Source organism: Mauremys mutica, chromosome 12, assembly GCF_020497125.1.
Source record: "Mauremys mutica isolate MM-2020 ecotype Southern chromosome 12, ASM2049712v1, whole genome shotgun sequence".
In the NCBI taxonomy this organism is placed as follows: Eukaryota; Metazoa; Chordata; order Testudines; family Geoemydidae; genus Mauremys; species Mauremys mutica.
Window position 1 is genome coordinate 14,744,173 of NC_059083.1, and position 69,452 is coordinate 14,813,624.

Below are 69,452 nucleotides of genomic sequence, written 5' to 3' on the forward strand. Positions count from 1 at the left end.
TGGCAGGGGAGGGATGCAGGCCCACCCACTCCACTGCGTCCCAGCCCGGGGCCCTAGCAGCGGCTATCACCGCTGACAGTCAGTGGGGATCCTGACCACAACACACTGACATAGGTACCGGTAGATCTGCAGCCTGACTGGGGTCGTCTGCCCCCGGCCCACTTCCAATTTCCCCCTCTGGGCCTACCTAGTCTGTGGCGTCAGCTCCCAGGAAGTCCCATAGCATGGGTTTTTCGCAGCCGGGGCTGGAGGGTACATCCGGCAGTTCCTCCGGAAAGTCCAGCCAGGCTTGCTCTGGGGGTTCCTCGGGGTAACAGCAAGGGAGAGGGGGAGTCTCCGGCAGCTTCTCCTCGTAGCTGGCGCGGGGAAGCTCCGGCAGCTTCTCCTCGTAGCTGGCGCGGGGAAGCTCCGGCGGCTCCTCCCAATAGCGGGTATGGGGAAGCTCCAGCCAGTCAGGACAACTGCCCTGGGCTCCAGTGGCTTCCCAGACCCGAGCCCTCTCTGCAGGTCTGCTCCCGACAGTGGCTGGGCTCCCACTGAACTCTGATGGCCGGCTTTTATGCTTCTGGGTCGCCGCCTGACCCTCTGAGGGGTCACAGGATTTCCCCTTCCCAAAGAGGGATCCCAAGAGGCACCCACACAGGTGAGGACTGACACACAAACCTTCTGGGGAATGAAGGAAAAAGTTGAGAATCCCAAAAATGAGGTATCAGTAAATGCCCTCTGTTCTTCCTCATCTCACCCAGGGCAGGGCTGCAGGCAGCAGATACCACTGACATTGCTTCTCACATGTCCTGTTACCTGCAGGAGTTTCCTTCCCAACTTTCCTTCTCTGTGAAAGTTTGGGTGAGAAGTGGAGGCAGAATCCAATTGCTCAGTCTGTGCAGCTTTAGTATGTTGAGTTTTCCCTCGGTGCTATTCCTCTGAATTTCTCCCCAGCACAATGACTCCTCTCTGGATTGTTTCTCTGTCCCAGGAGGTGACGAGAGAGTGAGTGAGACCAAGGAGGGGAATCAACAGAAGGAAGTTCCTGGGCACGGAGAATCACAGGGGACCTCTGTGGGAAGACTCCATACGTGCTTAGACTGTGGAAAGAGTTTCATGTGGTGGTCACACCTTATTTTACATCAGCGAATCCACACTGGAGAGAGAGACCCCATCAGTGCTTAACCTGTGGGAAAAATTTCATACGGAGGTCAATCCTATCTAATCAGGCAGTCCATACTGGAGAGACACCCCATAAGGGCTTAGACTGTGGGAAAAAGTTTCATACGGAGGTCCGGCCTTGTTAAACATCAAGCAGTCCACACTGGAGAGAGAAATCCCATAAATGTTTGGATTGTGGGAAAAGTTTCACACAAAGATCAAGTCTTATGGCACATCAGGCAATCCACAGTGGAGAGAGACCCCATAAGTTCTTAATCTGTGGGAAAAGTTTCACACGGAGGTCCGGCCTTGTTAAACATCAAGCAATCCATACAAGAGGGAAATAACACTTAGATTAAACTTGGGTGTAATAATGTCATTGTATATCTGTCTCTCTTTAAAGTTTGTGGTAAACTGTCTATGAACGGCTTTATGGATAATTACCTTATGTTAATCCATATAGTTTTAGTACCTGTGGTGTTTGCGAAATAGAAGGTTACTTCCAAAACCTATTGTTCACCCAAGGGCTGCCTGCTGTCGAGAGGCTGCAAAAATGTCTGTATAAACTCTTGAGACCTGATCCTTTTATCTCCGATCTTCTTAAGCTTTATTCAAGGGGCATTTGAGTCGTAAGACTGAGATCTCCAGTCTCCTCTGCACTGTCCTGATATTGAACATTTGGACATTGGACTAGAACGTGATGAAATGATTCTGAAAAGGACTCTTTTCAATTCTAACGCACCATCAGTGGTTTGAGCACTGGCCTGCTAAACCCAGGGTTGTGAGTTCAGTCCTTGAGGGGGCCTGTAAAGTTGTGTGGCCGGGGCTCAACCCTCCCTGGGGAGGAGGGGAGCCACACCGGCCTGTTGTTCGCACTCAGGTCCTGCCCTGTCTCCACAAGGCTGAGCAACAAAGCACAAAGTCAGTTAGGGGCTCAGGCCCTCTGGTGCAGAGACTGGGCAACAAACAGTTCAGGGCTCAGGCCCCTAGGCCTGAGTGCTGGGGTGAGGGGGAAGACTGCCTGCCCGTGGGGTGGCAGGGGGGGGATGCAGGCCCACCCACTCCACTGCGTCCCAGCCTGGGGCCCTAGCAGCGGCTATCACTGCTGACGGTCAGTGGGGATCCTGACCGCAACACACTGACATAGGTACCGGTAGATCTGCAGTGTGACTGGGGTCGGCTGCCCCCGGGCCACTTCCAATTTCCCCCTCTGGGCCTACCTGGTCTGTGGCATCAGCTCCCGGGAAGTCCCATAGCATGGGCTCCTCGCAGCCTGGGCTGGAGGGTAGATCCGGCAGTTCTTCGGGGAAGTCCGGCCAGGCTTGCTCCGGGGGCTCCTCGGGGTAACAGCAAGGGAGAGGAGGAGTCTCCAGCAGCTCTTCCTCGTAGCTGGTGTGGGGAAGCTCCGGCAGCTCCTCCTCGTAGGTGGCCTGGGGAAGCTCCGGCGGCTCCACACAGTAGCCGGCGAGAGGAAGCTCCGGCCAGTCAGGGCAACTGCCCTGGGCTCCAATGGCTTCCCAGACCCGAGCCCTCCCTGGCAGGTCTGCTCCCCACAGTGGCTGGGCTCCCACTGAGCTCTGATGGCGGCTTTTATGCTTCCGGGTCGCCGCCTGACCCTCTGAGGGGCGGGCTCATTGCTCTGTAGCCCCGCCCCTTCCAGAATCCGGCGGGGCTCAACCCACCCTGGGGAGGAGGGGAGCCACACTGGCCTGTTACAGGGCCATTTGGGGATTGGTCCTGCTTTGAGCAGGGGGCTGGACTAGATGACCTCCTGTGGTCCCTTCCAACCCTAATAATCTATGATTCTATGATCTCTGTGGTGAAACTGACCTAAGGACTCTATTCGTGTTTGTATATCTAATGACCTTCTTTTCTTCTTTTAATAAATTGTAGTTTCGTTAAAAAGAATTGGCTGTAAGCAGGTATTTTAACACATTTTAATGTTTTTAGAAGGTCTCTCTCTATAAGTCTATAAACTATTGTTGTATGTAAAGTAAACAAGTTTTTTAAAATGTTTAAGAGGCTTAAATTAAAATTAAATTAAAATGCAGATCTTGTCAGTTTAGTGCAGTGGTTCTTAACCTGGGGTGCATACACTCCCAGGGACAGGGCCGGTGCAAGGATATTTTGCACCCTGGGCGAAACATCCATCTTGCACGCCCCTCCGCCCCCTTGCACATCGGTTCATTAAGAGGCAAATCCCAACAAGCCTTTATAGACCCCAGGGGCCAGCCGTGCCCAGGGGCTGCTCCCCAGACCAGGTTACCCCCTCCCCACCCCTTGAACTCCCCTAGAGGGTGCACAGCCCGCCCCCCGCGAGCACTCCCCACCCCACCCCGGTGGCTCCCACCTCAAGTCCACTCACTGGCTTTGCCGGGCTTGGGCCGCTGAAGCAGCTCAGCAGGGAGGAGCTACCTTCCAGAGGCAGCGGAGAGACAGAACGTCGGCTTGCGGCAGCAGCGAGCCCCAGCCATGGAGGAGCCAGCGTGGTGCAGGGGGGCAGCAGCCCTGCAAAGGCGGCAGCGCCACTAGTGGGGAGCAGATGCACCCCCCGCCCCTCCTGCCCAGGCTGCGGCCCAGCGCCCCCCCCGGGGGCTTCTGCAGGCTGCAGTGGATGTATGCAAGTGCCAGCCCCCATGCGCCCCTGGCTCCCCCTCACCTAGCGTTACCATATTTCAACAATCAAAAAAGAGGGGAAAGCCCTGCCCTAGCCCCCACCCCCATCCACTCCCCCCCATTTCCCACCCCAACTGCCCCCGTCAGAACCCCCAAGCCTCCTTGGTCCTTGTCTCCTGACTGCCCCCTCCTGGGACCCCTGCCCCTAACTGCCCCCCAGAACTCCTCCCCCTACCTAAGCCTCCCTGTTCCTTGTCCCCTGACTGCCCCCTCCTGAGACCCCCCCACCCTAACGACCCCCCCTAGAACTCTACCCCCTACCTGTCCCCGGACTGCCTCAACCCTTTTCCACACCCCTGCCCCCAGACAGACCACCGGGACTCTCATGCCCCATCCAACCACTCCCCACTCTCTGACAGGACCCCCCGAACTCCCGACCCATCCAACCCTCCCTCTGCTGACTGCCCCCCCCCCGGGACTCCCCTGACCCTGCCCATGCCGGTCAGACACTGGGCTGCCGCACGGACAGCCCCTCCCCTGCAGAGTGCTGAGGCTGCGGGGGGTGGGGGGAGCTGCGGGAGGGGGTGCGGCTCACAGTTTCAGGAGCCGCAGAACTCGAGCGTGGTGAGGGGGGGAGTCGGGGGATGCACATGCCTGGGCTGTGGCACGGTGCCCCCCCCCGGGGGCTCCTGCAGCAGATGCATGTGGGCAGCGGTCCCTGTGCACCCCCTGGCTCTCCCCTCAGTCCTCCCAGGAGTGTGAGCCGCCACCACCACCCCTCCCGCAGCAGGCTCAGGGCCCCGCGCCCCAGCGGATCTCAGTCCCGGGAGCCGCAGAACCCGAGCGCGGCGAGGGGGGAACCAGGGGGCACACGGGGACCGCTGGCTGCATGCATCCGCTCAGCCTCCTGGCGGCCTGGGGTTCCGTTCACTCAGCCAGCAGCGGGCTGAGCAGTGCCAGCGGCTGGGACCCCGGCTGGCAGCCACGTGCCAGGCAAAATCAGCTCACATGCCACCCTTGCATGCCGTAGCTTGCTGACCCCTGGACAAACTGCTCTCTGTAGTCATTTGCTACATCAGGGAGCAGGTTTTTCCAATAGCAGTTTCTTAGAAACCAGTTACAGATCAGCAACAGGTACAGGTAGCACATTCCTACAGGGAACAATTTCCTATACAACACCCGCCAGCTCCCACTGGGTGCAGAACAGGAGAAAGACAATCCAGGCTGAGCTGAGGGCTGGGACAGCCACACCTGGGGGAGGGGGAAGAGAGAGGAAGCTGAAAGCGGGCTGAAGAGGGTGTCGATAAGGTGGGATTGAGGGGGGATGAGGAATGGGTCAGGGACAGTTGGTAGCTGAAGGGGGGATGGGGCGATGCAGGGGAATCAGGGAAGACTTAGGGCCTAGATGGGAACAGGGCTGCAATAGAGGGAAACTGTGTGTGTGTGTGTGAGGGGTCACTGCGAAGGAAAGAGGGGATGTGGGGAGGGGAGGCTGTGAGAGCAAGAGCAGACTGGCTGGGGGAGGGAGGAAAAGAGGGTGGGGATTGGGAAGGAGGAGAGGGAGAGATACAAGGGCAGCTCCCCACCCCATGGGGCAAGAGAAGGGGAGGGGTTGCCCCATGCAGCAGCCAGAGGGGAATTCTTTTATGGCAAATAGGAAGCTTTGGGGGTTTGTGGAGGTTTCTGCCTAAGGGCTCAGAAGCTCAAGGCAGGTGTCCAGACTAGGGATGAAAATAGCATGTGAAAAGTAACCGTTTCAACTATTAAAACTGTCCTGGTAACATGTTAAGGAATTCACAACATGGGCATCTGCCCAGCATCCCGGCTGCCGCCATGACTGGTTTAGCCCAGCAAAGCAGTGTGGGGGAGGCTGGGATTGCTCTGGGCCAAGTGGAACACTTTTAGGGGAGGGGTGCAGTGCCCTGCCTTATCCCCATCTATGCCCCCCACCCCGCTGAGGCCGGGAGCAGAACCATGGCTCTGGGAGGGGAGGAGTCGGGACCAGTGGCATAGCCAGGTTCTAACATCAGGGGGAGCGAACACATAAAAAAAGGCACCACCCGACATATCAAGTTACTAATTACATACTTTAAAATTTGTTATACATATTTCTTTTGTACTTAACATCAAAACACAAGAATCATATTGTTTTCCAAGTACGTGTGTTATTTTGCATTTAAATTATAAAAAGTTTTACAGTATGACATCTATTTATATTGTATATCAAAACATCATAAAAACACGTGTTATTTCCTTATTTTCTATTTCAAAGATAAGATCAAAACAATATGACAATCTATGAAGCAACTACAACAGCCTCTTTTGTCTAAGCTTCATTATAGCAAAGTTATCTATTACTTTATTATAATCTACTTCAGTAGCTAATTGTCTTTCAATGGAGAGCAAAGCTAACCCAGACAATCTATCTTCACCCATTGTAGAGCGCAGGTAGGACTTTATAAGTTTGAGTCGGCTGAAGGGTCGTTCCGCAACTGCGCTACTTATTGGCAACGTCAGAAAAATGTGGTACAATCTCGAAAGGTTAGGATAAATGGAACACATATCATTGGCGATCATGAATTTCAGGACACTGTTGATGGTGAGTTTCTCGTCGACACTTGACTTTACCCTACCGCTAGTGCTCATTATCTCTTTGTACATGTCTTTAAAGGAAAGAAACTCTTCCACAATTGCAGTTTGACTTTCGATCACAACTGAGTACATGTCTGCCAAAAATTCTAATTTGTTCACATTATCTGCGTTGTCAAAATGCTTTGGATCTAAACCACTAAATTTGGCAGCCACATTTTTAAAATGCTCGAATCTTTTACTCGTGCTATTTATAACAGAATCTAAGGACACCAAGTAGGCTTCAACTATGAATTTCGCCCGGGCATCAAATATTCCTTCTTCACCCTCTGCAATTTCCTCATGGAATCTTTTTCTCTTACCTATTCTGTGCTGCTTATAGTCCGTAGTAATATCACATTTTCGAGCCAACTCGGTTGCTTCATTCTCAATTTGTTTGAATTCAGATTCAAATTCACTTCGAATGTTTTTCATATTATTTTCAAAAATCTGAATCAAATGAGAAGCTGTTACCAGATCTAGACTATTTTTCTGTAAATAGATGGATAAACGAAAAGCCTTCTCTAGCACTTTACTCCAGAATATAAGAAGAACTAAGAATTCGTAAGTATCGAGTGTTGCCAGAATACCCTTTGCCTCACTGAGCTGTTTAGGAGTACAGGTTTTTATCTCACCATCCACAATTGTTTGCAGGGCAATTACTAGTGCTGGTAAATTTTTCAAGACTGCCTCTACTGCTGACTTTCTAGACGCCCATCTGGTATCACAAAGTTTCTTTAGAGTTAATGCGAAAGATTCAATAAGATTGCGTTGTTCTTCCTTTAGTATTGAAAGATGAGGTAAACTGCCAGAAAAAAAAGTAAACAGACGTTCTAGAGTGCCAAAAAACAACCGAGTTTGAATACTGGAGCTTAATGCATCAATCAGAATTAAATTAAAATCATGTGCACAGCAGTGCATAAAGAGTGCATTTGGAGCAATTTCCCGTATCCTAGTTTGGAGACTTGATATTTCACCCGACATGGTGCTTGCTCCATCGTAAGACTGACCGTAACACATACTTATTGACAGCCCCAAGTTTTTGATTGCTGAAAGAAGAACGTTGAAAAAATCTTCAGCACTTGCTCCAGGTAATTCGCTGAACTGTATAAATCGTTCCACTGCATCACCATTTACTGTTACATATCGTAAGGATAAAGAAAATTGATCAGTTCTGCTGATATCAATAGTAGAGTCAACAATTATGGCAAAGTACTTAGCAACTTTGATTTCAGCTACTATCTTTGAGAGAAGCTCGGCTGATAAGGACTGTATCAGATCATTTTGTATGTCAGGACTGAGATATGTTGCATTTCGATCACTCCGTAATAAATGTTGTTCCAGTAATGTATCACTTTTAGCCAACAGCTTAATAAGTGCCAAAAAATTGCCTTCATTTGTACTTGGGGAACCTAAACCTCGATACTTGCCATGACCACAGAATGCCAATCCCTGAATTCCCAAAAAGAGAACTGCATCTATAATACGTCGTAAAATCATCCTATTGTTTTCTATCTCTTTCCTTTCTGCCGTTAGACCAGCCGAGATTGTTCTATCATTGAACAAACGGAATTTGGTAAGGAAAAGTTCTTTCTCTGCTTTTTTGTGACTTTCACTTCTTTCATGTTTTTCAATTTTGTGTGTACCTGTAGCAAAATTCTTGCAACCAGTTTTTGGATCACTCCAAGTATTTGACCGATTTGCAAAAAGCCAACAAGCAAAACAAATCATAATGTTTGCTCTTGGTGAGTAAACGAGCCAGTGCCGGTCAATTGTACAAGCACTTTTTAGTTGTTTTTGTTTGTACCAAGTTGCACTGAAATGACGTCCAGCTTCATCTTTTGGAAAATTGTCAAAATTATCTTTAAGTCCTGGCTGACAAGGGCCTAACTCAAGCAGAGCACGTACTAGATCAGGTGTTACAGATGTGTCACAAAACAAGTGTGGATCTGTTGGGTATTCCCTGTGTGTGTCAACGATAGCATGGAGTCTTACTGTGTCATTCTTGTCCTCTGCATAATAGCCTGCTGAAGTAATCAGGTCTTCTGAGGACTCCACTTCCACTACCTGTTCAGCCGCAGCAGCCTGGATGCTGTAATCAGCTCCTAGGTTGAAGGTAGGTACTAGCAGGTCTTCAGAGGGTTTTATCTCTGGTGAAGCCGCAACGGCCACGGCACCATCTCCAGCTCCTTGGCTGAAGGTAGGTAGCAAGTCTTCAAAATGTTCCACCTCTGGTGCAAAAGACGTCGTGGGCCTGTCGAATGAAAAGTAGGTCTCCAACCTCACATATTTTGACGATTCTTTTACTCGATTTGCATCTTCCTTCATCTTCTTTCTGTCCCACCCAGACAGTTGCTTCTTCTTAGTGCGCTTCTCCATCCCTTATCAGAAACAAATAAAATAAATATGAACAATATACGATTCATAAATAAATCACATTTTAAAAACAAACTCTCCATACGGCAGCCAGGTCAATTACACAGCTCTATGAATTTGATGCCCGTCGAATTTGGTCAGCAAAGTGTTAAATGATTTGTTGAAAAGGCGCCACTTTATTCAAAACTAAAGGAGAAGCGAAAACAATCCGCACACTAAGAAGTAATCAAACAGATTGAACTATTTGAAATAATGCAAAGAGTTCAGCATTTGTTTACATCACAGGGAACAATTCTTATGAGTACGCACGCTTGTGCGGGTGCCTGGGTGAGTGAGTGCACACGTCAACCGATGAAAAAAGCGCTGACAAAAGGGCGAAGACAAAAAGTAAAAAAAAAAATGTGGGCCTCTTGGTTCTCGCAAGGGATTCACGTGTTACAAGACTGACTAATGCTGCAGTGGTAAGTGTCACAAGTGTACAGACGACGTTTCTACCGCATTTGATTATGTGATGGACGCTTGTCCAGAAGACAATGACACCGTTCAAAAATTATTTGGAGGTACCTGTATCGGAATGCGCTCTTCCGTCAGCGTTCTTTTGTTGGTGCTTTTTCCCCCCTCTGTTATTTTGTTGCTCAGCCACAGGCACCAACTTTCCTTGGTGCCAGTGGGAGCTTGCGCCCTCCATCCAGCCCGGCTCTGCCCTGACTCCGCCCCTCCCTGCCCCTATTGGATCCCTTCCCAAATACCCGCCCTGGCCCCGCCTCTTCCCCAGCACGTGGCATTTCCCCTCCTCCCTCCCTCCCCAGCTTGCCGCACAAATCAGCTGTTTTGCAGCGCAAGCGCTGGGGAGCCAGGGGGAAAAGCAGAACACGGCAGCGTGCTCAGAGGGGAGGCAGAGGTGAGCTGGCCCGGGGGGCGGGGTGAGGACCAGGGAGCTGCCGGTGGGTGCTCAGCACCCACCAATTTTTCCCTGTGGGTGCTCCAGACTCGGAGCACCCACGGAGTCGGCGCGTAAGGCGCCACTTTTGGAGAATGTGCTCAGTGGGAGCAGCCGCTCCCCCTGCTCCCTCCCGGCTATGCTACTGGGCCAGCCTCCTCCTCCCCCATTAGCACTAACCCCACCAAGTCCCTTCTAAACTTCCCCAGAACAGCGTCTCTGAGCCAAACGCTGGAAAAAGAGCAGAATCAAAGGAGTCACTTTAGGGCACTGCCCCACGGTGTATTGTAACCCCTCTAGCTCTGCCCCGGCTCCCTCAGTCCTGTGGTGCTCAGCAGAGTCAGCAACTGGCTTTTCCTCCCTCAGCTCCTCCCCTTGTTCCCAGGAGAGCTGAGTGCCCCGGGGGTGCAGGGAATGGAGCCGGGCAGGGCTGGGAGCTGGGAACCTCCCTCCCCACTCCCTGCTCCTGCTGCCCTTCCAGTCTCTCCGCTCCCCTTTTTATCTTCTTCCCTCGCCCTGGAAGAACGGGCGACTACCCCATTGCCATGGGCCTGGGCTCTCATCAGGCAGCTCAGCCACTGACACTGCAGGCAGCAGCTCTGGGACTCACCGACACAGGGAGCCCCGCCCCTTGTAGGCCAAACTCCCCAGCTGGTCCCTGAAAGGGGCCCTTTGTGCAGAGTCATTTCCCTGCCCGGCTCCAGCCCTTTCCCCAGGCTCAGGAGCTGGTCTGGTTAGAGTGGTTCCAGCCACTGGAGAATGTGCCCCTGGGCTGGTCTCAGGGGGGTGGGATGAAGCGGGAATGTTCTTAATGTTTTCTCTGAATACTGTGTGTGCCTCAGTTTCCTCATGTGTTACTCAAGTATTGAACTGGTGGGATACGGGTGTGTGATCATTGCAGAGACCTCTAGAGGGCAGGTGTGACTGCAGAGTGGCTGCCTGGGTATAGAGGAGGGGTGGGAAAACTGCAGCCCCTGCTTGCCCTCCGCAGCCACGCTGCCAGACGGGCAGCGCTCTGGGGGGCAGGGCTGCACGGCAGCGAGTCTGGCTCCAGTCACTGCTCTGAGCGGCGTAATAAGGGGGCTGGGGCCAGAGCCAGGCAGTTGGGTAAGGGGCAGGGAGTCCCAGGGGGCAGTCAGGGGACAGGAGCCAGGCGGTTGGATGGGGCGGAGGTTCTGGGGTGGTGATCAGAGGATGGGGAACAGGGAATCCCGAGGCTCTCTCAGGGAGCGGGGGTGTGGATGGGGTTAGGGGCAGTCAGGGGACAGGGAGCGGGGGGGTGGATAGTAGGTGGGGTCTGGGAGGTGGAGGTTAGGGGCAGGGGGGTCTGTGGAGAGGTCGGTCAGGGGACAAGGAGCAGGTGGGGTTGGATGGGTCAGGGATCCTGAGAGGGGCAGTCAGGGGGCGGGAAGTGGGAAGGGGTCGGATGGCGTCAGGGCCAGGCTGTTTGGGGAAGCACAACTTTCCCTACCCGGCCCTCCATACAATTTTGAACCCCGATGTGGCCCTCAGGCCAAAAACTTTGCCCACCCCTGGCATAGAGAATGGTCAAAATTCTGTATCCTGACAAGCAGTGGCAGGAGCAGGTCCTCTGCAAGGTGATGCAGAACAAAGAGTGGGGGAGGCCAGGTGACCTGTTATCCTGGGAAAGACAGAAAGCAGGGAGGCGGGACAGCTGGGCATCACTGAGGAAGGGGGTTGGAAGCGGGTCAGTCTCCTGGTTTGGGACTCAGCGGGGAGAGTCCAGGGCTCAGGACTCTGGATTCCCCCCCAGATGGACTTTGCTGGGAGCTCCTGATTTCTGTGCTAACAAGCTCTGATCTACGCTGTGTTCCCAGCGACCAATAAACCTTCTGTTTTCCAGGCCGGCTGAGAGTCACAGCTGAGTGCGGAGGTGGGTGCAGGGCCCATGTGGGGAGCGTGTCAGGCTTCTCCTTAGACTTCCCCGGGGCTCAGGCTGGAGCCATGTGCTCTCCCTGGGCTCTGGGGCCAGGGAGGCTGGGGCCACGAGCACAACAGATGGGGGGATAGTGGGGGTGCTCAGGGGCTGGAGTCCTGCCCCTACACTGGGGGGCCTGCCTCAGCCAGCGCTAGATTCACACCCCAATGGCTGTACCCCTTTCTTATCCCCGGCTCCTAGGCCAGGCAGGGGGGCTGAAACAATCTGTACAGTGGGGGGCGCTGAAAGCCATTGAACCAAATTGTAAACCCTGGATAGGTTGAAAACCCCTTCAAGCGGGGGGGGGGGAGGGGGGGGCAGGGCCCCACCAGCCTAGAGCCAGCGCCTGTGCTGCACCCCCAGCCCGATTGTGCCCCTGGGCCCCGCTCCTTCCCCGCCCACAGCTTGCCCCCCCCACCCTGCGTTCAGTTTGGCCCTTGACCACCTTCCGCCCCCCACCCCCCAAATCTGCCCCGCTCAGATCTCTGTGAGCTGCAGCCTCCGACTGCACCAGCGCGGCCAGGGGCGGAGAAACAAAGCAGCGGATGGCGAGGGGAGACAGCGGCAGCTTTCCCGGGCCCCGGGCGGGAATCGCAGCCAGCTCCGCTGGGAGCAGCCTGGGGCCAAACCTCCCCCTGCAGCCCGGGGGTGCCGGGGGGGGGCGGGTCTCTCTCACCTTCCCTCCGAGCGGGGCCCCCCGGGGCAGGGGCCGGGCCGGGCCGGGGGCTCTGCCCTGGGAGAGGCTCCTGGGGGGGGAGCAGCGGGAAGGGCCCTGCTGGAGATTCCCCTCTCCCGGCTGCAGCCAGGGCTCCGGGCTCCCAGCACCAGCCGCCCCCCGGGGCTCGGGGATCTCGCCAGGAGCCTGGGAGCCAGAGTCACCGCAGCGGCTGCGAGTCGCTTCCTGCTGCCGGGCCTGAGCCCAGCGCCGCCTCCCGGCTGCTCCTGGGTCCTAGCGATCAACCCATCGATCTGCGCTTCTCCCTTTGTCCGGCTCCTGTTCCGCTCCCAGGCTCTCAGGACAGGAGGGAGGGACCCTCTTCCATCCAGCGGGGGGAATGGGTGACACATTTTTCTAAAATACTTAATGAACTTTAGGAGAAACCAGTAAAGATGCGCAGAGGTAAGCGGGGAAATGGCCCCGCTATTGGGGGGAACTTAACACCCCCCGGGAGGAATCGAATAGCAGAAGGATCTGAGTCCTCGCTCCCTTCACCCAGAGCCTGCCTGACCCCGAGGGCTCCCCTTCCACTCTGCTGTGTGGCAAAGTCCTTTTATCCCCGACAAGGCTGGGCCCAGGCTTCCTCTGGGGCTCGTCCCCCTCCCTGGTTGTGACCACTCAGGACACGGGCTAGAGCGTCCCCACTCCGGGTACTTCCTCCGCTCTGGGCGCTTCCCTGACCATTGTCTATACCCCAGAACAAATGCAATTTACTAAACAGCAGCTAATAAAAGAAATCAGGAAACAATGGGGAAGGCGAAAGGAAAACACTTCGCCCCACTCTGCAGGCCTGGGGGAAGCACAAACAGCATCTGTGGGATGCCCGGGCAGGTCACAGTCTGTCCCTCCCCCGTCCCAGGCCTCCTGCCCAGGCCCTGGCTGTGCTGCAGGGATGCTGCGGGTCAGACACATGCTCTGGCGGTGGCCACACGCCCTCAGGCTCTAGGTGACAGGACCCTTCTTCCCAGTGTCCCTGGGATGGTGCAAATCCAGAGGTCAAATAAAAAGCCCCCGAAATTGGTAATCTCTGTAACTGATTGGGGGGGGGGGGAGGGCAGACTCGTGATCTTTGAGCACTTCTGGCTGCTGACCTAGTTCTGTCCCTGCCCTCTCCCAGGGTTCCACGGGGTGCAGGCCATGGACTGGGGCACCCCTGGGTGGTGGTAGGGGGGAATTCCAGTACGACAGGGATGACTTCATCAGCTTCCATGTCCAGCTCTGGGCCCCTTACCCCGTCTGTGTCCCGACTGCCCCCCTCCCAGAGCACAAGTGGCCCCTTGTCAATTTCTTGGCGCCTTTGTACTCCCCCGGGGGAGTGGAGGAAAAAAAGGACCCGTCCGCCACGGCACTTTTATCTTACTCACCCGGCGGGGCTCCGGGTGTTCGGTGGCACTTCGGCGGCGGGACCTTCAGTGCCACTGAAGACACCCACAGTGAGTGAAGTGCCTGCCGCCGAAGACCCGCAGCGCCGCCGGGTGAGTAAAAGCGCCGCAGTGGATGGCACCTTTTTTTTTATTGCTCCCCCTGTTCCCTCCACCTGGCTATGCCACTGCCTGAAGTGTCACGGGTGCAGTTCTTGTCCCCCAGTTATAGTCCAGAAAACCGCTGAAGTTCCCCCCTGATTGTCTGTTCTCCAGTGGGCTCCCTCTACTGGTCCTATATGCCAGTGGCTCTCAGCCTTTCCCCACCCCTGCACCCCTCTCAGGAGTCTGATCTGTCTTGCCTCCTTGGCTCACTTAAAAATGACTCGCTTCCAAAATCCGACAGAAAAATAGAAAAGTGTCACAGCCACTAGTCCTGAAAAATTGCTGCCTTTCTCTTTCTTACCATATAATTGTATCAAAGAAATCAATTGGAATTAGGGATTTCAAGTGATGAAAAAAAATTAATCCTGATTAATCACATGATTATTTGCACTGTTAAACAATGATAGACTGGCATTTCTCTACATAGTTTTGGATGTTGTCACATTTTCAAATATATTGATTTCAGTTACAACACAGAATACAAAGTGTATAATGCTCACTTTATTTTTTATTACAAGTATTTGCATGGTAACACCCCCTCTCCCCCCAAAAAAGCAGTATTTTTCAGTTCACCTCATACAAGTATTGTAGTACAATCTCTTTATCAGGAAAGCATAACTTACAAATGTAGAATTATGAAAAAAATAGCTGCATTCAAAATAAAACAATGTACAGTTTTAGAGCCTAGAAGTCCACTCAGTGCTACTTCTTGTTCAGCCAATTTCTTAGACCAGAGGTGGGCAAACTATGGCCACATCTGGCTTGTGGAACAGTCCTGCCCAGCCCCTGAGCTCCGGGCTGTGGAGACTAGCCCCTGGCCCCCCCTCTGCTGTTCTCCCTCCCCTGCAGCCTCAGCACATCACTCCGCCAGTGCGCTGGACCTCCGCTCCTGCCGGGCAGCGTTGAGCGACGTAGCTGCCTCCGGTGGAGCTATGAGCTCCTGCCGCTCTGAGCGCCATGGTAAGGGGGTGGGGAGCCAGGGAGGAGTTGGGTAAGGGGCAGGAGGTCCCGGGGGCAGTCAGGGAGCAGGAGGCAGTTGGATGGCGCAGTCAGGGGAGGTGGAGCAGGGCGGGTGGATAGGGGGTGGGGTCTGGGGGGCCATTAGGAGCGGGGGGGGCAGTGGATACGGGTGAGGGCAGTCAGGGGACAGGGAGCAGGAGGCAGTTGGATGGCGCAGTCAGGGGAGGTGGAGCAGGGCGGGTGGATAGGGGGTGGGGTCTGGGGGGCCATTAGGAGCGGGGGGGCGGTGGATACGGGTGAGGGCAGTCAGGGGACAGGGAGCAGCTGGATAGGTGTGGGAGTCCCGGGGGGCCTGTCAGGGGGCAGGGGTGTGGATAGGGGTAAGGGCAGTCAGGGGACAAGGAGCAGGGGGGGTTGGATGGGTCGGATGTTCTGAAGGGGGCAGTCAGGGGTCGGGAAGTGAGGGGGTGGGGGCCAGGCTGTTTGGGGAGGCACAGCCTTCCCTGTCTGGACCTCCATACAGTTTCTCAACCCCCATGTGGCCCTCGGGCCAAAAAGTTTGCCCACCCCTGGCTTAGACAAACAAACAAGTTAGTTTCCATTTGCAGGAGGTAATGCTGCAAGTGAGAAGAGGCAATCTTATGACACTGGTGCAGCCGGAGTCGCAAGATATTTACATGCCAGATGCGTTAAAGATTCCTATGTCCCTTCATGCTTCAACCACCATTGCTTAACCTCCCTTCTGTTACCAGATTTGCCCATTACTTTGGGGTGCGCTCATGTATTCGGGTTACTTTTCTGGGGAAGGGGATTCTGTAATTCTATCAATGTGCTGCTTGTGTCACGTGTGTTTTCATATGGAGCCTTACTTCTCCCTTCTGCAAGTCCCCTCCCAATGGAGCTCCCCTGCAGGACCTCGGCTCCCTAGGGCTGGGTTTCTCCAGCCCCCGAACCGGATGAACACCTCCACCCCCACACATACATTAACAGGAAGTCTGAGCGGACCGGGTCAATCAGCACTGTCAAGCTGACCCCTTATATGTCCCTGGACTCACCGGGCTGGAGGAAGCAGCACTTCCAAGCTGACTCTCCTTATCTGCCCCTGGGCTCCATGGACTGGGTCAAGCAGCACTTTCAAGCTGTTACCCTTATGGGTCCCAGATTCAGCACGTCCCTATCCCCACTCTCACATCACAATTGTACGGGCAGTAACGTGCTTGATAAGCAAACCCCACAGTATTCTGGGTGCTGCAGGGAGCTTTAGCTTAGGTAAGAGAAGTGTTGCTGCAGAGTGAATGGGGGAAGCTAAAAACAACAAGAGAGAGAGAAGCAACCAGCCTAACCATAAAAGTTATTTATTGAATAATAGTGATAACTACACAAGGAGAGTTAAACCGACATAACCTACATTATTAAAGGTTAATACCTAAGGTAGAAAAGAAAACAGAGAGAGAGAAGGGGGAGGGAATATCACCCACTCCATGAGGCTTGAACTGGTCGGGGTTCCCAGGTGATGGTGGTAGCTGAGAGTCCTGTGGGCAGGAGACAGGCAGAGTCCCCAGCACGATCAGCCAGGAGAAGATGGAGTCCCAGTAGAACTGATGCAGAGTTTGGATCTAAGCATCAGAACTCTGACTAGAGGGTGAGTAGGAATTTTTGTAGAGAAAATACAATGGTTGAAGGGAGAAGAGGAGATTTGTTCATAGGTAAGCTGATGACTCAAGGGTTTTCTTTAGGCTAGACAATAGGAGCTGATCACTCTTGGCTATGGGTGGTGTTTTCTTCCAGGGAGCTCACAATGCAACTAGGCGGCTTCACTATTTGGATATCAGTTAAGGATTCATTGCTAGAATTGGTCTGATAACTGCTGAGCTGGGTGTGTGCAGACATAGGTTCATTAGCATCTGGAGCAGAGATTCCCATGATGCAGTGCTTCCCTGCTTTTTCTGGTCCCAGAGTTCAGTGTGGTTCTCTGTTCTCCATTCTGTATGTAAATTGAGATGTCTTCCTGTCCCATCTTTCATGCAGATGAGGCTAGGGGAGTTGTCTCTGCTCTCCATTCTGTATGCTGATGGAGATGTCTTAATCTTGTCACCCTTGTCAGGAGGGGTCTAGGTGTGTTTCCCAACACCCGTCACTGCTCTCTGCAAGTTTTTTTCCCCTCTAATGGGTTTTTGGTTTAAGCAGAGGCTGGCGGGGGGGGGGGGGGTGTCTCTTTCATGAGTCAGGCTGGATACTGCAGCTTGGTTCCCCAAGAACACAGAGGTGTCTGGTATCACTTCCTCTGGCCTGTTTTACCTGCTGCCCATGCTCAGACCAGAGCTGATCATTCTTCAGCTTTTCAGACTCTTCTAGGGTCTCTGGGGAAAATTTTTCATCTGCCAGTAGGGTTCCCAACTCTCCTGGACCGGACACCATTTGTGGCAATGGCATCTGGGCCCGGAGAGTTGGAATCATTATCTGCCAGGCAAATCCCCTCTGGCTGGCATTTGCCTGCCTCCTGCCGAAGGAGAGTCAATTGGCATTTATTTATTTTTTGAGCTTCTCCCACAGACGTGGCTGCCATTGGGGTGGATTAATCAACTCTCTGGCAGGTGCAGTACAGAAAACTGCTCCCCGTAGGAATGTGCTACTATGGTTAACTGAGCATGCTCAGTAACATCTGCTGAAGCCACTGCCCTTCACCCTGCCCTTACTAAGCATAGGATTGTCCGGAGTGCTTTTTACATGGGTTAAAAAGGGGCAAAGGGGGCAAATCGGAGGAGGGGGCAGCCAAGGTCTGAGCAGGGGGCAAAAAATGACTGGTTGGGGGCTCATGTAGCTGACAAACACCTGCCAGGAATGGTCAAGATAATACTTAGTCCTGCCACGAGTGAAAGGGACAAGAAAAGAGTGCAGGGGACAAACTGCTCTCTGTGGTCATTTGCTACATCAGTAGGGTGACCAGATGTCCTGATTTTATAGGGACAGTCCTGATTTTTGGATCTTTTTCTTATATAGGCTCCTATTACCCCCCACCCTCTGTCCCGATTTTTCACATTTGCTGTCTGGTCGCCCTATACATCAGGGAGCAGGTTTTTAGAATAGCAGTTTCTTCCAAATCCGTTACAGATCAGTAACTGGTATAGGCAGCACATTCCTACAGGGAAGTGTCCTGTATGACACCTGCCTGCTCCCACTGGGTGCAGAGCAGGGGGAAGCCAACCCGCGCTGCGCTGGGGGCTGGGACAGCCACACCTGGGGAGTGGTGGGGGACGGAGGAAGAGGAGGGGAGCTGAGAGAGGGCTGAAGAGGGGAAGGGGGTGTAGATAAGGTGGGATTGAGGAGGATGAGGGGTGGGTCTGGGGCAGATGCAGGAGGCAGGGAATGGCTAAAGGGGGGATGCGGCGATGCAGGGGAATCAGGGAAGACTTAGGGGCCTGATGGGAACAGGGCTGCAATAGAGGGAAATTCTGAGTGTGGGGGGGTCACTGCGGAGGAAAGGGGGTCATGGAGAGGGGAGGCTGTGAGAGCAAGAGCAGACTGGTAGGGGGAGGGAGGGAGAGTGGGGGTCAGGGAGAAGGAGAAGGAGAGATACAATGGCAGCTCCCCACCCATGGGGCAGGAGAGGGTGAGGGGCTGCCTCACGCAGCAGCCAGAGTGGAATTTTTTACGGCAAATAGTCAGGGAAGCTTTGGAGGTCGGTGGAGGTTTCCGCCTAAGGGCTCAGAAGCTACAAGGCAGGTGTCCAGACAGGGGCGGCTCTAGGAATTGTGCCGCCCCAGGCACGGCGGCACGCCACGGGGGGCGCTCTGTCGGTCGCCGGTCCCGCGGCTCCGGTGGACCTCCTGCAGACGTGCCTGCGGATGCTCCACCGAAGCCGCGGGACCAGCGGACCCTCCGCAGGCACGTCTGTGGGAGGGCCGCCGGAACCACCTGCCGCCCTCCCATGGGACGCCGCCCCAAGCGTGCGCTTGGCGCGCTGGGGTCTGGAGCCGGCCCTGTGTCCAGACTAGGGATGTAAATAGGATGTAAAAAGTAACTGTTTCAACTATTAAAATTTTCCTGGTTAGACATTAAGGGGTTCACAACATGGGCATCTGCCCAGCATCCTGGCTGCCACCATGACTGGTTTAGCCCAGCAAAGCACACGGGGAGAGGCTGGAATTGCTCTGGGCCCAGTGGAATGATTTTTAGAGTAGGGGCGCAGTGCTCCCCCATCCCTCTCTGTGCCTCCCCATCCTGCAGGGATGCAGCCAGGGGTAAGGGGGCGGAGGCTGGAGATGGAACCTTATGAAGTCATCCACATCCTACTGGCATTCGCCCCCCGCCCGGGGGTGCCCCAGTCCATGGCCTGCACCCCGTGGAACCCTCGGGGGGGCAGGGACAGAACTAGGTCAGCAGCCAGAAGCGCTCAAAGATCACGAGTCTGCCCCCCACCCCCCCAATCAGTTACAGAGATTACCAAGTATGGGGGCTTTTTATCTGCCCTCTGGATTTGCACCTTTCCAGGGACACTGGGAAGAAGGGTCCTGTCACCTAGAGCCTGAGGGCGTGTGGCCACCGCCAGAGCATGTGTCTGACCCGCAGCATCCCTGCAGCAGAGCCAGGGCCTGGGCAGGAGGCCTGGGATGGGGGAGGGACAGACTGTGAACTGCCCGGGCATCCCACAGACGCTGTTTGTGCTTCCCCCAGGCCCGCAGAGTGGGGTGAAGTGTTTTCCTTTCGCCTTCCCCATTGTTTCCTGATTTCTTTTATTAGCTGCTGTTTAGTAAATTGCATTTGTTCTGGGGTATAGACAATGGTCAGGGAAGCGCCGAGAGCGGAGGAAGTGCCCGGAGTGGGGACGCTCTAGCCCGTGTCCTGAGTGGACAGGGAGATGGAAGAGGGTCCCTCCCTTCTGTCCTGAGAGCCTGGGAGCGGAACAGGAGCCGGACCCAAGGGAGAAGCGCAATCGGTGGGTTTCCCGCTAGGACCCAGGAGCGGCCGGGAGGCGGCTCTGGCGGGAGCGATCGCTGGGGTCAGTCCCGGCAGCAGGAAGTGACTCGCAGCCGCTTGGAGGAAGGTAGGAGAGACCCCCCCCGCCCCCCATTCGCTGCCCTGGGCCCGGGAAAGCTGCCGCCAGACCCGGTGGGTGCAGAGCGGGGGCGGGATCACGTTACCCTCCATCCCCCACCCCCCCCATCCGCTGTTTTGTTTCCCTGCCCCTGGCCGCGCTGGTGCGGACGGAGGCTGCAGGGAGATCTGGAGCGGCGGGGGGGGCGAAGGTGGGCAGCCAAACTGAATGCAGGGTGGGGGGGCCCAGCTGGGGGCCGGGGAAGGAGCGGGGCCCAGGGGCACAATCAGGGCGGGGGGCGGGCAGCACAGGCGCTGGCTCTGGGCTGGTGGGGCCGTGCCACCGCCCCCGCCCCGGCTTGAAGGGGTTTCCAGCCTATCCAGGTTTACAGTCTGGTTCAGTGGCTCTCAGCGCCCCGCACTGTACAGATTGTTTCACCCCCCTGCCTGGGACTAGGAGCCGGGGATAAGAACGGGGAACAGCTGGTGGGGGGTGAACCTAGGGCTGGGGGAGGCAAGCCCCTCCCCCCCACTGTAGGGGCAGGACCCAGGCCCCTGAGTACCCCCAATATCCCCTCCCCCACCTGCTCAGCATGTAGCCCCAGCCTGCCCGGCTCCGGAGCCCAGGAGAGGCACACGGCCCCAGGCAGAACCTCGGGGGGCAGCCTAAGGAGAAGCCTGACCCGCTCCCCACAGGGGCCCTGCACCCCACCTCCGCACTCAGCTGTGACTCTCAGCCAGCCTGGAAAACAGAAGGTTTATTGGTCGCTGGGAACACAGCGTAGAACAGAGCTTGTTAGCACAGAAATCAGGAGCTCTCAGCAAAGTCCGTCTGGGGAAAATCCCCTCTAACCACACCTGCCCCTGAGCCTGCAGGTGATGGAGAGACCTGGGGAAAGGGCTGGAGCCGGGCAGGGAAATGACTCTGCACAAAGGGCCCCTTGGAGGGACCTATTGGTGTCGCAGGGGGTTCACTGCTGGCAGGAGCGGCACTAGAAATTTCGCCGCCCCAAGCACGGCGGCACTCCACGGGGGGCGCTCTGGCGGTCGCTGGTCCTGCAGCTCCGGTGGACCTCCTGCAGACGTGCCTGCAGAGGGTCCGCTGGTCCCGCGGCTCCATTGGAGCATCAGCAGGCATGCCTGCGGGAGGTCCACCGGAGCAGCCTGCCGCCCTCCCGGCGACAGGCAGAGCGCCCCCCGCAGCATGCCACTCCAAGCACGTGCTTGGCACGCTGGGGTCTGGAGCCAGCCCTGAGTGCTGGGGGGAGGGGCCGGGTCTGTGTTGTAATAAACTGACTGAGGGTTTTCCCAGCGTGGCAGATCCCAGAGCGTCTGTCTGTAGGAAGAGGGGCTGTGACATGGACTGAAACCCCTTCTGTAACCTCCCCCATCACCCCTCTCAACCCGACAGGCTGAGGAATCGCGTCCACGTTTCGCTCCAGATCGTCCCGTCTTCCAGGGGACAGAGAAGGGAAATGGCTGTGATGGAGACAACTCAGGTAGGGGATTTGCAGGGAGCTGTAGGGGGATGGGGAGGATTTGTTGTAGAGGGGGAGGGGCGAGAAACACACAAGGTGAGGAAAGGAGGGGACGGGGTCTGATAAACCTGCTGGAACATGATCAAACTGGGCCTGGTTTTATGAACAGGCTCACTGAAGGTGGGGGGGGGCACTTTCTGACGCAGGAAACACCCCCACTGGCCAGAGGCTTCTGTGAAATACGATGGGGGGGGGGGGAGTTGTCGGGATTCCTGTCCCCGGCTCAGAGCTCTGCTTCCCGTATCAGCCTGTGGCTGGCAGGCGTGTGGGAAATGAGAAGACCCTGCCCTGCTCCGTGTGCTGGGGGGACAGGGAGCTCTCACCTTCTCCCACCCCCTGAAGCCTCCCGGCTGCTCTGAGCAGGGTGGGGGTGGGATTCTGCTTTTCTGGCCCTCCTCCCCCATGACTAGTGGGATTGCGGCTGGGGCAGCAGGTGCTGAGCTGGGGACTCTTGTTGTTTCAGATGCCGGTGACCTTCGAGGAGGTGGCTGTGTATTTCACCCAGGGGCAGGGAGCTCTGCTGGACCCCGCTCAGAGAGCCCTCTACAGGGACGTCATGCAGGAGAACTACGAGACGGTGACCTCGCTGGGTAAGGGATTCCCGGCCCCTTGGTTATTAGAAACCGTGGGGTCTGCGTGTCTGACACTGGTCAGGTTCTTCCCTGCTCAGTTAGATTGGAGGGGAGTGGGCTCTGTAATGCACAGCTGCCGTGTGAGAGAGACTTGCATCTCCGTACACTCTCGAAATGAGACCAGGGTGTCAAAACCAAAGGGATATACAAAACCATCCCCACCTCACCCCCCTAGCTTTCCAATCAGGGAAGTGGTGTATTCTCCTGTCTGTGTTGGTTCTCATTCACACACAGAATCCCTGTTCACCTCCCTCCTTGGGAACAGCTCCAGCCATGCGGTGGGCTCTGGGCTCCGCTGGTTTAGAAATAGGCAGGAGTTTAACTCCAGAGTTAGGGTGTCACAATTCCCCTCACCTCCCCCAGACATCTGCCTCCCCCAAAGGGGCTCAGTGACCATATTCCCGTCCTCTTGGATTCCATGTTCCCCCAGCACAGCACAGGGACAGGTTCCACCCACGGAATGTCCTTTGTGACAGACGCTCTCTCAATCCTCCACACACCCTGATCTGCTCTGATTTCACCATCTCCACAGGATTCCCCTTTCCCAAACCTGACCTAATCACCCAGCTGGAACGAGGGGAAGAGCCGTGGGTGCCCGATCTCCAGGCCTGCGAGGAAAGAGAGATCTCAAGAGGTGCCCACACAGGTGAGGACTGAACTCAAACCATCTGGGGAATGGAGGAAAAAGTTGAGAATCCCAAAAATATGGTATCAGTAAGTGCCCTCCGTTCTTCCTCATCTCACCCAGGGCAGGGTTGCAGTCAGCAGATATTACTGACGTCGTTTACCACGTGTCCTGTTACCTGCTGCTGTTTCCTTCCCAACGTTCCTTCTCTGTGAATTTTTGGGTGGGATGTGGAGGTAGAATCCAGTTGCTCCATCTGTGCAGCTTTAGAATGTTGGGTTTTCCCTCGGTGCTATTCCTCTTCCTTTCTCCTGGGCACAATGACTCCTGTCGGGATTGTCTCTCTCCCAGCAGGTAACGAGCCAGTGAGTGAGAAAAAGGAGGGGAATCAACAACAGAAAGTTCCTGGGCACGGAGAACCACAGGACACCTTTGTGGGAAGCGCTGCAGGGAATTTTTCCCAGTGGTTGGAACAGGGAGAAGCCTGGGGAAATTGGCAGAGGTCAGAGAGGCTGCTGAGAAACTACTCAAGGGAGCAAATGGATGAATTTATTATCTGTGGGGAAGGATACAGGGATCCCACAGCCCAGCAGACAACCCCTAGGGAAGACAAACACCATGAATGCCTTGGTTATGGAAAAGGATTCGTTCTGGGACCACAGTTTGTTTCACCTCAGACAATTCATACTGGAGAGAAATCATTTCAATGCTTGGACCATGAAAGAAGCCACACGGGACAGAAACCTTATCAATGCCTTAAGGGCAGGAACTCTTTGAATTGGAAGTCAGCACTGACTACACATCAGAAGATCCACACAGGTGAGAGATCCCATAAGTGCTTAGACTGTGGGAAAAGTTTCATACAGAGGTCAAATCTTATAACACATCAGAAGATCCACACAGGAGAGAGATCCCATAAGTGCTTAGACTGTGGGAAAAGTTTCATACAGAGGATAGACTTTGTAAGACATCAGGCAATCCACACAGGAGAGAGATCCCATAAGTGCTTAGACTGTGGAAAAAGTTTCATACAGAGGTCAAACCTTTTAAAACATCAGGCAATCCACACAGGAGAGAGACCCCATAAGTGCTTAGACTGTGGGAAAAGTTTCATAAGGCGGTCAGACCTTGTAAGACATCAGGCAATCCACACAGGAGAGAGATCCCATAAGTGCTTAGACTGCGGAAAAAGTTTCATACACAGGTCAAATCTTTTAACACATCAGAAGATCCACACAGGAGAGAGATCCCATAAGTGCTTAGACTGTGGGAAAAGTTTCATACAGAGGATAGACTTTGTAAGACATCAGGCAATCCACACAGGAGAGAGATCCCATAAGTGCTTAGACTGTGGAAAAAGTTTCATACAGAGGTCAAACCTTTTAAAACATCAGGCAAACCACACAGGAGAGAGACCCCATAAGTGCCTAGACTGTGGGAAAAGTTTCATAAGGTGGTCAGACCTTGTAAGACATCAGGCAATCCACACAGGAGAGAGATCCCATAAGTGCTTAGACTGCGGAAAAAGTTTCATACACAGGTCAAATCTTTTAACACATCAGAAGATCCACACAGGAGAGAGATCCCATAAGTGCTTAGACTGTGGAAAAAAATTTATATGGAAGTCAGCCCTTGTTAAACATCAAGAAGTTCACACAGGAGAGAGATCCCAAAAGTACTTAGACTGTGGGAAAAGTTTCATACACAGGTCAAATCTTATAACACATCAGAAGATCCACACAGGAGAGAGATCCCATAAGTGCTTAGACTGTGGAAAATTTTTTATATGGAAGTCAGCCCTTGTTAAACATCAAGAAGTCCACAAAGGAGAGAGATTCCATAAGTGCTTAGACTGTGGGAAAAGTTTCATACAGAGGTCAAACCTTTTAAAACATCAGGCAATCCACACAGGAGAGAGACCCCATAAGTGCTTAGACTGTGGAAAAAAATTTGGATGGAACTCAGCGCTTGTTAAACACCAAGCAGTCCACACAGGAGAGAGATCCCATAAGTGCTTAGACTGTGGGAAAAGTTTTATACACAGGTCAGACCTTGTAAGACATCAGGCAATCCACACAGGAGAGAGATCCCATAAGTGCTTAGACTGTGGGAAAAGTTTCAAACACAGGTCAAATCTTATAACACATCAGAAGATCCACACAGGTAAGAGATCCCATAAGTGCTTAGACTGTGGAAAAATTTTTATATGGAAGTCAGCCCTTGTTAAACATCAAGAAGGTCACACAGGAGAGAGATCCCATAAGTGCTTAGACTGTGGAAAAAAATTTATATGGAAGTCAGCCCTTGTTAAACATCAAGAAGTTCACACAGGAGAGAGATGCCATAAGTGCTTAGACTGTGGGAAAAGTTTCATACACAGGTCAAATCTTTTAACACATCAGAAGATCCACACAGGAGAGAGATCCCATAAGTGCTTAGACTGTGGAAAAAAATTTATATGGAAGTCAGCCCTTGTTAAACATCAAGAAGTTCACACAGGAGAGAGATCCCATAAGTGCTTAGACTGTGGGAAAAGTTTCATACACAGGTCAAATCTTATAACACATCAGAAGATCCACACAGGAGAGAGATCCCATAAGTGCTTAGACTGTGGGAAAAGTTTCATACACAGGTCAAATCTTTTAACACATCAGAAGATCCACACAGGAGAGAGATCCCATAAGTGCTTAGACTGTGGGAAAAGTTTCATACGGAGGTCAGACCTTGTAAGACATCAGGCAATCCACACAGGAGAGAGATCCCATAAGTGCTTAGACTGCGGAAAAAGTTTCATACAGAGGTCAGACCTTGTAAAACATCAGGCAATCCACACAGGAGAGAGATCCCATAAGTGCTTAGACTGCGGAAAAAGTTTCATACAGAGGTCAAACCTTTTAAAACATCAGGCAATCCACACAGGAGAGAGATCCCATAAGTGCTTAGACTGCGGAAAAAGTTTCATACAGAGGTCAAACCTTTTAACACATCAGAAGATCCACACAGGAGAGAGACCCCATAAGTGCTTAGACTGTGGAAAAAATTTTGTATCGAAGTCAGCCCTTGTTAGACATAAAATAGTCCACACAGGAGTGAGACCCCATCAGTGCTCAGACTGTGGGAAAAGTTTCATACAGAGGTCAAACCTTTTAGCACATCAGAAGATCCACACAGGAGAGAGATACCATAAGTGCTTAGACTGTGGGAAAAGTTTCATACACAGGTCAAATCTTTTAACACATCAGAAGATCCACACAGGAGAGAGATCCCATAAGTGCTTAGACTGTGGGAAAAGTTTCATACGGAGGTCAGACCTTGTAAGACATCAGGCAATCCACACAGGAGAGAGATCCCATAAGTGCTTAGACTGCGGAAAAAGTTTCATACAGAGGTCAGACCTTGTAAAACATCAGGCAATCCACACAGGAGAGAGATCCCATAAGTGCTTAGACTGCGGAAAAAGTTTCATACAGAGGTCAAACCTTTTAAAACATCAGGCAATCCACACAGGAGAGAGATCCCATAAGTGCTTAGACTGCGGAAAAAGATTCATACAGAGGTCAAACCTTTTAACACATCAGAAGATCCACACAGGAGAGAGACCCCATAAGTGCTTAGACTGTGGAAAAAAATTTGTATCGAAGTCAGCCCTTGTTAGACATAAAATAGTCCACACAGGAGAGAGACCCCATCAGTGCTCAGACTGTGGGAAAAGATTCATGCAGAGTTCAACCCTTGTTAAACATCAGGCAATCCATACAAGGGGAAGACCATAAGTGCTTGGACTCTGGGAAAGTTTCAGAATTAGATTGGCCGTTCTAAACATCAGACAAAACCCACATAGTGTGTAGACTATGGAAAAACATTTCAAATAGATGTCAGCCCTTGTTTTACATCAGAGAATCCACCCAGGGAGACACCCTGTAACTGCTTAGCCTTTGGAAAGAGTTTTATACACAATCAAACATTGTTAAACATCCAGCAATCCACATTGGAGAGAGACCCGATAAGTGCTTAGACTGTGGGAAACATTTCAGAAACTGATCAGTCCTTGTTTTACATCAAAGAATCCACACAAGAGCAAGACTCCATAAGTACTGGACTGTGACAAAAGTTTCAGACAGTGATCAGACGTCATTAAACGTTGGAGAATTCACACACAATCTAAACTTCTGTGACACCTGGCCAGAAAGAGTTAAGAACCTTGCAGGCTATTTGGCCTAGATTCAACATTTAAAGACATGTTAGAAAAGTTTGTAAATGATGTTCGGGGCCATTCCAAGTTATATAGACTAGAACTTTGAATGTGAACTTGTATTGTTAAAAACTTGGAAGAAGATAATAGTGTGGTTGATTAATTGCAATTAACTCAAAAAATAATGGTGTGTATTAAAATCCAGAAATAAAGCAATTAAAAACTTTAGAGCCTAGAAGTCCACTCAGTGCTACTTCTTTTTCTGCTAATCGCTAAGACAAGTAAGTTTGTTTACATTTACGGGAGATAATGCTGCCTGTATCGAATTTATGATGTCACCTGAAATTCTGAGAAGGTGTTCTCATGGCACGTTTAGCTGGCAGTGCAGATATTTATGTGCAAGATATGCAAAACATGCCTATGTCTCTTCATGCTTTTGCCACCATTCCAGTGAACAGGCTTCCATGCTGACAGTGCTCTTTTAAAAAAAAAAATTCATTAGATAAATTTGTGATTGAACTTCTTGGAGGACAATTGTATGTCCCCTGTTCTGTTTTACACACATTCTGCCAAATATTTCCTATTATAAAAGTCACGGATAATGACCTAGCACATGTTAATTTTAAGGACACTTTCACTGCTGATCTGAGAAAACGCAAAGGAAGTAACAATCTGAGATTTCTAAAGATAGCTACAGCTTTTGGCCAAAGGTTTAAGAATCTGAAGTACCTTCCAAAATCTGAGAGGGACGAGGTGTGGAGCATGTTTTCGAAGTCTTAAAAGAGCAACACTGCGATGCGGATGCTACAGAACTCGAAGCACAAAGAAAGAAAATCAACCTTCTGCTGGTGGCATCTGACTCAGTCGGTCCACTCTGCTTTGGATCGTTATCTCTTAGAACCCATCATTAGCATGGAAGAATGTCCTCTGGAATGGTAGTTCCAGCAGGAAGGGACACATGACTCTTTAGCGCATCTGGCACATAAATATCTTGTGACGCCAGTTGCAGTAGTGCCACGAGAATGCCTGCTCTCACTTTCCGGTTGACACTATAAACAAGAAGCGGGCAGCATTATCTCCTGCAAATTGTAACCAAACTTGTTTTTCTGAGTGATTGGCTGTACAAGAAGTAGGACTGAGTGGAGTAGGATCTAAAGTTTTACGTTGTTTTATTTTTGAATGCAGGCATTTTTGTACATAATTCTACATTTGTAAGTTGAACTTTCATGATAAAAAGATTGCAATACAGTACTTACAATAGGTGAATTGAAAAATACTATTTCTTTAATTTTTTACGGTGCAAGTATTTGTAATAAAAAAATAGAAAGTGCTCACTGTATCCTTTGTATTCTGTGTTGCAGCTGAAATCAGTATATTTGAAAATGTATAAAACATCCAAAATATTGAAATAAATGGTATTCTATTATTCTTTAACAGCACAGTTAATCACAAATACTTTTTCTGATCATTCGACAGCCCTAGAAGGTAGTAATTGTAGTAGTCTTGAATGGGAATTTACAAGTATAAATATGGGGTGTTTTTCATGGAATTCTGGGTTCAGTCCTGCAAGGACTCAGTGCATCGGATCGCAACTGACAGAGCCCAGCTCCTCACTCGTGCTCAATCTAACTGCTAATTAGATTGACTCGAGCTACGACAGAGTGGGGACTATAAGACCATCTGTGGGACCCGTGTGTGTATGTGTGAATGAATGTGCCAGTTTTCATGCTGTATTTTCAATAAATGTGGCCTGTTGTCTTTTCCCCTGAAAAAGAGCCCGTGTGCGTTTTATAAGCATAACATGGTCACCTGGTCCTGTTATCCACCTTGAAGCTGGGACTTTTCCAGAGTGGGGTGGGATTGCAAACAAAGGTTTCCTGCCGATCCAGATCGATGCTCCCATGTTGACAAGACGAGACCCAGGATCCTCTGCAAGACACCTCACATTTATAGCAGCTTCCCTCTCATGCTAATCTGTACCAGATTCAAAATCTGTATCTCTGTCCGTTGGTCCTTTGTGCTGCTTCCTTCTGGGTGTTGTCCCAATGCTGTTCAAAGAGGGTGTTCCCAAAAGAAGGAGCTTGCTTCTAACCCTCAAGGCCGTCATTATGTCTGACCTTCTTTAGTGAGCCCACTTGACAAGTTTTATTGTTCTTGGGTCTGGCTTCCATCCCCTCTCCAAGGGTTGCAGCTGTCTGGAGGTGCTGCCTTCCACCCTTTACTCATTCACACCTCATTCATTCAACGGGGCAATAGATTACAAAGTGTGGGGGGGGGGGGAGGAGATCTTATTCTACTCCTAGCAAAAAGACTTTTTTTTTGCCATTATGCCAAGGCTCAATGCAAAGTTTTCTAGATAAGGATCAGATACAAGGCTGTATGAAAATAGAGGCATAATACAAAGCCATATGAAAGTTATGCGAAGATGCTTAATGCAGAGATTTATCTACAAACGTTTATAAATTGCTGTGCTTCTTATTAATGAATGTGGTGAACATGAATGTGGTACAGCTTGAGATGTCTGAATTTGCTACAGGATTCTGGGAGCAGGACCTTCCTGGCATCAAAGGGGTGTCCTGAATATAGGGGGAAAGGTAGCAACCTTTATGTATGCCAGCCCAGTCAGTTAACTATAAAGACCTTCTTAGCTGTTGTTCTGAATTGTTTTACCTGTAAAGGGTTACCTGTTTCCCTGAAGATGCTTAGGAAAAAACCAAAACCAAGAAAAGATTTGGCAGAGAACCCAGACCCAGTGAAAATGAAAGATACATTCAAATGGGGGGGAAACAATTTCCTTTTCTCAGCAGTCTTTGTTTTGGTCTGGAAAAATACAAAAAGTGTCACAGCTACTGTTACCGAAAAACTGCTGCCTTTCTCTTTCTTACCATATAATTTCAGCAGAGAAATCAATTGGAACTAGGGATTTCAAGTGATTAAAAAAAATTCATCCTGATTAATCATGTGATTATTTGCACTGTTAAACAATGATATAATAGCATTTCTCTGAATATTTTTGGATGTTTGCATTTTCAAATATATTGATTTCAATTACAATGCAGAATACAAAGTGTACATTGCTCACTTTTTAATTACAAATATTTGCACTGTAAAAACCCCGCAAAAGAAATAGTATATTTCAATTCACCTATTACAAGTACTGTAGTTCAAGCCCCTTATCACAAAAGTTGAACTTTCAAATGTAGAATTATGTAAAAAATACCTGCATTCAAAAATAAAACTGTTGTATCGGGAAACAGAGATGAGACAAGGCTGCAGTGAGGCGTCTCAGGATAGTCCCGGACCGCTGCTTTTATTCTCTTTCTTACAGACTGGTTACTCAGTATTACATGATTGACATCACACAGGTTACTTATTACTATATGATTGATACACCTGTTTACTTCATTCTGATTGGTTAAGGCTGGTTCCCCTCACCGGGCCATTGTCTTGAGTGACTAGCATAACAGAATGTGCATGCTGTACTTGTACTATTGAATGGTTCAATGCAGAGACAGCGTGGCTTGCCAGCACTTGTACCTACATCTCACCCTTTTTTGTTTTGTTAACATGACTAATACTTACGAGGGGGCCCTGGGTTGGTCCCCGGACAGCCCTTAATGAAGAGAGAAACAAGTGAAGGGACACACTGAATGCCACAGCAAAACAGCACGAGTAATAGTACAGTGAGTCCCCCAAAGGTGACAAGCTGATGCAACCACCCAGTGTTAGGAAGCCATGAGGAGAGCCAATCCCACCATCCCGAGAAGGGGTCTGGATTGTATCTGATTTGATCTGTTAAATTTTTAATTATCTTGAGTTGATTTTCAACTGAATGATAATGATCAGAAATATTAAAGCAACACATATCATTAACCTTTTCACATCCATAATGATGCAGCATAAGTAAATAATCTATAGCCGCTCGATTTTGCAATACCCCATGGCGGATGTGAGGGGCTGCAACACCTTGCGGGAAACACAGAACAGTCACCCAAATGTACATAACCCAGCAAAGAGAATTAGCATTTAAGCTGGCTATTAGCGCAAGAAAGTAGTTTTCTGTAGTCTTATCCGCCTTAGTTTGCTCTAATACATGTTCAGCCTGCCGTGATAAAGCTTTGACCTGCCCCCAAGTTATGGCAGTGTTAGGTGTGCCACGCTTTCGGGCCTTGTCAATCTTGTCCACCCTATCCGTCAGGGTTAGACTGAAGTCCGGAATGGGATTCTTTAGCCCCTGATGCCAGGCCATCTCTCCACGGCTTCACAAAGCGAGCGGGAACCCACACAGGGCCGGTTTCAGTTGACACTGCTGCGTAGCCCCGGCCCCAGGTGATGAGTGGCACAGGCAGGCTCCACTCTGGTCCTGGCAACTTGCGATATATCACCTTCGGCGCCGGAAGGGGCTCGGTCTGTCTATAATGGCGCTGGGCTCTAGATAAAAACTGATTATTATACAAAGTTAAATTCAAATGATTCAGAGTAAACAAGACACGAGCCAGCCATTCTTCCTTATCTGGCAAGGATAGGGGCACTCCTCCTTTTTGTTTTTGTTTAGTAAGGGCCTCCTTTAGGGTGCGGTTAGCCCGCTCAACAATGGCCTGACCCCGGGAATTATAAGGAATGCCGAATTTGTGGAGAATGCCCCACCGGACACAAAATGCGGCCATGGCGGAGGAACAGTAAGCAGGGCCATTGTCGGTTTTTAACTCAGCGGGGCTGCCCATTACCGCAAAACTGCGAATCAAGTGATTACAAACATGTTTGGTAGCCTCCCCTTTTTGGGCAGTTACCCAAGTGTAACCAGAAAATGTGTCGATGACAACGTGCAGGTATTTCCAAGGGGAGAAGGGGGGAAAAAGGGTGACATCCATCTGCCAAAGTTGATTGGCTCCGAGACCACGGGGATTTACCCCTATGGGAGGACCCTGTGGGTTAAGGGTACATTGAGGGCATTGTTGAACAATACCTCGAGCATCAGAGAGAGGGATCTGAAATTGTTTAGCCAATGCCTTGGCATTCTGATGGTGTAGGGCATGACTTTCTATAGGGGTACAAGGGAATGCCCTGAGTTGGGCATCCGCCTGGGCATTGCCTTCTGTCAACATGCCAGGGAAAGGTTGGTGGCTTCGAATATGAGCAATAAAAAACTGATCGGTACGGGAATGAATGAGATGTTGCAATGCTAAAAACAAAGCTAGCAAATTTTTATCTAGCGCTGGTGATACATAGCTACCACTAATATTTGAAACAACATTGGCTACATATAAACTGTCAGTGATAATATTAAACGGTTGCATAGAAAAACGATTAAAGGCTAAAATTACTGCAGCCAGCTCAGCACGCTGGGCGGAGCTTTGGGGTAGGGTAAACAGAGAACACCAGTGGGTAGTAGATGGGTCACGCCAAGAGAGAACCCCACGGTTTGGACTCCCGTCCGTAAATACTGTAAGCACATCTGGCAGCGGGGTTGGGGAGAGTAAATAGCAAAAGTTAAGGGGTAATCGCTGCGTCATGCTGAAACGGGGGTCCTTCAAAGTGTGACAGGAGACGACCCCAGTAAAGGCTGAGCATGCACACTGAACCTCGGGGTTAGTTTCACAAAGAGTTTGCCATAAATGCAAGGGGATCGGAAGTACTATTTCAACGGGATCAATAGCAAAAAGCACTAATGCACGTTGGCGCCCTTTTGTAATTAGGGAAGCAAGCATGGAGGGAAGGGGAGTAAGGGTATTTGCCGGGGTATGGGCGAGATAAAGCCATTCAAGGATTCGCACCGTCCCAGCCTCGGGTGCTTGAAAGAGGGCGGCACAAGGCTGGGTCACCCCTTGAAGACAAGCAAGACGTGGAGGCTCGTTATCCACGGCACGATCCACCCAAACCTTTGCGAGAGATTGATTTACCTGCTCAATGGCATCTAATTGTGTTTTTGTGAGAGAAATGATATCGGAGGGGTGACACCCCTGCCGAAGAGCATCAAATAATGGACTTAACATGTTAGTATCAAGGCGATAATAGGGACGTACCCAATTAATAATGCCCAGGACTTGTTGAAGGGTGACGTAATTAATGTTGGTTTTCAAGGCAATTTGCGGGATAATCGGAATGGAATAAGCGGCCATCATTTTGTGGCCCAGATAAAGGAAAGGTTCTATACATTGTACCTTTTCTGGGGCTATTTGAAGGCCGTATTCCTGGAGCATATTTTGCAGGTCAGTTTGCCATGAAGGAGGGAGTTCTGGTCCTGCTATGAGGATATCATCCATATAATGGTAAACCTTAAGCATAGGGTACCGTTTGCGAAAAGGTAAGAGAGACTGATTTACGTAATATTGACAGAGGGTGGGGCTGTTTAGCATACCCTGGGGAAGAACCTTCCAATGGTAGCGTTCTGTTGGCTGACTATTATTCAAAACAGGGATAGTAAAGGCAAAGTACTTTCGATCACGGGGGAGGAGAGGGATAGAGAAAAAACAATCCTTAAGATCGATTATTGCTAACTGATAATCGTGTGGTATAACATTCGGATTTGGGGTCCCACATTGAAGGGCTCCCATAGGTTCCATAATTTTGTTTATAGCTCGGAGATCATGTAATAATCGCCAGCGTCCAGATTTTTTCTTAATAACAAAGATCGGAGTATTATATGGGCTAGTAGTAGGCTCAATATGTCCCTCGGTTAATTGTTCCTGAACTAATTCCTTAAGGGCTATTAATTTTTCCTGAGGGAGTGGCCATTGCTCAACCCACACTGGGACGTGGGTTTTCCATTCCAGTGGGAGGGCAGTGTGTGAGGAGCATTGACGTGTCATGGCACCACTAGGGAGGCTCCCAGCTGAGACAATAGGTCTCGCCCCCAGAGATTAATGTCAATTGGCAAAATGCACGGACGAATTTTTGCAACCTCTCGCCCCTCTTCACTATCCCATACTGAGAGCCAATTGGTGCTTTGTCGGGAAGATTGCGGGCCTCCCACTCCCCAAACAGAGGGGGAAACTTCGGAAGGCCAGGAAGGGTCCCAATGCTTTTGTGCAACTACTGAAACATCCGCTCCAGTGTCTAGCAACCCATAGAGCTCCTTACCGTTGATGATATACTTACGGGTCGGTTTGTGGGTTCGGATGTGTTGTAATACTGCAGCAATCTGTGGATGAAAAAGGAGACCTTGCTCCAGATTAACGCGAGTAGAACCAAATCAGCCGGCACGACTCGCTTGGCTGGGTCCGGCCGGCGCTGTGTAAGGTAAGATTAGCAGTTGAGCCCAAGAATCTCCCACCTTTAGCTGAAGGGGAAGATGACTCCAAATTTGAACATAAATAACTCCGGTGTAATCAGAATCGATAACTCCGGGCACAATCATAATAGACTGACTACTGGCAGAAGAACGAGGCAAAATTAACCCAAATGTGTCTGGGGGAAGCGGACCAGAAAGCTGCGTAGGCATGAGGAGTACGTCACCAGGGAGAGGGGATTGCATATCTACTGCATTAATAAGATCCAAACCAGCACTGCCTTTTGTGGCTGGTCGAGCAGCTGTGGCAGGCAAAGCTCCCTCCTTTAAACCGGGGCTGGAGGAGGGCCCGGTCGAAAGTTTCCCGAATTATCTGGGGTTGAGGAGCGACATTGATTAGCCCAATGATATCCTTTATTACATTTTGGGCACTTTTTAGAAGGACGGCCCCCGGTGGTGTTAGTTCCGCCCTTATGAGCACCACCTCCTGGGGCCCGGCACTCCTTTTTGAAGTGTCCAGGTCGCTGGCAGTTAAAGCAGTTACCTGTAGGTTTGTTACCTTGACGGATTGCTCCCGCCAACAGTGCCATAGCGTGGGTCTGAGTGCCCACTTCGGCACATGCCTGCAACATGTCAGCGAGTGTGTAATTAGGGCGGTGAATGATAGTTTGGAGAATTTTCCGACAGTCAGCATTGGACTGCTCATACGCTAAGTGTAAAAGGAGTTCCGTCTGAGCGTCCGGATTGTCAATTTGGCGTTGAACAGCCTCCTTGAGGCGATCAACGAAATGATGATAAGGTTCAGTAGCTTGTTGTTTAACATTTGTGAATGATCGAAGGGGCTTGCCAGAGGCTGGAACGCGCCGAAAGGCTCTCTGAATGCACATTGCCGTGCGGTGAAAAGATTCCATGGGCAATATAGATTGTTGCTCCATGGTGGCAAAAGCTCCTGTCCCATATATTTGCTCAGCAGTATTCTGCGCGTTACCGAGTGCTAGGGCTGCCAACCTAAACTCATTATCCCATACCACGTACTGTGCAGGGGAAAGGATCATACGAAATAGATGTTTCCAGTCCTCCGGGATCATAGTATAACTATTAGCGATCCCTTCTATCATACCCTGCACATAAGTGGAACGCAGCCCAGACTCACGTACCGCTTTGTTAAGCTCCCGAAGAATTGAATACGGGAGGGTGGAGTGCCGAGCTACCACCTCACCTGCCTCATTGGGAGGGTCATAAGACAGGGGAAACATCAAAGGGATTTCTCCCTCCCATTCTTCCAATAAGGGGTCCTGCCCGCTCGCCCGTGCCGCCGCAAGGGCGGCACAGACAGCACCCTGATGAAGGGACTTCTGCCCCAGGGTGTCCACCACTGGTGTAGAAGTTTTTGGTGCTAAAAAAGGGGCTGGTGGGAGCACTCGGGGATAGGCGGGAGGTGCCTCTACCGAGAGCAAGGGAGGTGCGGAGGGGGACGCCTCTTTTCGTAATCTCCCCACCGCAGCTGAACAGTGCTGCCACAACAGAATATGTTGGACCTCGGCTCGAGGTTCCCTAAACAATGCCTCTCCGATCTTTATTCAATCGGAGTGATCTAGGGAGCCTCGGTTCGAGTACCATGGGCACTTATACTCAATCACTCGGAGCAATTCCTCCAAGTGCCGTAACGATACTGCAGTACACCCGTCCTGTTTGATAAGCTTCAATGACTCTTTTGCATGATCTTTTTGCTCAATGGATAAATCCCCCCCCATACTCACGAGGGAGCGCGTTGCGCTGTGGTGCACCAAGGCTAAGCCAGCCGATGAGTCGGGGGTCCTGTGTCTGGATCACGTCGGGGTCACCAGATGTTGTATCGGGAAACAGAGACGAGACAAGGCTGCAGTGAGGCATCTCAGGATAGTCCCGGACCGATGCTTTTATTCTCTTTCTTACAGACTGGTTACTCAGTATTACATGATTGACATCACACAGGTTACTTATTACTATATGATTGATACACCTGTTTACTTCATTCTGATTGGTTAAGGCTGGTTCCCCTCACCGGGCCATTGTCTTGAGTGACTAGCATAACAGAATGTGCATGCTGTACTTGTACTATTGAATGGTTCAATGCAGAGACAGCGTGGCTTGCCAGCACTTGTACCTACATAAAACAATGTAATATTTCAGACCCCGCAAGTCCACTCAGTCCTACTTCTTGTTCAGCCAATCGCTTAGACAAACGAGTGTGTTTATGTTTGTGTGAGATAATGCTGAAAGTGAGAAGAGGCATTCTTACAGCACTGTTCTAGCCCAAGTTGCAAGATATTTACGTGCCAGATGTGCTATAGATTTCTATGTCCCTTCAGGATTCAACCACCATTGCTTAACCTGCCTTCCTCTGGCCTGCTATACCTGCTACCCATGCTCAGACCAGAGCTGATCATTCTTCAGCTTTTCAGCCACTTTTAGGGTCTGTGAGGGAATTTTTTTCATCTGCTCGAAGGGTTGCCAACCGTCCTGGACTGGACGTCATTTGCAGCAATGGTGTCTGGTCTGGGAGAGTTGGAAATCTTATCTGCCAGGGAAATCCCCTATGGCTGGCATTTTCCATTTCCCTGCTGTGACGTTGCACTCTATATGATTTTATGAAAGTATGGTGATGAGTGCGAATATGATGTAACTAAAATATGCTTCACGCAAAAGATCTCTTGTATCATTACAAAGCTTATAATCTACTGAGTGTGGTTGTCCTATTTGTATAAATGTATCACTCTTGTATCTGAAATGAGAAATACGAAATATAACTCTGAGGGCCTATTGTAATTATCCAAAGTGTGGGCCATTAATGGTGCTTTGGAATCTTGATGGCTCCTATCAACCAGGACAATCGACTGTGGATGGCTCTGTTTGCAGGCAGGCCTTCCTGTGAGTCAGGCTGGGAGGAATGAAAGCTTGGGGTCTTACAGTGACATGTGATCATGTCACCTGAACTGGACTCCATCTTTAACCTGGTGTTTTTCCATTGGGAACAGGGCCGGCTCTACAGTTTTCGCTGCCCCAAGCAGCGCGCCGAATTGCCGCCCTGGGGGGGCAGTCCGTGTGCCCTTAGGGCGGCAGAGGCGTTTCTGCGGCGGCGGCAATTCGGCGGCAGCTTCTATGTCTAGCTGTCCGGGGGGCTTCAGCTAAACATAGAAGCTGCCGCCGAATTGCCGCCGCCGCGGAAACGCGCCTGCCCGCCCTAAGGGCACACAGACTGCCCCCCCCCCGCCGGCAATTCGGTGCGCTGCTTGGGGGCAAAACAAGGGGGACTGCTGCCCCTTGCAGAATGCCGCCCCAAGCACCAGCTTGGAATGCTGGTGCCTGGAGCCGGCCCTGATTGGGAAGGAGGGGTGGGAACCCAGAGGGACGAAGGATTCCCGCCTTATGCAAAAGACATATACCAGTGAGTGGGTGGAACAGAACAAAGGGGGCTGCAGTCATAAGAAATCCCTAGTTACCACCTGATCTGGAACAAGGGCTGTACCAGGGGAAAGGATTGTGCCCAGACTAGGAAGTCATCCAGTCTGTGACTGAAGCTTATTGAAACATCTGAGGGTGAGATTTTATCTGTAATCACTTTCTTACTGTATTAGGTTAGACGTGTGTGTTTTGTTTTGTTTTGCTTGGTAAGTCACTTTGTTCTGTCTGTTACTACTTGGAACCACTTAAATCCTACTTTCTGTATTGAATAAAATCACTTTTTACTTATTAATTAGCCCAGAGTATGTATTGATATCTGGGGTGTGGGGCAGGGGAGAACACCTGGGCATATCTCTCTATCAGTGTTATAGAGGGCGAACAATTACGCTTCATAAGCTTTATATAGGTTAAAATGGATTTATTTGCGGTTTAGACTCCACTGGGAATTGGGCATCTGAGTGTTGAAGACAGGAACACTTCTTAAGTTGCTTTCAGTTAAGTCTGCAGCTTTGGGGCACGTGGTTCAGACCCTGGGTCTGTGTTGGAGCAGACTGGTGTGTCTGGCGGTGCTGGAGTTCCAGGCTGGCAAGGAAAGCAGGGGCAGAAGTGGTCTTGGCACATCAGTTTCTGTGATCCAACCTGTCACACCTGCCTCCTGCCAAAGGAGAGTCAATTGGCATTTTTTTTTTTTTTTTAGCTTCTCCCACAGACAGAGCTGCTATCGCCTGTTGGGGTGGATTCATTAACTCTCCCGCAGGTGTAGTACAGAAAACTGCTCCCTGTAGGAATGTGCGACTTATGGTGAACTGAGCGTGCTCAGTAACATCTGCTGAAGCTACTGCCCTTCCCCCTGCCCTAAGTATACGATTGAACTGAGTGCTTTTTCCAGGGGTTAAAAAGAGGCAAAGGGGGCAAATCGGAGGAGGGAGCCGGCCAGGGTCTGGGCAGGGGAGGAAAACTGACTGGTCAGGGGCAGGGCCGGCTCTACAGTTTTTGCCGCCCCAAGCAGACTGCTGAATTGCCGCCCTGGGGTGGGGGGGTGGGGGGGGCAGTCCGTGTGCCCTTAGGGTGGCAGGCGCGTTTAAAGGGCTCTGGGCTCCCCACTGCGGCGGGGAGCCCAGAGCCCTTTAAATCCCATCCACTGCCGGGAATCAGAAGCCTCTGAGCTGCCCATCGCGGCGGGCAGCACAGAGCCTTTTAAATCCCAGCCGCGTCCGGGAATCAGAAGGCTCTGAGCTGCCCATCGCGGCGGGCAGCACAGAGCCTTTTAAATCCCAGCCGCGGCCGGGAATCAGAGGGCTCCGGGCTGCCCGCCGCGGTGGGCAGCGCAGAGCATTTTAAATCCCAGGCGGCCGGGAATCAGAGGGCTCTGATTCCCAGCGGCAGCTGGGATTTAAAAGGCTCTGCGCTGCCCGCCGTGGCGGGCAGCCCGGAGCCCTCTGATTCCCGGCCGCGGCTGGTGGCAGGGCAGCTCTAGGCTTTGCTGGGGGGGGCGGTGCTTTGGCGGTTGCGGGTCGGCGGCTCTGGTGGACCTCCCGCAGGCATGCCTGCGGGAGGTCCACCGGGGCCATCTGCCGCCCTCCCCCAAGATGCCGCCCCAAGCGCGCGCTTAGCGCGCTGGTGCCTGGAGCCGGCCCTGGTCAGGGGGGCAGAGTGGTGGGGGTCTGCCCACAAGGGGAAGGGGAACGCTGGCAGAACAGGGCTGGGCTGGATTGTAAACAGCGCCCTCTGCTGGGCTGCGCAGAGCAGGGCTGCTCCCAGCGCACTGTGCCTCATTGCCCCCAGGCCGCCCTTCCCTCTGGAGACGGACCATCCCGCCCCCTGCACCTTGCCCCATGGGGGCCCATAAATACGTTTGGCACCAGGCCCATGAAAAGTTAATCCGGCCCTGCAGAGTGGGGCAAAGAGTTTTCCTTTTTCCTTTCTGACTGTGTCCTGATTTTTTTAATTAATTGCTGTTTATGTAAATTGTATTTGTTCTGAGCTTTCTTACTGTATTAGGTTAGACGTGTGTGTTTTGTTTTGTTTTGTTTTGCTTGGTAAGTCACTTTGTTCTGTCTGTTACTACTTGGAACCACTTAAATCCTACTTTCTGTATTGAATAAAATCACTTTTTACTTATTAATTAACCCAGAGTATGTATTGATACCTGGGGGGTGGGGGAAACAGCTGGGAATATCTCTCTATCAGTGTTATAGAGGGTGAACAATTTATGAGTTTACCCTTCATAAGCTTTATATAGGTTAAAATGGATTTAGTTGGGGTTTGGACCCCATTGGGAGTTGGGCATCTGAGTGTTGAAGACAGGAACACTTCTTAAGTTGCTTTCAGTTAAGTCTGCAGCTTTGGGGCACGTGGTTCAGACCCTGGGTCTGTGTTGGAGCAGACTGGTGCGTCTGGCGGTGCTGGTGTTCCAGGCTGGCAGGGGAAGCAGGGGCAGAAGTAGTCTTGGCACATCAGTTTCTGTGATCCAACCTGTCACCCCTGCCTCCTGCCAAAGGAGAGTCAATTGGCTTTTTTTTTTTTTAGCTTCTCCCACAGACATAGCTGCTCTCGCCTGTTGGGGTGGATTCATTAACTCTCCCGCAGGCGAAGTACAGAAAACTGCTCCCTGTAGGAATGTGCGACTTATGGTGAACTGAGTGTGCCCCTGTCTGTGTGTTCCATTCTATGCATCCAAAGAAGTGAGCTGTAGCTCACGAAAGCTCATGCTAAAATAAATGTGTTAGTCTTTAAGGTGCCACAAGTACTCCTGTTTGGTTTTTTTGAGCGTGCTCAGTAACATCTGCTGAAGCTACTGCCCTTCACCCTGCCCTAAGTATACGATTGCGCTGAGTGCTTTTTCCAGGGGTTAAAAAGAGGCAAAGGGGGCAAATCGGAGGAGGGAGCAGGCCAGGGTCTGGGCAGGGGAGGAAAACTGACCGGTCGGGGGGCAGTGTGGTGGGGGCCCACCCGCAAGGGGAAGGGGAACGCTGGCAGCACAGGGCTGGGCTGGTTTGTAAACAGCGCCCTCTGCTGGGCTGCGCAGAGCGGGGCTGCTCCCAGCGCACTGTGCCTCACTGCCCCCAGCCCGCCCTTCCCTCTGGAGACGGACCATCCCGCCCCCTGCACCTTGCCCCATGGGGGCCCATAAATACGTTTGGCACCAGGCCCAGGAAAAGTTAATCCGGCCCTGCAGAGTGGGGCTAAGAGTTTTCCTTTTTCCTTTCTGACTGTGTCCTGATTTTTTTAATTAATTGCTGTTTTGTAAATTGTATTTGTTCTGAGCTATAGACACTGGCTAGGGCAGAGACCAGGGAGGCATCCAGAGCGGAGAAATTCCATCACTGTGTCCGTGTCCTGAGCGGTCACAACCAGGGTGGGGGACGAGCCCCTCAGAAAGCCTGGGTCAGTTGTGCTCTGGGAGGGGGGAGTTCGGACACAGACGGGGTAAGGGGCCCAAAGCTAGACATGGAAGCTGATGAAGTCATCCCTGTCGTACTGGAATTCCCCCCTACCACCACCCAGGGGTGCCCCAGTCCATGGCCTGCACCCCGTGGAACCCTGGGGGCGGGGGCAGGGACAGAACTAGGTCAGCAGCCAGAAGTGCTCAAAGATCACGAGTCTGCCCCCCTTCCCCCAATCAGTTACAGAGATTACCAATTTCGGGGTTTTTTTATCTGCCCTCTGGATTTGCACCTTCCCAGGGACACTGGGAAGAAGGGTCCTGTCACCTAGAGCCTGAGGGCGTGTGGCCACCACCAGAGCAGGTGTCTGACCCGCAGCATCCCTGCAGCACAGCCAGGGCCTGGGCAGGAGGCCTGGGATGGGTGAGGGACAGACTGTGAACTGCCCGGGCATCCCACAGACGCTGTTTGTGCTTCCCCCAGGCCCGCAGAGTGGGGCGAAGTGTTTTCCTTTCGCCTTACCATTGTTTCCTGATTTCTTTTATTAGCTGCTGTTTAGTAAATTGCATTTGTTCTGGGGCATAGAAAATGGTCAGGGAAGCGTCCAGAGCGGAGGAAGTGCCCCAGAGTGGGGACGCTCTAGCCCATTTCCTGAGTGGTCAGAACCAGGGTGGGGGACGGGCCCCTCAGGAAGCCTGGGCCCAGCCGTGTTGGGGATAAAAGGACTTTGTCACACAGCAGAGTGGAAAGGGAGCCCTCGGGGTCAGGCAGGCTCTGGGTGAAGGGAGCGAGGACTCAGATCCTTCTGCTATTCGATTCCACCCGGGGGGTGTTTAAGTCAGGAAAGTTCCCCCCAATAGCGGGGCCATTTCCCCGCTTACCTCTGCGCATCTTTACTGGTTTCCCCTAAAGTTCATTAAGTATTTTAGAAAAATGTGTCACCCATTTTCCCCCCGCTAGATGGAAGAGGGTCCCTCCCTTCTGTCCTGAGAGCCTGGGAGCGGAACAGGAGCCGGACCCAGAGGGAGAAGCGCAGATCGGAGGGTTTCCCGCTAGGACCCAGGAGCGGCCGGGAGGCGGCTCTGGGGGGAGCGATCGCTGGGGTCCGTCCGGGCAGCAGGAAGTGACTCGCAGCCGCTTGGAGGAAGGTAGGAGAGACCCCTCCCCCCTCCGCCTTTCCGATTCGCTGCCCTGGGCCCGGGAAAGCTGCCGCCAGCCCCGGTGGGTGCGGGGCGGGGGCGGGATCACGTTACCCCCCATCTGCTGCTTTGTTTCCCCGCCCCTGGCCGCGCTGGTGCGGACGGAGGCTGCAGCTCAGGGAGACGCGGGAGGGGGCGGGGCGGAAGGTGGGCAGGGGCCAAACTCAATGCAGGGTGGGAGGGGGCCCAGCTGGGGGCCGGGGAAGGAGCGGGGCCCACGGTTACAACCAGGGCGGGGGTGGGGGCAGCACAGGCCCTGGCCCTGGCCCTGGCCCTAGGCCGGTGGGGCCCTGCAACCCCCACCCCGCCCCGCTTCGCTTGAAGCGGTTTTCAGCCTATCCAGGTTTACAGTCTGGTTCAGTGGCTCTATCGCCCCCCACTGTACAGATTGTTTCACCCCCCCTGCCTGGGACTAGGACCTAGGGATAAGAACGGGGAACAGCTGGTGGGGGGTGAACCTAGGGCTGAAGGAGGCAAGCCCCCCCCCCAATGTAGGGGCAGGACCCCAGCCCCTGAGTACCCCCAATAACCCCCCACACACACACATCTGATGAGCATGTGGCCGCAGCCTCCCCATCCCCGGAGCCCAGGAGGGGTGCACGGCCCCAACCAGAACCACGGGGGCAGCCTAAGGAGAAGCATTTGGCATTTAATTTCAAAATGGGGAACTATACAAAAATGAGGGGGTTAGTTAGACAAAAGTTAAAAGGTACAGTGACTAAAATGAAATCTCTGCAAGTTGCATGGGCCCTTTTAAAAGACACCATAATAGAGGCCCAACTTCAATGTATACCCCAAATTAAGAAAAACGGTAAAAGAACTAAAAAAGAGCCACCGTGGCTTAACAACCATGTAAAAGAAGCAGTGAGAGATAAAAAGACATCCTTTAAAAAGTGGAAGTCAAATCCTAGTGAGGCAAATAGAAAGGAGCACAAACACTGCCAACTTAAGTGCAAGAGTGTAATAAGAAAAGCCAAAGAGGAGTTTGAAGAACGGCTAGCCAAAAACTCCAAAGGTAATAACAAAATGTTTTTTTAAGTACATCAGAAGCAGGAAGCCTGCTAAACAACCAGTGGGGCCCCTTGATGATCAAAATACAAAAGGAGCGCTTAAAGATGATAAAGTCATTGCGGAGAAACTAAATGGATTCTTTGCTTCAGTCTTCACGGCTGAGGATGTTAGGGAGATTCCCAAACCTGAGCTGGCTTTTGTAGGTGACAAATCTGAGGAACTGTCACAGATTGAAGTGTCACTAGAGGAGATTTTGGAATTAATTGATAAACTCAACATTAACAAGTCACCGGGACCAGATGGCATTCACCCAAGAGTTCTGAAAGAACTCAAATGTGAAGTTGCGGAATTATTAACTAAGGTTTGTAACCTGTCCTTTAAATCGGCTTCGGTACCCAATGACTGGAAGTTAGCTAATGTAACGCCAATATTTAAAAAGGGCTCTAGGGGTGATCCCGGCAATTACAGACCGGTAAGTCTAACGTCGGTACCGGGCAAATTAGTTGAAACAATAGTAAAGAATAAAATTGTCAGACACATAGAAAAACATAAACTCTTGAGCAATAGTCAACATGGTTTCTGTAAAGGGAAATCGTGTCTTACTAATCTATTAGAGTTCTTTGAAGGGGTCAACAAACATGTGGACAAGGGGGATCCGGTGGACATAGTGTACTTAAATTTCCAGAAAGCCTTTGACAAGGTCCCTCTCCAAAGGCTCTTACGTAAATTAAGCTGTCATGGGATAAAAGGGAAGGTCCTTTCATGGATTGAGAACTGGTTAAAGGACAGGGAACAAAGGGTAGGAATTAATGGTAAATTCTCAGAATGGAGAGGGGTAACTAGTGGTGTTCCCCAAGGGTCAGTCCTAGGACCAATCCTATTCAATTTATTCATAAATGATCTGGAGAAAGGGGTAAACAGTGAGGTGGCAAAGTTTGCAGATGATACTAAACTACTCAAGATAGTTAAGACCAAAGCAGATTGTGAAGAACTTCAAAAAGATCTCACAAAACTAAGTGATTGGGCAACAAAATGGCAAATGAAATTTAATGTGGATAAATGTAAAGTAATGCACATTGGAAAAAATAACCCCAACTATACATACAACATGATGGGGGCTAATTTAGCTACAACGAGTCAGGAAAAAGATCTTGGCGTCATTGTGGATAGTTCTCTGACGATGTCCACGCAGTGTGCAGAGGCGGTCAAAAAAGCAAACAGGATGTTAGGAATCATTAAAAAGGGGATAGAGAATAAGACTGAGAATATATTATTGCCCTTATATAAATCCATGGTACGCCCACATCTCGAATACTGTGTACAGATGTGGTCTCCTCACCTCAAAAAAGATATTCTAGCACTAGAAAAGGTTCAGAAAAGGGCAACTAAAATGATTAGGGGTTTAGAGAGGGTGCCATACGAGGAAAGATTAAAGAGGCTAGGACTCTTCAGCTTGGAAAGGAGAAGACTAAGGGGGGACATGATAGAGGTATATAAAATCATGAGTGATGTTGAGAAAGTGGATAAGGAAAAGTTATTTACTTATTCCCATAATACAAGAACTAGGGGTCACCAAATAAAATTAATAGGCAGCAGGTTTAAAACAAATAAAAGGAAGTTCTTCTTCACGCAGCGCACAGTCAACTTGTGGAACTCCTTACCTGAGGAGGTTATGAAGGCTAGGAATATAACAATGTTTAAAAGAGGACTGGATAAATTCATGGAGGCTAAGTCCATAAATGGCTATTAGCCAGGATGGGTAACAATGGTGTCCCTAGCCTCTGTTCGTCAGAGGATGGAGATGGATGGCAGGAGAGAGATTACTTGATCATTGCCTGTTAGGTTCACTCCCTCTGGGGCACCTGGCATTGGCCATTGTCGGTAGACAGATACTGGGCTAGATGGACCTTTGTCTGACCCGGTACGGCCGTTCTTATGTTCTTATGTAAGCCTGACCCGCTCCCCACAGGGGCCCTGCACCCACCTCCGCACTCAGCTGTGACTCTCAGCCGGCCTGGAAAACAGAAGGTTTATTGGTCACTGGGAACACAGCGTAGAACAGAGCTTGTTAGCACAGAAATCAGGAGCTCTCAGCAAAGTCCGTCTGGGGAAAATCCACTCTAACCACACCTGTCCCTGAGCCTGCAGGTGATGGAGAGACCTGGGGAAAGGGCTGGAGCTGGGCAGGGAAATGACTCTGCACAAAGGGCCCTTTGGAGGGACCTACTGGTGTCGCAGGGGGTTCAGTGCTGGGGGAGGGGCCGGGTCTGTGTTGTGATAAAGTGATTGAGGGTTTTCCCAGCGCGGCAGAGCCCAGAGCGTCTGTCTGCAGGGAGAGGGGGTGTGACATGGACTGAAGCCCCTTCTGTAACCTCCCCCATTGCCCCTCTCGCCCCCACAGGCTGAGGAATCACGTCCATGTTTCGCTCCAGATCGTCCCGTCTTCCAGAGGACAGAGAAGGGAAATGGCTGTGATGGAGACAGTTCAGGTAGGGGATTTGCAGGGAGCTGTGGGGAGATGGTGAGGATTTGTTGTAGAGGGGGAGGGGCGAGAAACACACAAGGTGAGGCAAGGAGGGGACGGGGTCTGATAAACCTGCTGGATCATGATCTGCCTGGGCCTTATTTTATGAACAGGATCATTGAAGGTGGGGGGGCACTTTCTGACCCAGGAAACACCCCCACTGGCCAGAGGCTTCTGTGAAATACGACGGGGCGGGGGGGGGGGGGAGGGGAGTTGTCAGGATTCCTGTCCCCGACTCAGAGCTCTGCTTCCCGTATCAGCCTGTGGCTGGCAGGCGTGTGGGAAATGAGAAGACCCTGCCCTGCTCCGTGTGCTGGGGGGACAAGGAGCTCTCACCTTATCCCACCCCCTGAAGCCTCCTGGCTGCTCTGAGCAGGGTGGGGGTGGGATTCTGCTTTTCTGTCCCTCCTCCCCCATGACTAGTGGGATTGCGGCTGGGGCAGCAGATGCTGAGTGGGGGACTCTTGTTGTTTCAGATGCCGGTGACCTTCGAGGAGGTGGCTGTGTATTTCACCCAGGGGCAGGGGGCTCTGCTGGACCCCGCTCAGAGAGCCCTCTACAGGGACGTCATGCAGGAGAACTACGAGACGGTGACCTCGCTGGGTAAGGGATTCCTGGCTCCTTGGTTATTAGAAACCGTGGAGTCTGCGTGTCTGTCACTAGTCAGGTTCTTCCCTGGTCAGTTAGATTGGAGGGGACTGGGCTCTGTAATGCACAGCTGCCGTGTGAGAGAGACTTGCATCTCCGTACACTCTCGAAATGAGACCAGGGTGTCAAAACCTAAGGGATATACAAAATCACCCCACTCCAGAGCTGTGGGTGCGTCAGCAGGGCCCCCAGAGACCACAGATCCTAGGAACTCCTAGTGAGGGTGTCATAATTCCCCCACCTCCCCCAGACATCTGCCTCCCCCAAAGGGGCTCAGTGACTATGTTCCTGTTCTCTTGGATTCCATGTTCCCCCAGCACAGCACAGGGACAGGTTCCGCCCACGGAATGTCCTTTGTGACAGAGGCTCTCTCAATCCTCCACACACCCTGATCTGCTCTGATTTCACCATCTGCACAGGATTCCCCTTTCCCAAACCTGACCTAATCACCCAGCTGGAACGAGGGGAAGAGCCGTGGGTGCCCGATCTCCAGGCCTGCGAGGAAAGAGAGATTTCAAGAGGTGCCCACACAGGTGAGGACTGACACTCAAACCATCTGGGGAATGGAGGAAAAAGTTGAGAATCCCAAAAATATGGTATCAGTAAGTGCCCTCCATTCTTCCTCATCTCACCCAGGGCAGGGTTGCAGTCAGCAGATATTACTGACGTCGTTTACCACGTGTCCTGTTACCTGCTGCTGTTTCCTTCCCAACGTTCCTTCTCTGTGAATTTTTGGGTGGGATGTGGAGGTAGAATCCAGTTGCTCCATCTGTGCAGCTTTAGAATGTTGGGTTTTCCCTCGGTGCTATTCCTCTTCCTTTCTCCTGGGCACAATGACTCCTGTCGGGATTGTCTCTCTCCCAGCAGGTAACGAGCCAGTGAGTGAGAAAAAGGAGAGGAATCAACAACAGGAAGTTCCTGGGCACGGAGAACCACAGGACACCTTTGTGGGAAGAGCTGCAGGGAATTTTTCCCAGTGGTTGGAACAGGGAGAAGCCTGGGGAAATTGGCAGAGGTCAGAGAGGCTGCTGAGAAACTACTCAAGGGAGCAAATGGATGAATTTATTATCTGTGGGGAAGGATACAGGGATCCCACAGCCCAGCAGACAACCCCTAGGGAAGACAAACACCATGAATGCCTTGGTTATGGAAAAGGATTCGTTCTGGGACCACAGTTTGTTTCACCTCAGACAATTCATACTGGAGAGAAATCATTTCAATGCTTGGACCATGAAAGAAGCCACACGGGACAGAAACCTTATCAATGCCTTAAGGGCAGGAACTCTTTGAATTGGAAGTCAGTACTGACTACACATCAGAAGATACACACAGGTGAGAGATCCCATAAGTGCTTAGACTGTGGAAAATTTTTTATATGGAAGTCAGCCCTTGTTAAACATCAAGAAGTTCACACAGGAGAGAGATCCCATAAGTGCTTAGACTGTGGGAAAAGTTTCATACACAGGTCAAATTTTATAACACATCAGAAGATCCACACAGGAGAGAGATCCCATAAGTGCTTAGACTGTGGGAAAAGTTTCATACAGAGGATAGACTTTGTAAGACATCAGGCAATCCACACAGGAGAGAGATCCCATAAGTGCTTAGACTGTGGAAAAAGTTTCATACAGAGGTCAAACCTTTTAAAACATCAGGCAAACCACACAGGAGAGAGATCCCATAAGTGCTTAGACTGTGGGAAAAGTTTCATAAGGCGGTCAGACCTTGTAAGACATCAGGCAATCCACACAGGAGAGAGATCCCATAAGTGCTTAGACTGCGGAAAAAGTTTCATACACAGGTCAAATCTTTTAACACATCAGAAGATCCACACAGGAGAGAGATCCCATAAGTGCTTAGACTGTGGAAAAAAATTTATATGGAAGTCAGCCCTTGTTAAACATCAAGAAGTTCACACAGGAGAGAGATCCCATAAGTGCTTAGACTGTGGGAAAAGTTTCATACACAGGTCAAATCTTATAACACATCAGAAGATCCACACAGGAGAGAGATCCCATAAGTGCTTAGACTGTGGGAAAAGTTTCATACACAGGTCAAATCTTATAACACATCAGAATATCCACACAGGAGAGAGATCCCATAAGTGCTTAGACTGTGGAAAAAAATTTATATGGAAGTCAGCCCTTGTTAAACATCAAGAAGTCCACACAGAAGAGAGATCCCATAAGTGCTTAGACTGCGGAAAAAGTTTCATACAGAGGTCAAACCTTTTAAAACATCAGGCAATCCACACAGGAGAGAGACCCCATAAGTGCTTAGACTGTGGAAAAAATTTTGGATGGAAGTCAGAGCTTGTTAAACACCAAGCAGTCCACACAGGAGAGAGATCCCATAAGTGCTTAGACTGTGGGAAAAGTTTTATACACAGGTCAAATCTTATAACACATCAGAAGATCCACACAGGTGAGAGCTCCCATAAGTGCTTAGACTGTGGAAAACATTTTGTATGCAAGTCAGCCCTTGTTAAACATCAAGCAGTCCACACAGGAGAGAGATCCCATAAGTGCTTAGACTGCGGAAAAAGTTTCATACAGAGGTCAGACCTTGTAAGACATCAGGCAATCCACACAGGAGAGAGATCCCATAAGTGCTTAGACTGCGGAAAAAGTTTCATACAGAGGTCAGACCTTGTAAGACATCAGTCAATCCACACAGGAGAGAGACCCCATAAGTGCTTAGACTGTGGAAAAATTTTTGGATGGAAGTCAGAGCTTGTTAAACACCAAGCAGTCCACACAGGAGAGAGATCCCATAAGTGCTTAGGCTGTGGGAAAAGTTTCATACACAGGTCAAATCTTTTAACACATCAGAAGATCCACACAGGAGAGAGACCCCATAAGTGCTTAGACTGTGGAAAAAAATTTATATGGAAGTCAGCCCTTGTTAAACATCAAGAAGTTCACACAGGAGAGAGATCCCATAAGTGCTTAGACTGTGGGAGAAGTTTCATACAGAGGTCAGACCTTGTAAGACATCAGGCAATCCACACAGGAGAGAGATCCCATAAGTGCTTAGACTGTGGGAAAAGTTTCATACAGAGGTCAGACCTTGTAAGACATCAGGCAATCCACACAGGAGAGAGATCCCATAAGTGCTTAGACTGCGGAAAAAGTTTCATACAGAGGTCAAACCTTTTAAAACATCAGGCAATACACACAGGAGAGAGACCCCATAAGTGCTTAGACTGTGGAAAAAATTTTGGATGGAAGTCAGCGCTTGTTAAACACCAAGCAGTCCAAACAGGAGAGAGATCCCATAAGTGCTTAGACTGTGGGAAAAGTTTCATACACAGGTCAAATCTTTTAACACATCAGAAGATCCACACAGGAGAGAGATCCCATAAGTGCTTAGACTGTGAGAAAAGTTTCATACGGAGGTCAGACCTTGTAAGACATCAGGCAATCCACACAGGAGAGAGATCCCATAAGTGCTTAGACTGTGGAAAAAGTTTCATACAGAGGTCAGACCTTGTAAAACATCAGGCAATCCACACAGGAGAGAGATCCCATAAGTGCTTAGACTGCGGAAAAAGTTTCATACAGAGGTCAAACCTTTTAAAACATCAGGCAATCCACACAGGAGAGAGATCCCATAAGTGCTTAGACTGCGGAAAAAGTTTCATACAGAGGTCAAACCTTTTAACGCATCAGAAGATCCACACAGGAGAGAGACCCCATAAGTGCTTAGACTGTGGAAAAAATTTTGTATCGAAGTCAGCCCTTGTTAGACATAAAATAGTCCACACAGGAGAGAGACCCCATCAGTGCTCAGACTGTGGGAAAAGTTTCATACAGAGGTCAAACCTTTTAGCACATCAGAAGGCCCTTGTTAGACATAAAATAGTCCACACAGGAGAGAGACCCCATCAGTGCTCAGACTGTGGGAAAAGATTCATGCAGAGTTCAACCCTTGTTAAACATCAGGCAATCCATACAAGGGGAAGACCATAAGTGCTTGGACTCTGGGAAAGTTTCAGAATCAGATCGGCCGTTCTAAACATCAGACAAAACCCACATAGTGTTTAGACTATGGAAAAACATTTCAAATAGATGTCAGTCCTTGTTTTACATCAGAGAATCCACCCAGGGAGACACCCTGTAACTGCTTAGCCTTTGGAAAGAGTTTTATACACAATCAAACATTGTTAAACATCCAGCAATCCACATTGGAGAGAGAGCCGATAAGTGCTTAGACTGTGGGAAACATTTCAGAAACTGATCAGTCCTTGTTTTACATCAAAGAATCCCCACAAGAGCAAGACTCCATAAGTACTGGACTGTGACAAAAGTTTCAGACAGTGATCAGACGTCATTAAACGTTGGAGAATTCACACACAATCTAAACTTCTGTGACACCTGGCCAGAAAGAGTTAAGAACCTTGCAGGCTATTTGGCCTAGATTCAACATTTAAAGACATGTTAGAAAAGTTTGTAAATGATGTTTGGGGCCATTCCAAGTTATATAGACTAGAACTTTGAATGTGAACTTGTATTGTTAAAATCTTGGAAGAAGATAGTCGTATGGTTGATTAATTGCATTTAACTCAAAAAAATAATGATGTGTATTTAAACTCAGAAATAAAGCAATTAAAAACTTTAGAGCCTAGAAGTCCACTCAGTGCTCCTTCTTTTTCTGCTAATCGCTAAGACAAGTAAGTTTGTTTACATTTACGGGAGATAATGCTGCCTGTGTCTAATTTATGATGTCACCTGAAAGTCTGGCACGTTTAGCTGGCAGTGCAGATATTTATGTGGAAGATATACTAAACATGCCTATGTACCTTCATGCTTCGGCATTCCAGTGGACATGCTTCCATGCTGACAATGCTCTTTTAAAAAAAAAATTCATGAGATAAATTTGTGATTGAACTTCTTGGAGGACAATTGTATGTCCCCTGTTCTGTTTTACACACATTCTGCCAAATATTTCCTAGTATAAAAGTCACGGATAATGACCTAGCACCTGTTAATTTTAAGGACACTTTCACTGCTGTTTTGAGAAAACGCAAAGAAAGTAATAATCTGAGATTTCTAAAGATAGCTACAGCTTTCAGCCAAAGGTTTAAGAATCTGAAGTACCTTCCAAAATCCGAGAGGGACTAGGTGTGGGGCATGCTTTCAGAAGTCTTAAAAGAGCAACACTGCGATGCGGATGCTACAGATTCGAACCACAAAAAAAGAAAATCAACCTTCTGCTGGTGGCATCTGACTCAGTTGATGGAAATGAACACGCGTCGGTCCACTCTGCTTCGGATCATTATCAGTTAGAACCCGTCATTAGCATGGAGGCATGTCCTCTGGAATGGTGGTTCCAGCAGGAAGGGACACATGACTCTTTAGCGCATCTGGCACATAAATATCTTGCGACGCCGGCTGCAATAGTGCCCCGAGAACGCCTCTTCTCACTTTCAGGTGACATTGTAAACTAGAAGCGGGCAGCATTATCTCCTGCAAATTGTAACTGCACTTGTTTTTCTGAGTGATTGGCTGTACAAGAAGTAGGACTGAGTGGAGTTGTAGGATCTAAAGTTTTACATTGTTTTATTTTTGAATGCAGGCATTTTTGTACATAATTCTACATTTGTAAGTTCGACTTTCATGATAAAAAGATTGCAGTACAGTACTTGCAGTAGGTGAATTGAAAAATACTATTTCTTTCATTTTTTATGGTGCAAGTATTTGTAATAAAAAAATAGAAAGTGCTCACTGTATACTTTGTATTCTGTGTTGCAGTTGAAATCAGTATATTTGTAAATGTACACAACATCCAAAATATTGAAATAAATGGTATTCTATTATTCTTTAACAGCAAGATTAATCACAATTAATTTTTCTGATCATTCGACAGCCCTAGAAGGTAGTAATTGCAGTAGTCTTGAATGGGAATTTACAGGTATAAATATGGGGTGTTTTTCATGGAACTCTGGGTTCAGTCCTGCAAGGACTCAGCGCATCGGATCGCGACCGACAGAGCCCAGCTCCTCACTCGTGCTCAATCTAACTGCCAATTAGATTGACTCGAGCTACGACAGAGTGGGGACTATAAGACCATCTGTGGGACCCGTGTGTGTGTATGTGTGAATGAATGTGCCAGTTTTTATTCTGTATTTTCAATAAATGTGGCCTGTTGCCTTTTCCCCTGAAAAAGATCCTATGTGCATTTTATAAGCATAACATTGTCACCTGGTCCTGTAATCCACCTTGAAGCTGGGACTTTTCCAGAATGGGGTGGGATTGCAAACAAAGGTTTCCTGCCGATTCAGATCGATGCTCTCATGTTGACAAGACGAGACCCAGGATCCTCTGCAAGACACCTCACATTTATAGCAGCTTCCCTCTCATGCAAATCTGTCCCAAATTCAAAATCTGTATCTCTGTCCCTTGGTCCTTTGTGCTGCTTCCTTCTGGGTGTTGTCCCAATGCTGTTCAAAGAGGGTGTTCCCAAAAGAAGGAGGTGGCTTCTAACCCTCAAGGCCGTCAATATGTCTGATCTTCTTTAGTGAGCCCACTTGACAAGTTTTATTGTTCTTGGGTCTGGCTTCCATCCCCTTTCCAAGGGTTGCAGCTGTCTGGAGGTGCTGCCTTCCACCCTTTACTCATTCACACCTCGTTCATTCAACAGGGCAATTGATTAAAAGGGGTGTGTGTGGGGGGGGGGGAGAGATCTTATTCTACTCTCAGGGCTTGGCTACACTTACAAGTTGCAGCGCTGGTGGAGGCTTTCCAGCGCTGCAATTACACCCCGTCCACACTTGCAGGGCACAACCAGCGCTGCAACTCCCTGGTTGCAGCGCTGGCTGAAAACCCATCCCGGCAGGGGTATAAGGAGTGCAGCGCTGGTGATCCAGCGCTGCTCAGCAGGTGTGGACACTCACCAGCGCTTTAATTGTCCTCCAGGGAATAAGGAGGTATCCCAGAATTCCTGTTCAGCCACTCTGCTCATCAGTTTGCACTCTACTGCTCTTGCCTCAGGTGACCCGCCCTTTAAATGCCCCGGGAATTTTAAAAATCTCCTTCCTGTTTGCTGCAGCCAGGTGTGGAGTTCAATCAGTTAATCTTTGCAGGTGACCATGCCTCCACGTGGCAAACGAGCCCCAGCATGGAGCAATGGCGAGCTGATGGACCTCATCAGTGTTTGGGGGGAGGAATCTGTGCAGGCACAGCTGCGCTCCGGCCGTAGGAATTACGATATCTTTGAGCAGATATCAAGGGCCATGCTGGATAGGGGCCATGATCGGGACGCACTACAATGCAGGGTGAAAGTTAAAGAGCTGCGGAGTGCCTATTACAAAGCCCGCGAGGGGAATCGCCGATCCGGAGCTGCCCCCATGACCTGCCGTTTTTACAGGGAGATGGACGAGATACTTGGGGGTGACCCCACTGCCAATCCCAGGAAAACGATGGACACTTCTGAGCAGGCTGGGGGACAGGAGGAGGAGGCGGAGGTGGAGGCGGCGGGGGGGGGGAGGAAACCGCGAGTGAAGCTACTGGGATGGGGGAAGACACCCCAGAGTGGGCATGCAGCCAGGAGCTCTTCTCAAGCCAGGAGGAAAGTACCCAATCGCAGCAGCCAGCAGTTGCAGAAGGACAAGCAGAGGAGCGGGTTAACGGTAAGCGGCTTTTATTTTCTGAGTGGAAATGTTTCTGGAGAGGAAGGGGGGTTATGGCTGCATGCATGCCAGACTAGAATAGCCCGTTGATGTGGGCTATCACGTCGCGGTAATCTGCTTCAGTTATCTCAGCAAAAATTTCAGCCAGAGCGTGGGCAATATGCCTGTGCAGGTTTATAGGCAGAGCCACTGTGTTCCTTGTCCCAGTCACGCTGACGCGTCCACGCCACTGTGCTGCGAGTGGGGGGGGGGACCATTTCTGAACACAGGCAAGCCGCGTAGGGTCCCGGGCGGAATCCACATTGCTGTAAAAGAGCCTCCCGCTGTTCCCTAGTGACTCGCAGCAGGGAGACATCTTGCAGGATTAACTCCTGTGAAAAATGTTGGGAGACTCTTTAGTGAAGAGATAGGGAGATAGTGAAGAACACCCCTGCAGCTGCATCTTCACTCAACCCCTCTATCACTCCAGATTACCCGAAGCAACCAGCTCCCCTCTATCAATCAAGCCCCACTTCTCCCTCTATAAGCACCCCTCACTCACCATTTCGTGGCTTCTGTCGTGTTATGCGTGTGGTAAAAGAATGCTAAAGTGAGAACTCCCTCAGTGTAACAATTCATGTCTGGAGATAGTGGATACAATGCTGCCCCTGTTAAATGTTGTCATTTCTGGGTTTCTACAGTGACCTTGACTACTGGACTGAGCAGATGTTCCACTGCACAGAGGCTTCAAAATTTGAGAAAAAATCCCCGAAAGAGCAAAGAGGACATGCTGAAAACTGTTCTTCATCACTCTGCTGCAGAGAGAAAGGAATTGAAGGAGTGGAGAGAGAAGGAAAGCATGATCCGCCAGAGACATTGGCGTAGAAACGCTGTGGCAAAGAGGAAAAGCACAAACCAGCTGCTAGACATCCTGTCGCGCCAAGCGGACTCTCTCCAGGCTATCGTAGCCATGCAGGCAGAGCAGTCCCGTGCTGCCCCACAGCCCCCCCCGTCCCAAAGCTTTTTGCCTTGTGCCCCAATGTCAGCTCAAACCGCCTTTCCCCAGCATTCAGGTTCTTACCACCACCAGCTGCCTCCAACACCTGTACGTTCACCAACAAGCCCTGATACCTACCACCACCCTTACCCTCTGCACTCAACCCCCATCACCATGCAGTATATGCACCCTGAAGTGCAGGATTCGTTAAACAGCACTCCAGACAGGACATATGCAAACTTGTGACTGTACAGTTCACCAACCCACACCCCTGCCCTCTTGTTTTCATGAAATGTTGTGTGTCTGTCTGTCAAGGAATTATGTTTCTTTTCAATAAAACAATTCTTGGCTTTGAAAACAGTCTTTATTATAGCAGATAATTAAAGATACCTTAGCCCAGTAAAGAAACAGGCACTGCAAATCATATTATTATTAGGGATAATAGAATAACAGTGTAAACAGTGCAATTCACTCCCATGCAAGGCAGCAAACATTACTGTTGGCTTTCAGCCTCAAATTCTTCCCTCAAGGCATCCCTAATCCTTGTAGCCCTGTGCTGGGCCTCTCTATTAGCCCTGCTCTCTGGCTGTGCATATTCAGCCTCCAGGACTTGAATCTCGGTGGTCCATGCCTGACTGAATGTTTCACCCTTCCCTTCACAAATATTATGGAGGGTACAGCAAGCGCATATAACCGCGGGGATGCTGCTTTCCCCCAAGTCTAGCTTCCCATACAGACATCTCCAGCGGGCTTTTAAACGCCCAAAAGCACACTCCACAGTCATTCTGCACCGGCTCAGCCTGTAGTTGAACCGGTCCTTGCTCCTGTCAAGCTTCCCTGTATAGGGTTTCATGAGCCAAGGCAGTAACGGGTACGCGGGGTCTCCAAGGATCACAGTGGGCATTTCGACATCCCCTACTGTGATCTTCCTGTCTGGGAAAAAAGTCCCTGCCTGCATCTTCCTGAACAGGCCACTGTTCCGAAAGATGCGTGCATCATGCACCTTTCCAGGCCAGCCTGTGTAAATGTCAATGAAATGCCCGCAGTGATCCACAAGCGCCTGGAGAACCATAGAGAAATACCCCTTACGATTAACGTACTCTGATGCCAGGTTGGGGGGGGGGCCAGAATAGGAATATGCGTCCCATCTATCGCCCCTCCACAGTTAGGGAAACCCATTTGTGCAAAGCCATCCACAATGTCCTGCACGCTCCCCAGAGTCACGGTCTTTCTTAGCAGGATGCGATTAATTGCCTTGCAAACTTGCATCAAAACGATTCCCACGGTCGACTTTCCCACACCAAACTGGTTCCCGACCGACCGGTAGCTGTCTGGAGTTGCCAGCTTCCAGATTGCAATAGCCACCTGCTTTTCCACCGTCAGGGCAGCTCTCAATCTTGTGTCCTTGCGCCGCAGAGTGGGGGCGAGCTCAGCACACAGTCCCATGAAAGTGGCTTTTCTCATACGAAAGTTCTGCAGCCACTGCTCGTCATCCCAGACTTCCATGACGATGTGATCCCACCACTCAGTGCTTGTTTCCCGAGCCCAAAAGCGGCGTTCAACGGTGCTGAGCATTTCTGTGAATGCCACAAGCACTTTGGTGTCACACGCGGCAGGAGAATCGATATCGATATCATCGTCAGACTCCTCACTGTCACTTTGGAGTTGAAGGAATAGCTCGACTGCCAAACGTGTTGTGCTAGCGACACTCATCAGCACAGTCCTCAGCAGCTCGGGCTCCATTTCCCACAGAAATCGCGATTCACACACAGAGCAGAAATACACTCACAATGGCGCCAAACGTTGCCAGAAAGACAGAATGCTGGGATGTGAAGCGATGCACCACGGGGCGTTGGAACAGGAAGCGGAATGACCCACACACTTCCTTCCCCTTCCCACAATACCCAGCGCCAAAACGGCGCCAAAACGGGACGAGGTGCTCTGTGGGATAGCTGCCCACAATGCACCTCTCAATACAGCGCTGGAAAGTGCTGCAAGTGTGGCCACACTGCAGCGCTGGTAGCTGTCAGTGTGGCCACACTCCAGCGCTGGCCCTACACAGCTGCATGACCAGCGCTGTAACTCCCAGCGCTGCAACTTGTAAGTGTAGCCAAGCCCTTAGCAAAAAGACATTTTTTTAATATTATACCAAGGCTCAGTACAAAGTTTTCTAGATAAGGATCTGATACAAGGCTGTATGAAAATAGAGGCATAATACAAAGTCATATGAAAGTTATGCGAAGATGCTTAATGCAGAGATTTATCTACAAACATTTATAAATTGCTGTGCTTCTTATTAATGAATGTGGTGAACGTGAATATGGTACAGCTTGAGATGTCTGAATTTGCTACAGGATTCTGGGAGCAGGGCCTTTCTGGCATCAAAGGGGTGTCCTGAATATAGGGCGAAAGGTAGCAACCTTTATGTATGCCAGCCCAGTCAGTTAACTATAAAGACCTTCTTAGCTGTTGTTCTGAATTGTTTTACCTGTAAAGGGTTACCTGTTTCCCTGAAGATGCTTAGAAAAAAAACAAAATCAAGAAAGGAGTTAGCAGAGACCCCAGACCCAATGAAAATGAAAGATACATTCAAATAGGGAGAAACAGTTTCCTTTTCTCAGCAGTCTTTTTTCGGTCTGGAAAAATACAAGTGTCACAGCTACTATTACCGAAAAATTGCTGCCTTTCTCTTTCTTACCATATAATTTTAACAAAGAAATCAATTGGAACTAGGGATTTCAAGTGATTAAAAAAATTAATCCTAATTAATCATGTGATTATTTGCACTGTTAAACAATGATATAACAGCATTTCTCTGAATGTTTTGGGATGTTGTCTGCATTTTCTGTATTGAATAAAATCACCTTTTACTTATTAATTAGCCCAGAGTATGTATTGATACCTGGGGGGTGGGGCGGGGGGAACAGCTGGGCATATCTCTCTGTCAGTGTTATAGAGGGTGAACAATTTATGAGTTTACCCTTCATAAGCTTTATATAGGTTAAAATGGATTTATTTGGGGTTTGGACCCCACTGGGAATTGGGCATCTGAGTGTTGAAGACAGGAACGCTTCTTAAGTTGCTTTCAGTTAAGTCTGCAGCTTTGGGGCACGTGGTTCAGACCCTGGGTCTGTGTTGGAGCAGACTGGTGTGTCTGGCGGTGCTGGTGTTCCAGGCTGGCAGGGAAAGCAGGGGCAGAAGTAGTCTTGGCACATCAGTTTCTGTGATCTAACCTGTCACACCTGCCTCCTGCCAAAAGAGAGTCAATTGGCTTTTTTTTTTTTAGCTTCTCCCACAGACATAGCTGCTCTCACCCGTTGGGGTGGATTCATTAACTCTCCCGCAGGTGCAGTATAGAAAACTGCTCCCTGTAGAAATGTGCGACCTATAGTGAACTGAGCGTGCTCAGTAACATCTGCTGAAGCTACTGCCCTTTACCCTGCCCTAAGTATCCGATTGCGCTGAGTGCTTTTTCCAGGGGTTAAAAAGAGGCAAAGGGGGCAAATCGGAGGAGGGAGCAGGCCAGGGTCTGGGCAGGGGAGGAAAACTGACTGGTCAGGGGGGCAGAGTGGTGGGGGCCCGCCCGCAAGGGGAAGGGGAACGCTGGCAGCACAGGGCTGGGCTGGATTGTAAACAGCGCCCTCTGCTGGGCTGCGCAGAGCGGGGCTGCTCCCAGCGCACTGTGCCTCATTGCCCCCAGCCCGCCCTTCCCTCTGGAGACGGACCATCCCGCCCCCTGCACCTTGCCCCACGGGGGCCCATAAATACGTTTGGCACCAGGCCCATGAAAAGTTAATCCGGCCCTGCAGAGTGGGGCTAAAAGTTTTCCTTTTTCCTTTCCGATTGTGTCCTGATTTTTTTAATTAATTGCTGTTTTGGAAATTGTATTTGTTCTGAGCTATAGACACTGGCTAGGGCAGAGATCAGGGAGGCATCCAGAGCAGAGAAATTCCATCACTGTGTCCGTATCCTGAGCGATCACAACCAGGTTGGGGGACGAGCCCCTCAGAAAGCCTGGGTCACTTGTGCTCTGGGAGGGGGCAGTCGGGACACAGACGGGGATAAGGGGCCCAAAGCTGGACATGGAAGCTGATGAAGTCATCCCTGTCGTACTGGAATTCCCCCCTACCACCACCCAGGGGTGCCCCAGTCCATTGCCTGCACCCTGTGGAACCCTGGCAGAGGGCAGGGACAGAACTAGGTCAGCAGCCAGAAGTGCTCAAAGATCACGAGTCTGCCTCCCCCCGCCCCCATCAGTTACAGAGATTACCAAGTATGGGGGCTTTTTATCTGCCCTCTGGATTTGCACCTTTCCAGAGACACTGGGAAGAAGGGTCCTGTCACCTAGAGCCTGAGGGTGTGTGGACACCGCCAGAGCATGTGTCTGACCCACAGCATCCCTGCAGCACAGCCAGGGCCTGGGCAGGAGGCCTGGGATGGGGGAGGGACAGACTGTGAACTGCCCGGGCATCCCACAGACGCTGTTTGGGCTTCCCTCGTGCCCGCAGAGTGGGGCGAAGTGTTTTCCTTTTGCCTTCCCCATTGTTTCCTGATTTCTTTTATTAGCTGCTGTTTAGTAAATTGCATTTGTTCTGGGGTATAGACAATGGTCAGGGAAGCGCCAAGAGCGGAGAAAGTACCCGGAGTGGGGACGCTCTAGCCCGTGTCCTGAGTGGTCACAACCAGGGTGGGGGACGAGCCCCTCAGGAAGCCTGGGCCCAGCCTTGTCGGGGATACAAGGACTTTGCCACGCAGCAGAGGGGAAGTGGAGCCCTCGGGGTCAGGCAGGCTCTGGGTGAAGGGAGTGAGGACTCAGATCCTTCTGCTCTTTTATTCCACCCGGGGGGTGTTTAAGTCAGGAAAGTTCCCCCCAATAGCGGGGCCATTTCCCCGCTTACCTCTGCGCATCTTTACTAGTTTCCCCTAAAGTTCATTAAGTATTTTAGGAAAATGTGTCACCCATTCCCCCCGCTAGATGGAAGAGGGTCCCTCCCTTCTGTCCTGAGCGCCTGGGAGCGGAACAGGAGCCGGTGTACCGACAGAAACATGAACCGCTCCCGATTCGCTACTTTGGCTGCACTGAGCATGCGCGGCCGAACTGAGCATGCCCAGTAACCTCCACTGTCGCCACTGCCCTCTCTCTGCCCTCACTCCTACTCACGATTTGCTGCCTGCTCTTTGGGGGCGTTTAAAATGCTCAAGGGGCCAAATCGCAGCGGGGGGGCTGCCAGGGTCTGAGCGGGGGACACAAATTTACTGGCCAGAGGGGTTCAAGCTGCTGTAGGCAGCGGCAGGAGAGAGGCTGAAGGGGAAAAATCGGGTGTGGGGGGTGGGAGCTGCGGTTAAGCCTGGGGGGGAGACGCTGCCAGACCCTGTGCGGGGACAAAACCCCTGTTTAGGGAGGGGGTGGGGGGGACAGTGGCCCCTCTGGATGAGCCACCTGCTGCGCTCGCAGATCTGGGGGGGTCGGGGCTGTGGGGTGGGGGCAGAGGCTGTTTTCAGTTGTGCCCCGTGTCAGCCCTGGAGCAGGGGGCGGGTTCCTGGGGCTGGGTCTTAAAGGCACAGGCAGCCCGATTCCTAGACTGTCAAAGCGTAGACAGCGCGGCTCCTCTCTATCCTATACAAGTGCTGCGGGGCTGTTACTGCTCCAGCCAGGAGACTGAATGCGGGGAAATATTGTACAGACGCCCCCTCCCTCCCTCACACTCTGCCTCTCACATTTTGACTATGTAAAAGTGTCTCCTATCATTTTCTATGTCTATATGAAATCCCTGCAGCTCCTTTCTCTTATACAACGTGCTGATTTGGTAACTCCCTCCCAGAGCCCACATGTCTCTACCCCCTCCTGTACCCGAATCCCCTGCCCCAGGTCAGAGCCTGCACCCGTCACTCAAACTCCCCATAGCCTGCAACCCTCCTGCACCCCCAACTCCATCCCAGAGCCTGCACCCCAAACAGGGCCAGATTAACCTGTTGTGGGCCCGGTGCTAAACATATTTGTGGGTCCCCATGGGGGAAATGGGGACATGAGGCATGGGGGCAGAGTCCTCAGAGCGAGGGGCTGACTTGGGGCAATGGGATATGAGTCATGGCACGGCAGGGACAGCCCCACTCCATCCAGCCCAGTACAAGGGCACTGTTTACAAACCGGGAGCTGCCAGACCCACTCTGTCCAGCCCAGCCCTGCACTGCCATTGTGCTTCTTCCCCTTGGGGGTGGGCCCATGCTGCACCATGCTACCCCCTGCCCAGCACCCCTCTGGCTCCCTACGCGCAGTGCCACACCACCCAGAGACCCCCACAAACCCCCTGCCCAGCACCCCTCTGACTCCCTACGCCCAGTGCTGCACCACCCAGAGACCCCCACAAACCCCCTGCCCAGCACCCCTTCGACTCCCTATGCCCAGTGCCACACCACCCAGAGACCCCCACAAATCCCCTGCCCTGAACCCCTCTGACTCCCTTCACCCAGTGCTGCACCATCCAGAGACCCCCACAAACCCCCCTGCCCAGTGCCCTCCCAGATCACTCCCCCACCCACTCAGAACCCCCCCACAGATCCTCTCACTGACCAGTGCCCCCCAGCTGAAGACCCCCCACAGCCCTCCCACAACTGCACAGTGCCCCACACCTTCCCACCCAGAGCCCCCCTACAGATCCCCTCACTGCCCAGTGCCCCCCACCACCACAACTGCACAGGGCCCCGCACAGACCCCCCACACCTCCCAGCACCCCCCCACACACAGATCTCCCCCACTGACAGGCCCCCAACACATAGATCTCCCCACCCCCCCAGTGTCCAGCACCTACCCAGACCCCCTAGAGACCTACTCTCCCAAACCCTAGCCCCCAGCCACAGTAGCCGGCCCTGATGGGAGGTGACTGTGGCTGTGAGGCTGAGATGGCAGCGCAGCCAGAACTGGTCCTGGGGCAGGATAACTCTGGCCTCTTGGGAGTGGTGGAAGCAGCCAGGCTGGAGCAGGAGCAGAGCCTACCCGGGCCAGGCTCTCTCAGGACCCAGCTGAGCCTCCCCCTCCCCGACTGTTCCCTGTGAGTGGCTGAGACTGGCCCAGCCTCTGCACCAGTCCCAGGTGGCTCTTCCCCCAGGGAGGCAGGTGGGGCCCCACAGGTCCCAGGCAGTGGAGACAGCTCATAGCTGGAGCAGTGCTGGGTAGCGGGGCAGATCCCTGAGATGTGACTCCCGCGATCCTACCCAGCCCACCCACACCCATTGGCCCCGTGGCCAGCAGCCTTGCAGAGCACACACCTCTCTCTCTCCCTGCTTTCCTATCACCAGTTATGTTACTACAGGAATGAAATCGAGACATCCCGTAAAACAGCTAGTTCCACATTGTTCTTCAAACCTCAGATCATTGAAATGCAGCTTTGCATTTGAGATACTATATGACTGTAGTACATTTTGCACCACCTGTATCTACACTGACATCAGGAGAGGAGAAGAGGACAAGACTGTCCCTAGCATATATGATTTTAAAGAAAGGAGAGACACACACACCCACTATCAATACAACAAGAAGGGAGAACAGTAGCTGGTGCCAAGAGAGAAGATGCAATGAAACCCTTCTGTACCCACAACTGATGTCTGAAAAGCATCAGTCACTCTGCAGATCAAAGAAAGAAAGAGCAGCCAGTTTCAGACAGATAGGATCCTTATGACCTATATAGGAGAAGTGTACTTCCCTATAGCAGTTTCCCACCATAATAAATAAATCCATAAGAAAATTAAGCAAAAATTAAGATTAGGAGTCTGATTGAAATTATGTACATTTTCAGCGTTAGTTTAGTATGAAAATATTGCAGCTACTTTTCTTTTACTCCTGCCTTCATAAAAAGCAACAGAGTTATAACATATAATTACAAAGACTAAAGTGCATGCTTTACTATAATTAGGACCAGGCAATCCAAGATGAAAACTACACCGTGGCAGAGTCCTACAACCAGGTATTTGAGGCCAATCCCTTTATCAATGGAATCCTCAACCAAAATATGAGGAAGGAGACGAGTCACCCTCAAACTTTTGACAATAGCTCAAGGTCAGACAGCAAGAAGACCAGCGCCATTCGTATTCTGGTTTTGGATAAAATACTTGATCTTGCCTACATCATAGAAACCTTCCTCTCTCCAAGTCTACACCCCACTACACCCTTTAGCGATAAAGTAACCATTAAAGAAGTTCTGAATCAGTCGTCTTTCTTCCCAATTTAGGTTTAACAATAAAGCTGCAACGTAAGTAGCTATGGGAGATGACAGTGCAACTACTAGGTATTGGTGGGGGAAAAGTGTGCTACTAATGTCCTGGATATACTGGCATGGCCGGCTTTAGGCTAATTCAACCAATTCCCCTGAATCGGGCCCTGCCCCTAAGAGGGTCCCGCGCCCAAGCCCCGGTTCGGTGTATTGGCAAGAGTCCGTGCACTGTACCGGGGTGGCCCGGCTTCTCCAGGGGAAAATTTAAAGGGCCTGAGGGCCCTTTAAATTGCCACCACTGCCACACTGCTGTAGCCATGGGGTAGGGCTGTTGGGATCTGTGGGCTACTTAAAAAGTCTGTGGCTCCCGTTGCTTCTATCGCCCCAGCCCTTTAAATAGCCACTGGAGCCCCGCCGCTTCCCCAGGGCTCCGGCAGCTGTGTACATGGCCAGGGCTGTGGAAGCAGGGGAGCCCCAGGTGACTGCTGCTACTCTGGTAGGGGAGGGAGGTTCCTGCACTCCTCTGTCTTTAGCACTGCCAATCTATGCCACACCCCTCTATGGCCCTGCTTGAAGCCAGCCAACCCACCCCACCCCATCCCACACACCCCTGTCTCCAGCCATTGCTGCACCCCTTGCCCTGCCTGCAGCCAGCCCCATGTCCACTGGTGCCCTGCAATTCCCTGGGCAGTAACCCTGCACACCTGCTTCAATGATGGGAGAAGAGAGCAGCTGGTACCCACACACATGTGCACACCCTAGGGTGACCAGACAGCAAGTGTGAAAAATCAGGATGGGGTGGAGGTTAATAGGATCCTATATAAGAAAAAGACCCCAAGTTTGGGACTGTCTCTATAAAATCGGGACATCTGGTCACCCTACACACTCCCAGGGAGTGGCGGGGACCCACACGTGTGAAGCGGAGTTCATTTCTAATTCAGTCCCATCTTTTTAAAAAAGAACTGTAGGTAGTGTTAACATACAGCCATATTTTCCCGGACATGTCAGACTTTTTGGTTCTTAAATTGCTGTCCGGGAGGAATTTTTAAATCTGGATATATAGTAACCCTATTGGTACCAGAAATACACATTCTCGCACATCCCTTAAATCAGAACTTTTTATAGGGAACCGGTTGCTAAGAAAGGAAAGGCTTTTTTTTCCCACCTTTTTTTCCTTTTTTTTAAAGTCATCCCTGCTGGGGCCCCGCCGAAAATGTTTGAATTGGGTGGGCCACAAACTTCCTAAAGCCGGCGCTAACTAGTCTGTTCAGTGTTATAGCTTTTAATATGCTACTGCAAACACTGTAATAGAGCATTAATGTCCCAATGTACTGTAGCTTGTTTTAACTTACTGTAATACTAGAAGTGGTGCATGTGACTATTGCCATAACGAGGGCAAGGAGAGCGAGGCACTTGCCTCGGGCACGGAAAGTGAGGGGCTCAGAAAGTCTCTCCTTCAGCGGCAATTCGGCAGCAAGTCCTTCCCTCTGAGAGGGACTGTGGTACTCGTTGCCGAAATGCCGCTGGTCGTCTTCAATGGAGAGGGGCGGCGCATTTGGGGGTTGGACTAGATGACCTCCTGAGGTCCCTTCCAACCCTGAGATTCTATGATACGGCTCTTTTTCAGAAATTCGTTGGTGGATCCTTCCCTCTAATAGGGAAGAGCCGGACATGCTGCCTCTGTTCCTTGCCTTATGTGCCAAAAATCCCTAGTGACGGCTCTGCATGTGAAGCTCTCTTAAAAGCTGACACTACAGTAGTGATATTCCCTAGCCAGCATGCACAGGGCTGGGTGTGGGGAAGGGGAGTGCATTTAGGTATAAGTAACATCTCTCACACCAAACAGGAACTTTTACAAAGTTCATTATTATACCTTGTCTTACAAACACCAAAAACTATTATTACATATGCACAAAGGTCAATAATCACCCCCTCCCCATATATACAGAGTTGTGCTTCTGCATATAGTATCTATGTCAGATTAATATTGAGTTACCAGCTGTTCAGGAATCAGTAAAGAGTCAGCCGCCAAGCCACATGTTGATTCCTATTGCAAACTGTATGGGTGACCCTTGAGGCATTCTGAAGCAAGAGATTACTGTAAAACTGTAAATAAGACGCAGAAAGAATAAAATTTTCCTAGGTTTTGTTTGTCAGATTTATTGTATTATGTATAGTAGGTGTTTAATATAAAAACCAGGTAGTATGGTTTACAATGTTATAACAAGAGATTATTCTATTACCATTATCCAGTCAACTTGCACACTACTATTTTGAATTAGTGATAATTCACAGAGAGAGAAAGAAGAAAGCTGAATTTAGATAATTATTAACCAGATTCCTGGTTATTCACCAGCCACTTTGCTTCAGTCCATGGCATAAAGCATCATAAACCCAGGACAGTATTGACAAGATAATGTTCACCTCGAATTTGCATCCACTACACTCCCTGCCCCCGCCTCATTCCCAGTCACAATATTCAGGATATAGCCTAGTGAGAAAGTGGCCTGGCTGAAGCATGTATCTGGCAACTGAAAACTAGTACTGAGTACAATAGCCCTGAGAACATTGCTTAATTCTGAGCACTGTGTCTGCAGTGAGATGCAGGGTGGCCCTGGTGCCACGGCACCATTGTAAAGTCGATAATGACTCTAATCCCATAGGCGGCAGGTTTGTATAATTTTTGGTGGTGCCCAAAATGGTGGTCCATCCCCCCGCTCTCGCCCTGTAAGCCGATATAAAATGAAGCTACAACGCATCGGAACCACAAGATTACAAGGGTCAATTAAAAGTGGAAAGTGAGAAGCAGCACTTGCCTGCTTCAATATACGGTATTAAATTTTGTTACACCTGTTGTGCCAAATTGGGAATGTTCTTAATGTTTTCTCTGAATACTGTGTGGATGCCTCAGTTTCCCCTGCAAGGTGCCAACTGAAGGTGTTGGGGACAAAGAGATCAGGTGGCCTCCTTGTCCAGAAGAGATACAAAGGCTAGAGGAGGGAGTGTCAGTTTGGAGCTGGCTGGGGAAATGGGGAGAGGCCCAGAACTTGGGTCTAGGCTCCCCACCCTCCAAGATGGACCTGACTGAGGGGTCATTTTCTGTACCTACAAGCTCTGTTTTAGACTGTGATCCTGTTGTCTAACAAGCCTTCTATTTTACCGGCTGGCTGAGAGTCACGTCTGACTGCAGAGTTGGGGTGCAGGGACCTCTGGTTGCCCCAGGACCTGCCTGGGCACACTCGCTGCAGAAAGTGCACAGTGTGGAAAGGGCTGAATGCTCCGAGGTCAGACCCAGGAAGGTGTAAGCTTCTTGTCCTGGAGACAGTACGCTCAGAGAGAGGAGGCTCCCCCAGAGTCCTGACTGGCTTTGTATGGAGTAGCTCCAAAGCATCACAGCATCCCCTTCCACACCATGCACTTCCCGGAAGTCCGCACAGGCACTGACACTCCCTCCTCTGGCCTCTCTCTCTTTTCCAGGCATTAGGAGGCCACCTGATCTCTTTGTTCTCCAACACCTTCAATTGGCAGCTTGCAGGAGAGTGGCCTAGGCCATCAGGTGCCCGGAGACAGGGTTTCGGCCATTCTCTGTGCAGACAGCATCACACTGGCCCTCTAGGGCTCTACAACAATCACACCCCCTTATCCCACCATCTAGATCCTTGAGAAATGCATAGGGGAAACTGAGGCACCCACACAGTATTCAGAGAAAACATTAAGAACATTCCCACTTTGTAACACCTGTATACAACTAGTTATATACTTTAAAGGGGTGTAAAATAATCAAGTATTGTGCTAAACACAATGATACTCCAAACTGACCACCACATTTAAGTTGCACATTTTTCCCCTCAGGTGAGGGCTCTGGGGTGGGGCTGGGGATGAGGGGTTCACAGTGCAGGAGGGTGCTCAGGGTTGGGGTGCTGGGGGTGCAGGCTCTGGGGTGGGGCAGGGCTGGGGATAAGTAACTTGGGATGCAGACAGGCTGCCCCAGGGCTAGGACCAGAGAGGATTCCCCCACCCCCACCCCATTATCAGCAGCAGCAAGCTCCAGGGGAGGGATCCCGCCTCTCCCCCCGCAGCACACTCACTCTGCAACACAGTCACTGCACATGCTCCTAGGGACTCTCTCAGGTCCAGAAAGCCCACTCGCCTCCCCTGTGGTGGGTATCGGGTGGCACAGAGTCCCTGGGCGATGCTCTGGAACTGCTCCCCACCAAGCCAGTCAGGACTTTGGGGAGCCTCCTCTCCCTTGGAGCAGACTTTTTCAGGGCAAGAAGCTCACACATCTTCATCTCCTGGGTCTCTCCTTACTGCATTCAGCATCCTCTGCCCCTCCATGTGCTTCCCACAGCGATCCCACCCCAGCGGGGTCCAGGGGAAGCCACAGGGTCCTGCCCCCCCACTTCGCAGTCAGACATGACTCTCAGCCAGCCAGTAAAACAGAGGTTTATTCGGTGACAGGAACACGGTCTAAAACAGAGCTTGTAGGTACAGCGAACAAGACCCCACAGCCGGGTCCATTCTGGGAGCAGTGAGCCAGACCCCCATCTGCACTTCCCTCCTCATCCCCAGCCAGCTCCAGACTCCCAAACCCCCTCCAGCCCCTCCTCTCTGCTCAGTTCTTTTCCTGGGCCAGGAGGTCACCTGACCTCTTTGTCTCCAACACCTTCAGCTGGCACCTTTGCAGAGGAGGGCCCAGGCCATCAGTTGCTAGGAGACAGAGTGCCAGGCATTTAGGTGCACTGGCCCTTTGCTCTGTAGCAATCACATACCCTGATCCACCACCTAGATACTTTAGAACTGCATAGGAGACACTACTGAGGCACAAATAGAGTATTCAGAGAAAACATTAAGAACATTCCCAGCTCGTCACACCGGGGTGGGGTGCTGCCATCATGTGTGGCCTCCCCACCCCTGCTATTCCCCCTGCGTGCACTGTACCCACAAACCTTACCTCCCCTTTTCACGTATTCACACACAAATGAGTGGAAGTGCGCACCTCAATCATCCAATAGGTCAATTTGGCACATTAGCCAGGAGGAAGCAAATGGTGAGCGTTTTCGACCACAAACCCCATCCCTCCAGATTTGCAACCATCCCTGGACCAGTGACAGGTGCATAGGGAGCCAAGTCAATGGAAATAATCATGGAGGAAGCCAGTGGAAAAAATGAAAGGGGCCACTCTGGTTACCACCTTGGAGTCAGGGGAGTGCGCTGTACCCCCAAACCTTACCTCCCTATTCACGTATTCACACACAAAACAGTGGAAGTGCGCGCCTCACTCATCCAATAGGTCAATTTGGCACATTAGCCCGGAGGAAGCAAATTGTGAGCATTTTCGACCACAAACCCCATCCCTCCAGATTTGCAACCATCCCTGGACCAGTGACAGGGGCACAGCCAACCCTGGACCGGTGACAGGGGCATAGGCAGCCAAGTCATTGGAAATAATCAAGGAGGAAGCCATTGAAAAAAATGAATGGGGCCACTCTGGTTATTACCTTGGAGTCAGGGGAGTGCTCTGTACCCCCAAACCTTACCTCCCTTTTCATATATTCACACACAAAAAAGTGAAAGAGCATGCCTCAAGCATCCAATAGATCAGGGTTCGGCAACCTTTCAGAAGAGCTGTGCCGAGTCTTCATTTAGTCTCTCTGATTCAAGGTTTCGCATGCCAGTAATACATTTTAATATTTTTAGAAGGTCTCTTTTTATGGCTATAATATATAACTAAACTGTTGTTGTATATAAAGTATATACGTTTTTAACATGCTTAAAACGCTTCATTTAAAATAAAATTAAAATGCAGAAACCCCCAGAACCCTGCAATAGGTCAATTTGGCACATTAGCCAGGAGGAAGCAGAATGTGAGTGTTTTTGACCAAAAACTCTGTCCCTCCTGATTTGCAACCCCATTTGGCACATTAGCCAGGAGGAAGCAGAATGTGAGTGTTTTTGACCAAAAACTCTGTCCCTCCTGATTTGCAACCCCATGGATCAGGCGGCAGCAAGTCCTGAGCAGGAACCCAGATGGTTATGTTGTGCGGCAGAAACTGCTACTAGTAGCAAAACGGGAGGGTTTCGAAATGTGTCGGTAGACCTGTCCCAGAGGGAGAAGCGCAGATCGGTGGGTTTCCCGCTAGGACCCAGGAGCGGCCGGGAGGCGGCTCTGGCGGGAGCGATCGCTGGGCTCCGGCCCGGCCGCAGGAAGTGACTCGCAGCCGCTTGGAGGAAGGTAGGAGAGACCCCCCCTCCGCCTTTCCGATTCGCTGCCCTGGGCCCGGGAAAGCTGCCGCCAGCCCCGGTGGGTGCGGGGCGGGATCACGTTA

At 50.8% G+C, this 69,452-nt stretch overlaps 4 protein-coding genes and 1 long non-coding RNA gene across 5 annotated transcripts; 4 read left to right on the top strand and 1 right to left on the bottom strand.

The window, feature by feature from the left end:
• Positions 1 to 5,882: 5,882 nt before the first annotated feature.
• On the bottom strand, positions 5,883 to 12,377 carry LOC123345000 (zinc finger MYM-type protein 1-like). Its single transcript, XM_044981501.1, has 2 exons — positions 12,322 to 12,377; positions 5,883 to 8,771 (listed from the first exon to the last, which is right to left on the bottom strand). Exon 2 carries the CDS (start codon positions 8,767 to 8,769, stop codon positions 6,070 to 6,072), a length of 2,700 nt encoding a protein of 899 aa, XP_044837436.1. The 5' UTR covers positions 8,770 to 8,771; positions 12,322 to 12,377; the 3' UTR covers positions 5,883 to 6,069.
• Positions 12,378 to 21,955: 9,578 nt separating this feature from the next.
• On the top strand, positions 21,956 to 23,061 carry LOC123347037. Its single transcript, XR_006573025.1, has 3 exons — positions 21,956 to 22,011; positions 22,586 to 22,699; positions 23,033 to 23,061. It is a non-coding gene; the product is annotated as an uncharacterized LOC123347037 (long non-coding RNA).
• A 68-nt stretch (positions 23,062 to 23,129) lies between these two features.
• On the top strand, positions 23,130 to 24,246 carry LOC123347036 (zinc finger protein 585A-like; the record flags this gene model as incomplete). Its single annotated transcript, XM_044984462.1, has 1 exon — positions 23,130 to 24,246. A coding segment is annotated over exon 1 (1,029 nt), but the record flags the coding sequence as incomplete, so codon positions are not given.
• A 903-nt stretch (positions 24,247 to 25,149) lies between these two features.
• LOC123346060 (zinc finger protein 585A-like) lies at positions 25,150 to 27,170 on the top strand (the record flags this gene model as incomplete). Its single annotated transcript, XM_044983270.1, has 1 exon — positions 25,150 to 27,170. A coding segment is annotated over one exon (1,302 nt), but the record flags the coding sequence as incomplete, so codon positions are not given.
• A 4,365-nt stretch (positions 27,171 to 31,535) lies between these two features.
• Positions 31,536 to 51,833, top strand: LOC123346588 (zinc finger protein 436-like). Its single transcript, XM_044984063.1, has 4 exons — positions 31,536 to 31,549; positions 45,540 to 45,627; positions 49,355 to 49,539; positions 49,624 to 51,833. The coding sequence occupies exons 1-4, from the start codon at positions 31,536 to 31,538 to the stop codon at positions 50,279 to 50,281; spliced, it is 945 nt and encodes a 314-aa protein (XP_044839998.1). The 3' UTR covers positions 50,282 to 51,833.
• Positions 51,834 to 69,452: the final 17,619 nt, after the last annotated feature.

Coding starts and splice junctions, on each gene's coding strand:
- LOC123345000 (XM_044981501.1), bottom strand. CDS start 8,769: ATGGAGAAGCGCACTAAGAAGAAGCAACTGTCTGGGTGGGACAGAAAG.
- LOC123346588 (XM_044984063.1), top strand. Junction 45,628..49,354: donor CTGTGATGGAGACAGTTCAG/GTAGGGGATTTG, acceptor TTAGACTGTGGG/AAAAGTTTCATACAGAGGTC. Junction 49,540..49,623: donor GGAAAAAATTTTGGATGGAA/GTCAGCGCTTGT, acceptor TTTCATACACAG/GTCAAATCTTTTAACACATC.